Raw genomic sequence first — 71035 nt, forward strand, 5'->3', positions numbered from 1 at the left:
AGCCACGACTCGTTTTGGTGCGCTGCCCAGCTCAGGGGTGCCAACCCGCCAGTGGGCTTTGAGGTCTTCCCTGGCAAAACCCCAGGCTTGTGGCTGCTGTCTCATCACCCTCCCCACCGCCCTCCATCTCCAGAGCTGCAGGGGCTTGGCCATCCCTGGCACCCCTTCACAGTGCAGCTCAGAGACTCTATTCTCAGAACCCTGGCATCCCACCCCCGGCCCTCGCAGAAGATTTCAAGGGAAAAACAAAACCCAAACTGAGGAATGTCTTCCTGTTTCATCACAAAATATAAGCAGTGAAGCATAATCTCAGCTCTGCCACTTACCAGCAGGGTGAGCCTGGGCAAAGGACATATCCGTTCTGTGCCTCAGTTTCCCCATCTGTTAAACAGGGATAATAGCGCCCCTGCACGGTGTTGCTGTGAGGACTGAACAAGTTACTATAAAAGAAGTATTTGAACGGTGTCTTGTGCAGAGTGAAGGCCCTATTAGTATACAGTCTGGTTGTGACCGTGTGGTTAAGAGACCAGAGAACCGAATCAGGCATCCCTGGAGACATCACTTAACCTCTCTGAGCCCCCGTTTCTTCATCTTCTTTTTTTTTGCGGTACGTGGGCCTCTCACTGCTGTGGCCTCTCCCGTTGCGGAGCACAGGCTCCGGATGCGCAGGCTCAGAGGCCATGGCTCACGGGCCCAGCTGCTCCACAGCATGTGGGATCTTCCCGGACCGGGGCACGAACCCGTGTCCCCTGCATCGGCAGGCAGACTCTCAACCACTGCACCACCAGGGAAGCCCTCTTCATCTTCTTAAAATGAGGATAATCACAGCACCTACTTCACTTGACTGTTGGAGGACCAAAGAGATGCTGCCTGCTAATGGTTTTATGTTAGCACCATAATTGACATGTAGTAAGTCAGATAAAGGTTTATAGCATAAAAACAAAAAGAAGAAGAAGAAGAAGAATCTTGAAGGAAAGAAAAAAAGAAAGGATGATCAACCCTGGCTAGAAAAGTAATGACCAAACTCAAGAGAGATGTAAAAAATGCCTGCAACTCAGCCCCCCTCCTCCCCCAAGGCAGTGGCCTCATCCCCTACATCCTTACACCCCCTCGCTGGGCTGAGCCAGGGGTCTTGAAGTAAAACCAGGGTTCAATGAACAGCATGTTTAAGCATGCCTGCCCAACGCCCAGGAAACCAGGGGAGTAAAAAGAATCCTTCGAAGGATTTTCCTGTACCTGGTCAACACACAGACCTCCTCTATCTGGGACAGTGGCTGCTGTGGGTGCCACAGAGTGTGTGGACCCGCCACGTGGCTTTGAGTACCGTGGTCAGGAACCTGGGCTTTGCTTTTGAATGACTGTGGTTCAAGTCCATGATTCTGTCAGTTACTGGTTAAGGAATTTGGGTACATTTCTTCCTCCTTTCTAGCCTCAGTTTCCACCTTCCTAAAGTGGGAATTATGAAAAGTACCTCACCATGGAGCAGTGAGAAGTAAATGAATTTTCCCTAAGATGCCCAGCACATTGTCTGGTAGATGTTAAGTGCTTAATGAATTTCGGGCCATTATTATCCACTCTGGATTTCTCAAACCCCTGAAGACGGCAGGGCATTCCATTCAGAAAGTATTTTTGGGGAAAATCTGCTCTCTTCTTAATTTTTCTGGTTGGGGGTCAGGAGAAGAAGTGTGTGGCCATGGCCCTAACCCCCGGAATGCTTCTGTACAGTGCCAGCATCACTGACGTGTGTGCCCACGCTGCTTCAGGGTCACGGTCCCCCTCTGGCTGCAACTGTCATTTCCATCACTATCAACACGGCTCCTTCTACAGAGATGTGAGCACGCTGACGTTTCTTCTGGCCGATGGCTTCTCTCTGGCCTGTGATTGGTACCCCCGAGATTCCACTGCGGTCCAGGCATGCCAGCTATGTCAGCGTGACTCCAGCTGTGTGTGTCTGACATCCACATGGCCCCGTAGAAGGCAGGCTCCAGCAGAAGGTTATTTGGAACGCTGCTGAATGTTTGATGGCTGTCAGGTTATCGTTTGGGGGTTAGGCCATTAAAGTCACATCTAATGTTTTATGGAACAAAGGAGATAAACTGCCTGTTGAAATTCATGGGGCATGGAGAGAATTTTTACGGATGCAGACACAGCAGCAGCTAAAAGTAGGAGGGTTTCTTTTTCCCCCCCTAAAACTTTGTAGTTTCAGGACTTCCCTGGTGGCGCAGTGGATAAGACTCCGTGCTCCCAGTACAGGGGGCCCGGGTTTGATCCCTGGTCAGAGAACTAGATCCCACATGCATGCCGCAACTAAGAGTTTGCATACCACAACTAAGGAGCCGGTGAGCCACAACTAAGGAGCTCGCAAACCACAACTAAGACCCGGTGCAACCAAATAAATAAATATTTTTAAAAAACAACAACTTTGTAGTTTGTCTTCCACATGGCTATTTCACTTGAATTCAAAGCAGAGACAACCCCCCAAAGTGAAGCAGAGAGATGCTGCAGTAACAGATTCACTAAAACTGGGGCTGCGGGGTCACTTAGAAAGAATGTGGACCCATCTGTCTGGTTCCCATCATCCCTTCAGAGAGCTGTCTGCTCTGTCCTTACACTCTCTGCCCAGCCTTCAGCATGCATCTTGAACAAAACTCCTTTTCCGGCAAACTGAAATCCCTCCTGGGTGCCTTTTAGTCCATGCCTGTGACATCCTTCTATCCCTGCGCTGCCCGGAGGGTGGCCTGTGCTCCTGTGCTCCGGCCACAGCAGCCAGGTCTTGGCCCTCTGAGAAAGCGGGCACTTCGTCACGTTAGTTCCTGGGCTATGTCTCCTTTGCTCAAAGCATCCTTCCCCTCCATCCCCACCGTTATTCATCCAACCAAATGGCCTAATGAAGAATCCAACCAAATGGTAGGCACATTTTAAGACCATGATAGGAAGATGGGCAGACCAAGCATCAGAGCCTTCCCATCCTCCACGACTGGACTCAAGTGCCGCCTCCTCCATGCAGCCTTCCCAGTCATCCACTCAACTGAGCCCCTCAGTCTCCCTCTTCCTGCACTTCCGTAACACTGAGGGGATTCCTATCTGCCTCACTCTTAAATTAAAGGGAAAGCTATGTGTGTACATGTCTGCTCCCCTATAGACTGTGAGGTCATATTCTCTATCTTGGACCTCCTTTGAGGTCACAAAATCAAGACCTCAATATTTTTCTCCTCCCATGGACACCTGAATGCACGAGGAAGCAGAGAACGATGATGCTTAATGGCACATTATTTATAAAAGCAAAAACAGTGGTGAGGGAGGACGCCCAAATGCCCACTAATTGTAGGAAGTGGTTAAATTACGATACATTGTAACTATTAAAATCATTCTGTACTTACAATGAATGAAGCAGATCTATACCAACTGGCATAGAAAGACTCCAAGAGATTACTGTTAATGAAAAAAAATCAAGTTACAGAACAATATGTTTGTCATAATCCTACTTAGATTTTTCAATTCTGATGCTCAAAAAACGAAAACCGGGCTTCCCTGGTGGCGCAGTGGTTGGGGGTCCGCCTGCCGATGCAGGGGACACGGGTTTGTGCCCCGGTCCGGGAGGATCCCACATGCCGTGGAGCGGCTGGGCCCGTGAGCCATGGCCGCTGAGCCTGCGCGTCCGGAGCCTGTGCTCCGCAACGGGAGAGGCCACAGCGGTGAGAGGCCCGCGTACCGCAAAAAAAAAAAAGAAAAGAAAACCAAAAAGTAAAGATCTCTCTGATGTGACTGGGAAGGTGGTGGGTTGTCTAAAAATGTTAGGAAGGTGGGAAATCATTAAAAGATGAATTATACATACCTAAACATTTATTTGAAGTGAATGTACCTTTATTTACAAATCTCTTGATGTCCATTCAAAGCCGATTTTTTTAGCATGGGTCTGATGATGGAGTTCTCTCTCATCTTTCCTGGGCAAGCCACACCCATAAAGCACTGTCTACGATTGCTAGTTTCATTTTCTGTGAAGTGGAATGAGAACTTAAAGACACGGATGCAGTCATTTGAGTGCAGGTCCCTAAATTATGGTATGTAGAAGCTGCGTGTCCTGTACAAGTTGAATAAGCTCTGTAAGCCTCCGTTTCTCATTTGTAACACAGGGCATGGTAATAGTAACCGTCGGTAACCGAGAAGAAAAAAGATGATTCCGTGTTCAACGCCTTGTGCTCAATAAGGTTTAGCTAATCTATGAAGCATTTTACTTTCGTATGGTCTTAGCAAAGTAGGAAGACGAAGCAGCGGCAGGGGACCACCCTCTTTGGGACTCTGGCCACCTTCTCGTTCTGCCTCAATGATACTGATGAACCTAGGGGCAGGTCAGGAATAAAGACGCAGATGTAGAGAACGGACTTGAGGACATGGGGTGGTGGGGAAGGGGAAGCTGGGACGAAGGGAGAGAGTAGCGTGGACATATATACACTACCAAATGTAAAATAGATAGCTAGTGGGAAGCAGCCGCATAGCACGGGGAGATCAGCTCGGTGCTTTGTGACCACCTAGAGGGGTGGGATAGGGAGGGTGGGAGGGAGGCTCAAGAGGGAGGGGATATGGGGATATATGTATACGTATAGCTGATTCACCTTGTTATACAGCAGAAACTAACACAACATTGTAAAGCAATTATACTCCAATAAAGATGTGAAAAAAAAAAAAGTGAGAATACTGAAGATCAGAAAGGAAAAAAAAAAAAAGATACTCAAAATGCATAGTTACCAGGGGGGATGAGGATTTGTGATATGAGGTACAGATGATATGCCAGAACTGTGCCAGGTAGCACGGCAACATAGAGCTTGGGGAAGTTAGTCTCTGCTCCAAAGGACATGACAGTCTAATGACAAAGTGCTGTATATACACGGGAAGGTAATAATAATAAGTATCAGTTAGGATATTTTCAGTTGCAAATGATAAAATAAACCTAGCAAAGTAGCTGAAATACTAAATTTTTTAATTGGCTCAAGCAATGGAAAATTCCAGAGGTCGGAGGGACTTCAGGAGATACTTAATCAGGCCTGCAGCTCTAGTTCTCTTTGATTTTTCTCAGCTCTGCTTTACTCTCTGTGTCAGCTTTGTTCTCAGGCTGGCTTCCTGCTAGTAAAACAAAACGGCTCTAGCAACTCCAGGCCTCACATTTGAGGCCACATTGTCAAACTTCAGTCCTGAAGGTCGCTCTGGCCTAGTCAAGTTCGTGTACCCAAGTCTAACTCAATCACTCTGGCAAGATGGATGGGATTATGTCCATCAGTTTGGGCCAATCAGGGATTACCCCTAGAGCTGGTGATGGAATCAATTCACATTTATCCTCACAGCAACCCTAGGAAGTAAGTGCTACTAGCATCTCTAGTTTGTAATTGAGGAAATCGAGGCCCACAGAGGTTAAGTAATTTTCCCAAGGTTGCACAGCTTATAAGTAGTAGTGTTGGGATTCCGATTTTGGCCCTCTGACTCCAGACCTCGCATTCATAGCCACTAAGCCATAGGGTCTCCCAAGGCATAAGTCCCAAGGTGGTGCCTGATGTGTACTTCAGACAACACCTGCTGGGTAAATTGACGGGAATGAGCAGCTGGCCAGGCTGAGCTGGTGGAGAAGGCAGGGCTTGAGCAAGGTATTAAGCAAGGGTGGGAAAATTAGATCAAGTAAACTGTCAGAGACAGGAATCATGTTATACCAGGGATAACGAAGGCAGTGGGGTCAGACAGCTGCCAAGTTTGCCATTTACATACAAGTTGAGTGACCTTTTCTAAATTATTCGACTTCTCCGAGCCCACAGGTAAAATAAGAAGCCACCAGAGTGAATCAAAGGTCCATGGGGAGAATCTACAGAGAGAAGAGGGCAGAGAATACAGTCCTGGAAACCCTGAAAGGGACCAGTAAGAGTCCAGCCAAATCCTACGGAAAATGGAAAGCCTGTCGGGAGGCTAGAGTAGGACATCACAACTCATGGACTCACTGTAGAGAGAAGTCTACAGCAACTGTTCTACAGCAATCCTACCACTGCCAGCTAGGAAACAGGAAGGAGGGGGATCAAGATGAACCCTCAGGAACTATTACATGAGAACACCCTAATAGCTCCTCACAATCACGCAACTGTGGAGCTTGACGGGACAACAGACAACATATGGTATAACCTGATTATCTTACAGATAAGAAAGGAACACATCTGAACACATATATGAGGCTTGTAGATAAAGTGCCTAGTACAGGGCCCGGTAAACAGTAGGTGCTCAATAGACAGTATTTCTTATTAGTTTTTGAAGTGACTTATCCAACGTATCAGAAATTGGTTAGTGACCAAAAAAGATGAGAATCCATATCTTTTAATACCCAGTACAGTTCCTTCCATTACTCTTAGCTTTCTTCTTCTATGGCACATTCAAGATGAAGGATGCCAGGTACTGCTAAAAGAAGGGCGAAGAAAGAAGAGTTATTTAGCCTCTCTCTCACCCAAAGCCAGCAACCCTCCTCAGTACCAAAGTGGGGGAAACTATCATGGAAGGAAAATGTTGGAATAAGTACTAGGCAAGGGGTTTGTAAACCAAGATTATGGATGTTAGTCTGCCATTAACCAGCTCAGTGATATAACCAGCTTGAGCCCCAGCTTACTCATCTATAAAATTAGAGATTTGGAAAAAAAATAATCTCAGTTTCCTTCCAACCCTGAAATTCTGTGAAAGTAGGTTCTGCTCTTGCAGTTGTTCTACACTGCAGTAGATTTCTTTATAAGTGAACATAATTGAGTTCTAGGGAAATTGTTATAAGGCAAAGCCACATAAAAATTGAAAGTGAGAAAAGACGTGAGAGTTGGCTTCAAATATCTGGAGCACTCTCTAGTCACAAAGGGGTTAGACTTACTTCGTGAGGCTCGAGAGGGCAGAAATAAGTACATGGAGTAAAAGTATCAGAGGCAGTTTCCTGCTCAACATAAAACAGATCTTTTTTCATGTATTTTGGGGGCTCATTTATTAGGGGCATATAATGTCTATAATTGTTAGGTCTTCCAGATGAATTAACCCTTTTGTCGGTTGTTCTTTTTGTCTCTAGTAGCAATTTTTGTCTTAAAGTCTGTTTTGTCTGGTGTTAGTATAGCCACTTTAGCTCTCTTTTGGTTAGTGTTTGCATGATAAATATTTTTTCATCTTGTTACTTTAAATTTATTTATGTCTTTGAATCTAAAGTTTGTCTCTTGTAGATAGCATATAGATGGATCATGTTTTCTTTATTCTGCCAAACAGTTCCTTTTGATTGAACTGTTTAGTTCATTTACATTTAATGTAATTACTGTAAGGTAGAACTGACACCTGCCATTTTGCTCTTTGTTTTTTATATCTATTACACCATTTTTGTGCTTCTATTTTCCATTGACGGATTCTTTTGTGTTGAATAGTATTATCAGGTGTGTCATTTAAATTCTCTTATTGTTTCATTTCCTTTTTCTAAAAAAAAAATTATTTTCTTGGTGGGTGTCCTGGGATTACAGTTAGCATCTTAATATGCAAAACTTTTACTCCAGTACAGCACTGTCCCCTCTCACTCCTTTGTGCTATTATTGTCATACAAATTACATCTTTAAACACTATAAGCCTATTGATAAAGTTTTATAATTATTGCTTACTGCAATTGGTTTTTAAATTAGATAGGGGAAGAAAACTGTTACCAAAAAAGAAACTACATCTATATTGCCTTTTACATTTACCTCTGTAGTTACATTTACTTTTTATTTTGTACTTTTTATTTGTGTGGATTTGACTTACTATCTAGTGTCCTTTCACTTAAACCACAAGAACTCCCTTTAGTGTTTCTTGTAAAGAAAGTCTGTTAGCAACAAACTCGCAGTTTTTGCTTATTTGAAAACATCTTAATTGCTCCTTCATTTTTGAAGGATAATTTTATCAGATACAGAATTCCTGGTTGACAGTCTTTTGCTTTCAGCACTTTGAACATGTCATCCTACTGCCTTCTGGGCTACATGGTTTCTGATGAGAAGTCAGTTGTTAAAATTATTGAGAATCCTTGGATGTGATGAGTTGCTCTTTTCTTGCTATTTTCAAGATTCTCTCTGTCTTTTGAAAATTTGACTAATATGTGTATAAATGTGACTATCCTTGAGTTTAATTAGAATTTGAGCTTTTTGAATGTGTAGAGTACTGTTTTAAAATAAATTTGGGGAGTTTTCAGCCATTATGTCTTCAAATATTCTTCTATCTCTTTCTCTCTCCCATCTCCTTCTGGAACTCTCGTTGCATGTATGTTGGTATGCTTGATGGTGTCCACAGGTCTCTGAGACTGTTCATTTTTCATCATTTTTTTCCTTTCTGTTTCTCAGACTGGAAAATCTCCATTGGTTTATCTTCAAATTGGCCGATCCTCTCTTCTGCTAGTTCATATCTGCTGTTGAGCCCCCTGCCAGTGAAATTTTCATTTAGTCATTATATTTTTCAAATCCACAATTTATGTTTTATTCTTTTTAATAATTTGTCTCTTTATTGATATTCTCTGTTTCTTTCTTTCTTTCTTTTTTTTTTTTTGGCCATTCCGCATGGCACGCAGGATCTTAATTCCCCAACCAGGGATCAAACCCGTGCCCCCTGCAGTGGAAGCGTGGAGTCTTAACCACTGGACTGCCAGGGAAGTCCCAATATTCTCTACCTCTTATACTTTATTCAGAGATGGTTTCCTTTACTGCTTTGAACATATTTCTATTTAAATAACAGATTTAAAGTGTTTGTGTAGAAAGTACAAGATCTGGCCTGCCTCAGGGATGATTTCTATTCACTGCTCTTTTTCCCTGTGTTTAGGCCATACTTGTCTGTTTTTCTGTGTGTCTCATAATTTTTTATTGAAAACTAGATGTTTTAAATAATATAAGGTGGCGACCCTGCAAATCAGATTCACACACACAGAGCAGCATTTGTTGTTTTTATTGCTGTTGTTATTGCTGTTGCTTGTTTACTTAGTGCCTTTCGTGAGCTAATTCCATAAAGTCTGTATTCTTGGTCATGTATAACCACTGAAGTCTCTGTTTCGTTTGCTTCATGGTCAGCTAATGATTACATAGAGATTTCCTTAAATGCCTTGAACCAGTAATGTCTCCTAGACTTTGCCAAGAGATCCAGCATGTGTGTGTCTGTGTGTGTGTGTGTGTGTGTGTGTGTGTGTGTTGGGGTGGGGGCGTGTCTTCAGCAAGTGGCAGACAGTTTAAAACTCTTAACAATCACTTTCTGTCTGCACAGAGGCTCAAGGTCCACTGGTAGTGAGTAATTAGGGCCTGCTCAGGTCTTTCCTGTGTACATGCAAAGCCATGCACACGCACGTGACCTTCTAGATTCCCAAGAATATGCCAGAGCTGTTCAAAGCCCATATGGACAGCACATTTCCCAGTGTTTCCTTTTACTTCTCTTAGTCGCTTCTTGTTAGCCCAATGGATATCACCACCTCAGGTAGATGAAATGCTAAACAATTGCCACTCATTGTTTTGGGCAAACACACTGGGGATAAGGCTGCTCACAGAGAGCAACCTCTGAGTCACATCAAATAATGACAAGCTTGAGAAAGAAGCTTTTCCAGAGAACCGATAGATAAGTCAAATAATGACATTTCTCTGCCCTTAAAAAGGCAGAGAAGTTTGGAAAGGTGATAGGACAGAAGGAAAACCTACTTGGAGAGGCAAAAGTAACAGGCAGTGGTGGTCTGGTAAAAAGCAAGGCAGCCAGTCCAAAAGTTCAAAGTAGGGAAAATCATTAAAACAGAAACGATGAACAATAAGAAGTGTCTAAAGCTATTCAGAAAACAGAATCCATTTGTGAGTCACAATAAAATACTGACAGAAGAAACGAGAAGAATGGGTAAATTGTAACAATATAGTTTACATGAAAATAATCCACGCAAAGTCTTAACTTCTTTAGTTTCAGAAGTGAGGGGTGCTATGTTAGTCCCAGACTGCCACTGACAGGCTGTATGGTTATGGGTGTAAATGAGATGCTGTTCCTTAGTTTTCTAAGGAAGAACTGGAGTTTGTTTTCTAAGCTTTAATAATTTCATACAACCTTCCAGATTTTTAGAACCCGTATCTATATATCACTTCTTCAACTTACTTAATTTTTAAAAAATGGATTCTTTTTTTTAAACTTAAATACCATTATAATATTGGTGAAACTATGAGTTTGATATGTTGCATTTTTTTCTGATACTCATTAAAATAAACTTCAAAGCATCTAAATACAAATGCTCCTCCATGTACCAACTACCTCACTTTGATAAATAATGGATTCGATGTGTAAGGTTCTTTCCACTTCTATGACTGTGTAGTTGCGCTTTCCCTTGTCCCTTGCATAGGTTGGAAGATTACCTCTGAGTACATGTCTCTCTGAGGACGAGGTGATAGGAAGTTGAGAATTAACTGGTTTGAGATTAAACCATGTTGGCAGAAGCCACTGAGTAACTGGCTAATAGTGGTGTAAACGGTGGGTAGAGACACCCCAGAGCCATGATCTGGTACAGAAATGTCCATACTTTCATAGAGTGTATGAAATGCATTAATAATTCCATGGACTCCTAGAGCTGCACTGATTCTGAGAGTAGAGGTTAACAATAATAATAACTCCACTTATCTTTATCTCAGTGCTTAATGCACGCCAAAGCACTGTGCCAAGTACACTACAAACATTTATTCCTTACAACCACTGTGCTACGGATATTATTATCCCAATGTTACAGAGGAGGACATCTAGGCTCAGAGTCAATAAGTGACCCATCCATCTCCTTGTAACATCCCTAATTAGTTACTACTATAGGTCCTTTATTTGATTACTAAAGGTAACCCTTGCCATGTTGCAATGGATTACAGAAGAAGCTCTTTAAGTGAGCAGGAATATGCCTCTTTCTAACGTTTTATCAGAATCACTCGTTTTGTTCCCTGGGGCCACAGAACGTACATAAGGTAAGAGCATCCATGGTTTAAGTCACCCAACTTACAGATGAGAAAATGGAGTGCAATTTGGGGTTTCATTAACAAAACCAGCCTCCAGAAGATGCGATAACCATTTTCTCTTTCCTGTCTAGACTAGTATGTCCTCAGTGGTACTGGGGGATGCCTCAATGGTACCAGGTAAGTGGAGTGAGAGAAGCCAAAGGGTGGTCCATGGCTGTGTGTGTTTTTCTGTGACCCCCTTGATGATCTTCAGGTTTCTGAAGTTGTTCCAAGCTGCTCCATCTCATTAGTGACACACTAAGAAAGATACCACACTTTGAGATGGATATCAATGAACTAGTCAGGATCCAGAGGAGGGTAGCCTGCTAATGAGGGGCCAGCATCCAATAAAAGAGCTGAAGAGAAATGGATGAAGGGATGGCACCCTCAGCTATCTGACCAACTGTCAGTACAAACGAGGGAGATAGCTAGTTCTCTCTTGTCCCAGTGGCCAGAGACAACATATGTGGGAAGAAATTGCCTAGAAGCAGGCGGCTTTGGGCCCCTGACTAGCTTTCAATGACTTTGAGTAAGTCATCGAACCCCTCTGTCCTTCAGGATCCTAACGGCACATGGTTCTTGGGAAGATCCTATAAGGCAAAGCACCTAGCTCAAGGTCCATCAGTAGTAAGCAGACACACCAGTGATGCCGATGGAGCATCGTGCTCAATAAGAAAGAACGTATAAACTTAGAACAGACAATGGGGATAACTTAGAGGACGTGAGTTCCTCATCAGTAGAATATCTGAGCAAAGACATCACTTTTACCTGTCAGGGATGCTCTATAGGTGTTCCTCTGTGATAGATGGGGGTATGGACTGGGAGACCCATGGTTTCCCTGACAACCTTAAAATGTGGTAATCCCATAAGGGTCTTGCCCCAAGTTACACAGCCTATGGCATAATGGGGACTAGATCCCACCTCTCCCAACCCCAAGTCTAGTGCTTTCTCCATGACCTTATACCACATGTTTAAAAAAATTATATAGAACACTGTCCAGAAAGTCTCCCAAACGTAATTGCTTATTAATGACTACCAGTTTCTCTTTCTCAGTAGCCACACTTTTAAGAAGGAAACATGTCTACAAACATATAATTCTATAAAGCAAATAATTTACATCTAAGAGGATTTTGGTGGAGTACAAAGAACCCCAATGAATGAAATTTGTCACATGTTCAAAGCAATGAAAAGTGAAGGAGAAAAGTGCGACAGAGCAGAAAGCTTTCCTTGCTTACTCCTAGCTATTAGGACGTGCCAGAAAGCAAGGAGGGATATCTTGTCTAAAGATTGCAGTGCTGGGAAATTTGCTTTGTTCTCTTTTCACCAAACAAGCTACCTGATGCTCCATGAGTTCCATGTAGCTCAGAGTAAGCCTGATTGAAAGAGGCCCACAGTCTCTAAGCTGTCACTTAGTCAGACCTAAAGAAGGATCTGCAAGTTAGGGTCCGTCCAAAACTCTATGTTGATATGTGCTGTAAGGGGGGTTGTGTTTGACTTGTAGGAATAAGCACTAGGTTAGTTTAACTTTTGTGCTGAGATTTTCCACATATATGTGGAATCTAGAAAAATGGTACAGACGAACCTATTTGCAGGGCAGGAATAGAGACACAGATGCAGAGAATGGACGTGTAGACATGGTCGGTGGGGGGACGGGGTGGGATGAATTTGGAGATTGGGACTGACATATATACACTACCATGTGTAAAACACATAGCTAGTGGGAACCTGCTGTATTGCACAGGGAGCTCAGCTCAGTGCTCTGTGGTAACCTAGATGGGTGGGATGGGGGGGAGATCCAAGAGGGAGGGGATATATGTATACATATAGCTGATTCACTTCATTGTACACCAGAAACTAACACAACATTGTAAAGCAACTATACCCCAATTACAAAAAATAAACAAAACAAAAAATCTAAAAATAAAGCTACCATATAACCAGCAATCCCATTCTTGGGTATATATCCAGAGAAAAACTTGATTTGAAAGTATACATGCACCCCAACGTTCACAGCGGTACTTTTTACAATAGCAAAGACATGGAAGCAACCTAAATGTCCATCGACATAGGAATGGATAAAGAAGAGGTGGTACATATATACAATGGAATATTACTCAGCCATAAAAAGGAATGAAATTGTGCCATCCGCAGAGACGTGGATGGACCCAGAAACTGTCATACAGAGTGAATTAAGTCAGAAAGAGAAAAATAAATATCATATAATATCGCTTGTATGTGGAATCTAGAAAAATGATACAGATGAACTTATTTGCAAAGCAGAAACAGAAACACAGACGTAGAGAACAAACGTATGGATACCAAGGGCGGAAGGAGGGTGGGATGAATTGGGAGGTTGGGATTGACATGTATACACTACTATGTATAAAACAGATAACTAATGAGAACCTACTGTATAGCACAGGGAACTCTATACTCAATGCTCTGGGAAGGAAATCCAAAAAAGTGGGGATATATGTATATGTACAGCTGATTCACTTTGCTGTACAGCAGAAACTAACACAATATTGTAAAGCAACTATACTCCAATAAAAATTAATTTAAATAAAAAGAAATGGAAACATTGAAGCTATCCCCAGGTCACAGTGCTGGAACTAGAATGTGTGCATTCTGACTCCTAGCCTGGTGCCATTTCACCACCATGGTGCCAATGACAGGGACAATGTTTTCTGCATCTATTTTAGGAGGCGTCTGAGCTTATAATCAGAGGTCTACCTTCTGCTCTGTGAACATCTGGGTGATTCAGGACAAGTAAATGATCCACTCTGACCTCAGTTTCCCTAACCAAAGGAGTGAGATGCTGGTCAACAGTCTGTCAGATTCAGGGAAGGTTCATTCTGAGGAGAAACAGATGCTCTGGGAAAACCAGCTACTCAAAGAAAGGACTTCTCGCAGTCTGATGGACCAAGAAGGGGTTTGGCTACTTTAAAAGGACTGACCAAACCCCAGACATGTAACCCAGACATCCAATCAACAAGTTCCTATAGTTTATTAAGAACAATATTCAAGAATAATTTAAGAAAAATAATACTATGCAATCCAAGGAATAATTACTTGCCTAGACTGAGTTTTAAAGAAAAGATAAATTTCCATGCCCCTGCGTTAAGGTAGGTGATGTAAGATGGGTAAAACATGGCAGCTTATTCTATGCCTTTTGTTCTCTGTTTTATTATTTTCTTAAAGCATTCATGTATAGGATGTTAATTCTTTCCCAGGCTTGATCCCTAGACAACGGGCTTGTTAGGGACAGGGACTGTATTATTCAACTCTTTTTCCTTCCTGCCAGCCTTACAAAACATTCACTGAGTGTCTAACTACATACCCACGACATCCCCGATGCCTAGCACGCTGTTTGGCACCTGGTAAGGACTCAGCTTGTACCAAATAAATGAAAGAATAAAACACAAAAGCCAGAGGCAATCTCCAAAGCACAGAAACCCCTGCATGTTTGACTCCTTCATTAAAACCATTTGAATTTTACCTTACAAATCTGAAGCGTGCCCCCGACATGTTCTGATGTATCTGTGCAGAGACCTGTGATGTTATCAGTTTAGCACATATGTGATCGCTCAGCATGAATACCTTGATGAATACTATATAGAATTTCAACTGCAGACTCCCAGACACAGAAGGCATATTCTGTGACGGGCCAAAATGTCATGAGGGTCCACAGCCCATTCCCCTGTTTCCAAGCAAGACTACATCTAATCTATAACAGAGAGCCAGGCTTCCCTAAATCTGAAAAGAGTTCCACTGAGTGAAACATACAGGCAGCCTAGGTAAAGTCTTAAGTGTCTAAATGGAAGGTCAGACCTTGATTTCTCGAGGTAAAGTATGGTTTTCATCCCAAGTATAGCAAATTTCACTGGAGTTCGATTACCAACTTACTTAACTCATTTGCTAGATGACATAAAATTGCGGGTAATTACAATACAAAGAGTAATTATCTGAATAATTTCCTTGTACAAAGGCAAGTAAATTGGAGCCTTAGTCTATATTACGTTAGGGAAATTTTAAATTAGGTACACCATTTTATTTAAAAAAGAGAAACATTAGAAGAATATATATTCAGAAGTAGGGGATAGAAAAACTTGCTATTCACCAGTTTATTGGAATTATACAAAAGGGAGCTCATGGGCTGCTACTTGAAACAACTAAATTTCCTGAGTTTAAATGATTTCAGGAAGACCTCACACACAAAATGGCTGTCCAGATGTAATGCATGATCTAGACTCCCCTCTCTCTCAAAATATTTCTTTAAAATGATATTTCATGATCCTGAAATAATTGGTGACTGTGAGATGCCAGATGTAAGACATTTCCTCCAAAACCTTACGTAAACCCATACCATTCGCTTTAGAACATCTTCCTTGACACCAGGAAAGGCTTTAGGTCCTGAGTTTGCATTAGCTAGACTGACCGCCTGGCTGCTCTCAAAAATGGAAACATATGTGGGCACGATGAAGGTAGGGATTTGTAAGTTAGGCAAAGGAATTTTCCTGTTCATTTTTAATCCTGTGCATTTTGTTCTCTTCCCTTAAGCAATACGTCTACTAAATTTTGGTGACTTTTTATTTTCAAAAGCACAAAATTGAGCCCTTTTGGTGTTGTTTCCCAGGACAAAAACCTAACTTCAGAGTCCATTTCCTTACAATTCGATCACAATTTTTAAAGAAACATAAAGTGAAGGCTCACACACACTCATTGGAAGAGGAGACAGCGGAATTACTATTATCTATTGTCATCATCATTATTAAACAGGGCTTGAAGGAACACACCTCTATATGGCATAAAGAAAAAACTATTTGGTTTATAGCTGATGGGATCACAATGCAAGTGTGATTTGAGATGGCTAACAGCAGAAATAAATTAGGATTTTCTGTTCTAACTTCACCTTCCACGTAAACCCCTCTCCTCTGAATTTGTGCTTTTCTAAGTTGTTTACACAATGCATAGGCGCAGACTTTGTTTCAAGTTCATGTAAGAGCAGATGCCCTTACTTCAGGCTGAACAAAAAGGAAATGCATTCCTCCTAGGAGTCTAAATCCATCCTAGCTTGGATTGTCTAGCATACTTATACAAACTGCTTGCTTTCAGGTCAATCCTAAAATAGAAAGAACATCTCTCTCCAGAGGTGCACATTTTAAAGATGATAAAACTTTAAAAACAATCTATTTCACATTTCAAATGAAAAATGCTAACCAAAGACCACCAAGAAAATAATTTTAGAAAAATTTTCAGCCTCCCTCCTGAATTGTGCCACCAGGGAAAAAAGCCACAAACAACAACAAAAGCAACCCAAAACCTCAACAAGAAAATTATGTCTCCGGTTTTTATTAATGAGTTTTTTAAAGTTTGGAGAATATGAATTCAGGGTGTTGTAGAGTTATGCTATAAACTATACTAACAAATGCCGGCCATCCTTGTGTTTAAAGGCTGAAAAGTAAAATATGAAATACGGACTATTTGTTAGAAATAGTTTACATTGCTTCGATTTGGTTGTAACTAATACACAGCTGAATAAAGCCACAAAATCGAAAGAATATTCAATCACACTAGGAAAGTGGACATTTTAAAGGCAAATGAATGTTTGAACTTGGGCAAAATGTTTATAAAAACATTTTTAAGTTTTATAAAACAAATAAAAATGACTATTGCTCCAGAAACATTTCCGGTAAGGGTAGTCTTGACATTTTACTAGGGATTTAAATCTACAAAACGCTTAACATGACCTCCCCGAACTTAAATGTCTCAAATGAAGCAGGAGTAAAATTTAAAAGACATTTGTCTTTTTGGTTTTTCAAACACTTCTTTGGTTCCTTCCCTTTTCTTTTCCTTCAATAACTTATTCTGTTTTTCTACCTTTGTACATACAAATCAAGTGTCCATCAAATCAGGCACCAAAAAGCAAGCTCTCTTAAATATAGTTCACTCAGACTGACCTTCAACAGCAAGTATTGACATTTTCATTAATTTTAACTCTTTTTTCCCCCCAGAAGAAACAAAACAAAGTCTCTTGGGTCGGAACAGCATCCATTAAACGAAAAAGAAATAAATAATAAGTTAAAAATAGAGGGAATGTGTTAAAACGAAGGAAGAATGGTCATAACCAAAGTCTGTCATCTTCAAAAAGAAACAGTTCCACACTTCATAACTGATTCAAACAGAAAGCTTCTCCTTTACATTTGAAACAAGTAATTCCACCTCACAAGCACATTTTCAAAGAAGCCCCTAGCTTTCTGCATCTGATTCTTGCAACATTCTCTATACCTCATCGAGGTAAAACCCAGTTCACATTGACTATTTTCCTCCCAAAGAGTCCCACAGAGCTTCTTGTAAATTTCAGTATAAACTCAGCATTATCACCGTGGGTTTTAAGAATGGCACACTTCTGATATCACCCCCCCGACTGAAAGATTAAAAAGACTTTGCCCACATAGAGGGGAAATGAAGGTGCGCGGACTTACTCTGCAGCTGCAGTGTTTAGCTCTCGGGGTCTAAATGGTCCTCCACGAGCACGGACACCCTGGGGGTATCCAGCGAGTGGGAGGGGAGTCGCCCTAAACGCTTGCCCATTTATTTGTGGAACTCTTTGGACGGGCGTTATTTCTAGACGGATTTGCTCCTAACACAGTAAAATTCGTCCAAAACTACTTCTATGCATCCTCGGGAGATGGATTGTCACATGTAATTTTCACAAAGTCAGCCAACCCAGCTGGTATCGAAATAGTGGATGGGGCGGGGGGACCAGGGAGGAATAAGTCGCGCGTAAAATACTGGCGTCCAAGTAAGTGCAGAACTCATTACCGAGGAACAGAAAGCACACCCACGTCTCCCCCGCTGGAGAGACGGCGGAGAGCTAGGTGGCGTCGCGTCGCGACCAGCAATCGCGATATTCAATCTGACGTCGCCAATGAGCGCAACTGGACGGCAACGCAAAGGAATCAGCTTTTCCCGGAGCTGAGAGCAGCTCGCGATTTCAAAGGGAGAAAACTCAGCTCCTCGTGGTGGAAGGTGCGGGGGCGCGGCAGGGAGGGCCTGGGAGGGGGTCGCCATTTGGCTCCGGGCGGGCGCGCGCGGCGGTCCCAGCGAGCCGGGCGGCCGGGGGCGCGAGGCCGGAGCGCCGTCCGCTAGGGGCGGGCCACGCACCGCCGCCGCCCGCCCCCGCCCGCCCCCTCCCCCGCCGCTTCCCCTCGCTCTCCCAGCCCCTTCCCCCCACGTGTGGGTGACGTCAAAATTCCGCGAAAAAGCCGCGTGGTGGCTCCTCCGGCGGAGGCGCGATTCCGTTGCCCAGCGGGCCCCTCCCGGGCGCCGGGGGGGAGGGCGAAGGAGCGAGCCGGCCGGTTCGCTTTCCTCCCGGAGGCCGGGCCCCACCGACGCCGGGGGGCACATGCCCCCCGCCCCAGATATTACTGGAAAAGTCACTTTTATAAAGCGAAGACACTTCCAGGGCTATTTTCGGCCGCGTGAGGCAGCTGAATCAGACAGGAAGAGGGGGAAAGTTCGGGTCTCTTTACTTTTTATTTTTTTTTCAAGGGAGGGGAGGAAGATGCGAGGGGCCTGAACGGACGGCAGGCGTTCCTGACCCACGCCTGTCGCATCTGCCGCCCGAGGCACGCAGCCCGGGTTCAAGCTCGGACCCACGGAGGGCGGCTGGAGAGCGCAGGCCGGCCCGTGTCTATCCCCGCAGGGTCTGGGCGCCCCGGGGCTGCCACGGGCGAGGGGCGGCCGTGCGGGGTCCCGGAAGCGCTCTCACACCTGGGTCCCAGTGCCTGGCGCGGGGAGCCACCCGGCGGCTCGTCCCCACCCACCTTCTGTCCCCTCGAGCTCCAGTTCCCGACCTGTCCCTCTTCCTTTCGCACATTTTTCTAATTTGCTTCCACTCCCTTCCCGCTCTCTCCCGTCCCCTCCTTCTGCACCTCCTCGGCTTCCTTCCTGGTACTCTGGCCTCCTAGAGCCGAGACTCGGACCCTTAGCCATCTACTTTCAAGCGACCGTCGGGTTTTTGGTTTTGACTGCCCGTCCATCCCTAAATGGAGAAATACACCGCTCTGCTCTGGGGGGGGAGTTAGGGGTGGTGGGGGCGCCTGAGCCCGAACTCACTCCCCTCCCCCCACCCCGCCAGAGCGCCCCTAGGAGGACGAAGCTTGCAGCCGACAGCGGGATCACCTGGCTGGGCGGCATCCGCCAGGTGAGCTGGGACGTAAGTGTGCTTAGCGTTGCAGGTTCCTGCAGAAATGTGCCTATAAACACCCTGCACCTACAGGGGTTTGTACACTTTCCAACCGAAACTCCACAACGCGAGAGGTGGTGAGCCGGCCAGGGAGAGAATAAAAGTCCAGTAAAACTGACGTTCGCTAAAGGTTATCATTGATCCTACAAAGGGAAGGAGGTGGTTTTTTTTCCCCCTTGAGGGGTTTAAAAGGAATAAAGAAGAGCCAATATTTTGTTTTGTTTTGTTTTTTCCCTACAGTGACCAGTTTTGACTTAAAAGCCGGAGCACAGACGTTTGGTTTTTTTCTCTAAACCTAAGGCTACACTCAAAAGAAAATGCGCAGGTTTGCCCAGAAGGCAACGTGCCTTTTCCTGCGTGCGAGGAGGAGTGCTTTTTAGCAAGCAAAATTAAAGTTTTAACACATGGTCGGAGTGGCGACCAAAAGGGAAAACTCAGTTTCCAGTCCAAGCCTCGCGGAGACATTCCTGCCAACCTCCGCACCCTCGCACGCCCCACCCCGAGCCTTGGAGCCTGAACCACTGGGGGACGGATTCGCTGCGAGGTTGCTGTTCGGGAACAGTCCGTAATCGGAAGGGGAAGTCAATGGGGAACTTGAAGGGGCGAGCCTGCCACGCGGGGAGCGCCCGCACCCGCGGGTCTGGGTGGACGGAGAGGGCGGCGGGGAGAGTGGCATCCGCCCGCGCCCCTCCCCTTCACAGCCGTCTGTCCCCCGCCCCCCGGCCCCGCTCCCCGCCGGAATTTCTCCGTAAAGCCAGACGGGTTTGGGGCTGGGGGGAGGGAAGGGGAGAGGGGGCCCCTCGGCTCGCCGCTCCCGAGACTTGAGGCCTCACCACCCAGGTTTTCTCCCCAGGGTGGGCGAGGCCCGGAGGACGACCACCCGCCTCTTCCCCGCCCCCAGCTGCCCCTCTTCAGGGGACCCAGGGCTCGGGATGCTTTCCCTGCAGGGAGGTGGAGAAAAGGCCGTGCTGGGTTAGTTACCAAGTGATGTCAAGAGGCTGGGAGCCCTCGCCGGCTTCTGTCCTTGCCTGTCGGGGCAGATTTATACTTTAAAAATACCTCTCTCGCCCACGCTGCCCCCCACCCCCTACCCCTACAGCTTTCTTTGATCCGCTCAAAGGTGGCTGAGCTGAAGTTTGAGTAAGTCCTTTATGGGGTCTTAAAATGTTAAGTTCACTTATTTACCCAGAGGGACTCAAGGCCTGAGTTGGGAAGTCCGCGTTGACTGAAATCAAGAGGTGATTGTTAGGCACCCGCCGTCTTGCGAGGAACACCGTACTCAGCCCCGACTGTCATCCGCCGCGCGGGACTGTTTCATTTTGAGTTTGCAACTTGGGTTTTTCAGCGAGCTTTTTTTCTTCCAGAAAGCTAATGGCTTCCACCGCAATTAGACATTCTCCTCGCCCGCCCCTTCCCTCCCCTTTCTTTACATACAGTCGATTGGATACTAATTCCCGAGGCTATTGATAAGGTCGCCCGCGCCCCGGCCTCTCCCCAGCCCTCGCCCGCCCCAGTCCCCGCTCTCCCTCCGCCCTCCCTTCCTTGGCTTCCTTTTGATGTAGCGGGGAACGCGTCCTACTAAAAAAAAAAAAAAAAAAAAAAAAAAAAAAAGTAATCTGCCCGGTAACAATCAGCGCGCAGTAGCAGGAGACCCAGAGCTATTGGCTATGCAAATAGAGGGAGGGGAGACGGCGCCCCAAACTCTTACTCACCCTTTTAAAGCGATATCCCCCTTCCACCCACCCACCCACCCACCCACCCCTTCCGCCCCACCCTCGTGGAAAGGGGCTGGCCCCGGGGCCAGGGTTAATCGCTCGCACCTCTGGGTTATGCGCTGTCCGCCCTCTTTATTCCACCTCCCCCTCCTTTCAGGGAACAGAGCTCACAGCTCACCCAGCCCCCCGCCTCCCCCCGCTCGCCCTCGCGCCCCGGTTCGGGCCCCCTTTCTCCGCGAGGGAGGTCCTGGGCCAACCTCGGTGTCTCTCCAGAGACCCTACCCACGCCGCGCTCGGCGCACGTGCCAGCTCCGCCAGCGCGCCGCGGGCCCTGGGCCCACTCCCTTTCTTCCCGGAGTGAAATAGCACAGACGGGCAGGGTGGGGGGGTGGCGGGAGGAAGGAGGTGAGGAAACGCCACCAGATCCCCTCTAAAAGCGGCTTTGACCCGAGGATGCATTGGAGCACGTGTCAGAGCCGACCGCACTGGCTGCGTCTCCACCGTAGTTCCGCTCGCGGGGGGAAAGCCCTGGCGGCGAGCGACGCGTGAACCCGGAGGGTCCGCGAGGGTGCAGGCGAGGGACCCGGGGTGGAACTCTTGGGCCTCGGAGGAAAGGAAGGAGTGGTGTCGTTGGCGCCCGGGGAGAGAGGGGGAGCCAAACCTACCCCTCTTTCGCCCCTCTCCCCTCCTCCTCCCGGGCTATTTCCTAGAAAGCTGTATCAGTGTGGCCACGCTCGGCGCAGGCACCTCGGGCGGCTTGTCAGCAGAAGCAGGGCGAGGAAGCGGGTTTTTCCTGCGTGGCCGCTGGCCGCGGCGGAACCGCTGGTAGCCCTGCCCCCGGCCTGCGGCGACTCGGGGCGCCTCCCCGCGTCTCCCAGTGGCGCCTGCGGCGCCCCAAGAACGGGATGGTTTCTGCTCCTGGGTCACATTCTATCACGTCGGAGAAGCGCCCCCTCCCTCCGGACACTCACCCCTCCCCCCCAACACATCTGCGGGGGGGGGCGGGGGCGGGGGTTGGAGTGGGCGCCGAAGTTCTGGTCCCTTTACTCGGGTTTTGGAAACAGCTTCAACATGATCAGGAACATAAATTTCAGGGACATAACCTTTTTCTCTGGGTATGCGAAGTTGCTGTTTTCTCAGATCGCCCTCCCTCTTTCTCACGTAAGGGATCTATTTCTCAATTGTCTGAGCCCACCTCATCTTCAAGTAATCCACCCGTCATTCCTGGATCTTAAAATACATGGGCGGTAGTATTAGGATCAGTTTTGAAGTAGCCAGAGTCGGAGGGTCGTATTTTGGCAGGATGCACCTACAGAATGTGCGCAATTAGAGGAAATAAGTAGGAATCGGTGGGGGTTTTTTTGTGGGTTCCCCTCTCCGAGGCCCCTGGCTTGCGGGGCTGCATAGAGGGAGAGGGCCTCGGAGAGCTAAGGAGAGGGGGCCGGGGGGCGGGGGACCGCGTTTGAAGTTTGGTCGGGCCAGCTGCTGTTCTCCTTAATAACAAGAGGGGAAAGGAGGGAGGGAGGGAGACACTGAGAGGAGGAGGGGAGGACCGGGAGGGGAGGGAAAGGGAGGAGGAACCGGAGAGGGGGGTGAGGCGAGAGGGAGGAGAAGTAACTGCCCAGCCAGTTTGCGTCACTGCCTCGGAGAGCAGAGAGCAGAGCGAGCTGGGGAGAGCAGACAAGTTTGAAGGGGAGGGCAGGCAGAGTCGGCAGCCCCCGGGGCGCTCCTCTCCCACCGCCCATCCCTTTCCCCTCTTCTTCCCCAGCTTCCCTCTCTGCCCTTCGCTATTTCCCCGAAAAGCCCTTACTTAGCCAAAGGAAGGAGGTAAGGGGAATCCTCTCCCCTCCCCCCCTCCAAAAAACCCCCCAATTTTCCAGTCCGGAGATCGCAGGGGCGCGAGTGGGCACCCAGCTGGCCATGGAGCTGCTGTGCGGAGAGGTGGACCCGGTCCGCAGGGCCGTGCCGGACGCCAACCTGCTCCACGACGACCGCGTGCTGCAGAACTTGCTGACCATCGAGGAGCGCTACCTTCCCCAGTGCTCCTACTTCAAGTGCGTGCAGAAGGATATCCAGCCCTACATGCGCAGGATGGTGGCCACCTGGATGCTGGAGGTAGGTCTGCAGGCAGGCGCACCGTCCGTCCCCGCCCGGACCCCAGACCCCACGCGGGGACCCTTAACCTGCGAGAGGGCAGCCTCCGCGCCCGCCTCCCCGCTGCTGCGCGAGAGGTTACCCCGTGCCCTCGGCGAGACGCGTGGCTTCCTTTCTGTTCCTTGCGGGGTGCAAGATTAACGGGGGGAGGGGGGAGGAGGGAGGAGGCAAATCTGGGAGCAGCGAGGCTGTCCTGGGGCGGGGGTGGGGGAGCATCCCGCGCGCGGGTGCCTGCCTGTGGCTGCCTCCTCCCCCCCCCCCAACCCCGACCTGTCTTTTGCGAAGCCGAGGCTGCTTTCGGTGCCTTGAAGAAGGGAGTAGGAGCGGGAAGCCGGGACCCCAAAGTTAAAAAATCAGCCCCCCCACCAAAGGCCAGGGCAAATTCGTCCTAGCCTCGGGTACCCCCCCCCCCCGCCTGTGGTCGCGACTCCGCGTTGGCACTTAAGGGGGGAGGGCGGAGGGCGGAGGGAGAAGAGAAACGGGGAATTCAGGAGCCCCGGAAGTCACACTGAAGAAACGTGTGTTTTCGGGGAACCCAAAAGAACCACTTCTTTCCCCTCGCTCCGAACCCTTGCGGAGCGAGCCGTGTGCCCACGTCTGCACGGCTCCGGACCTGCCGTGGTTTCGCCATGTTGCTTTGTAAACTCGGGGTGGAGAGGCTGGAACGCGTCGCCCGCTCCCCGTCTCACCCCACTATCCCGGCCCCCCACTTCTGATGGCGCCTTCGCCCCCGATCCCCCCCTCCCTCACGAAGGTTACTTACGTTTCGGCCTTCAGTTTCCTGGGTGCGGAGAGCTGGGTGGGGTGGGAGGGGGGAGGAGGTGTGTGCAGGGGCGATAGCGGGTCCCCCCCGAAGGAGAGGCCGGAGCCCCCCGCGCCTCTCTCCGGCGGCTCCCCGTTCTCGTCTGTCCCCCAGCTCTTCGCCACCGTCCCCGGCCTCTGCCCTTGTGGGCCGCGGCCGGACACTCCCGCCGCCGCGCTCACCCCTGCAAGTTTCCCCCTCGGTATCCAAAGCCCCAGAGGTCGCGGTCCAGACCTTCCCGGCACCCCAAACCTCCGTTGCGGGTAGCCTGGGTCCTCTGTGGGGTTTTCACGGCGAAAGGTCTTCTCTGGGGTATTTCCTCGATTTTTAATTATTTTTTGAACCCGTCTCCCCTGCCCCGACTCCGGCCGCCCAGGCTGCGCGGCGCTGGCTCCCTCCGCCCCCCCCCCCCCTCCCCCCCCCCTCCCCACCCCCCCCCCCAAATGCGGCGCCTGGGCCGCGGGGACTCCCCCCGACAATTTTTTCAATTGTCGGGAATGATAGAGCAGGGTCTGGGGGTCCGAATGAGACCAAGAACGAGACCCCCGGAGCCTCCAGAATATTTTTATTGATTTTTTGAAAAGATGACGAAATCCAAAAAAGAGAGTGAGTGAGTGCGAGCGAGCGGAGCGGTGAGCGGCCCACGGGGGCGGCGGGGCCGGAGCTGCTGCGCCCTCGGCCTCGGGGTCCTTAACCCACCTCTCCGGTGAGTTTTTAGGCTCCCGGGGAGGACCCCAGCGCGGATGGCCATTCAGATTGACCCCAATTTCCTCGCCTTCACTCTGATCGCTTATTCTACTCCCCTCCCCCTCCCCCCCGACAAATTCAATATTTTTGTCGTTTCCCTAGATTGTGCGGTTTCCCTTTTTTCCTCTTTTCCTGATACTATGGTCTCCCCCGACCCCGACCCTGTCCCACTCGTGTCATAGGTCTGTGAGGAGCAGAAGTGCGAAGAAGAGGTCTTTCCTCTGGCCATCAATTACCTGGACCGCTTCTTGGCCGGAGTCCCAACTCCGAAGACCCATCTGCAGCTTCTGGGGGCCGTGTGCATGTTCCTGGCTTCCAAGCTCAAAGAGACCATCCCGCTGACCGCTGAGAAGTTGTGCATTTACACGGACAACTCCGTCAAGCCTCAGGAGCTGCTGGTAATGACTGCCTCCTTCCCCCCTGCCTTTCTGCTGTCCCCTATCCTAATAATATACTTTGATGCCACTGCTCCCAGAACAAATCCTTAGGACCCCAAATTACCCATCACTGAAGTTTTCACACTTCTGGGAACTCTTTAACACGACGCTCCTTGCGTTCCTACTGTGTGCTGGGCTCTGTGCGAAGTACCGAGGCTCCACCCGTGAATAACGTCCTCGCTCAGGGAGGTTTGTGTTGGTGAGATTCATTTGCAGCGTGTGCGCGCCCACTTACGTATGCAGAGGAGGCATGAAACACAGTGATAAAATATTTTAATTAAATTCCAAATTTTCAATCGCTGAATTCCGAGACAGAAATCAATCTCTCACATGATTCTCAAATACGCGTGTGGCGTGTCTCCTAAGAACCGGGAGTTCAAAGGTAGGTCTTAGGCACCTCTTAGAGTCTCAAGATACCCACACATAGTAGCTGTTCACTTAAATACCAGCTCATTGGCTTTTGAGCAGAGTCAAATTGGGCCCTTTGTCAGAGGGTTGGGAGGCCTGAATTCCTGTCTCCGGTGGGGCTGTTACCTCTACATAGACACGGGGTCCTGTCTGGACTCTGGTTTCCTGCCCGCAAACCTTTTTCCCACCCGATAGGACTCTTTGCCCCCTGTAGCTTCATACTTAAGACGGCCATGTGGCAGCAGCGTGGCATTGGTTGGGTGGCTCCAGAGGCCCACCTTCAGTGATCTGCACATCCTATCTCCCAACTGTTTGGAAAAGGGGCCCCCTCTTACCACCCCCCCTCCCCCTCCCCCTCCCCGCTGGCCAGGACTGCACTAAGTCCACGGGGCCCGGGACTGGCTGCCTGAACTGAGCTCTTTGTGAGAGGCCTTCCTCCCTGAGGCTGTGCTGCCACCTAGCGGCAGACATGTGCAAGGATGGGGAGGAATCTCCGAGAATGCAGAGGGGCATGAATGACCTCACCTTTGAACAGTTGCCAGATTTCAGCTGCTTCTGGTTTGGTCCGAGAGGCCCAGAAAGGTGCTTTCTTCTAGGAGATCTGCTTCCTTTAATAATGGTACAAGTCGAGTGGTTTATACTCACATTCCCCCGTGAGAAGGAGAGCTGGAATTTCAAGCCATCTTGGAAAACACTGACTGTTCAGTAGCCTATCTGGGTTTTCACCGCCAACCTCCCGTAAAAAACCAAGGCAGACTTGAAGGCAGGTAAAGAGAGCATGGTTAAAATTGGCATCCAGTTATATTTCTCACGGGAGACGAGGAAAACGAATCTTCCTTTTGCTTCACTGTTTCAACATGATGGGGGACTCGGGTATGTTTCAGAGCACCCCAATTTTTTTCCAGGGGCTTGCCAAGCAAATTTATACTGCTGCAGACAAATCTGCCTTTTTCCAGTCTCTGTCTCTTTATCCCAGAAGTTGAGAACTGGAGGAGTCCTCCTATTTTACCAACAAGAAAGCCGAGGCCAGGGAAGGGGAGGGAGTTGGCCCAGACCACACAGCCAGCCGGTGCTGTGGGTCGCAGGCAGAATAGGGCTCTGGTGGCCGGCTTGGCAGGTGGAAGACAGTCGGTATCTTGGGGTGAATGGGGGAACGGACTACACTGGTAAGCTGGTCGCTCATTCTGCTGATGACGATAGATCGATGGGCCTGTTTTTCCCTCTGACTGCACGTAGTTTTAAGGCTTTCTCTTTGGCTTGTTTCCCTTTGAGCACAGTTCCCCCCAACGTATCCCAATAAGGGAGAGAAACAAGGTTTTTCACTAGGTGGGTTGCTGGTGAGAGGCCCACAAGAGACAGGGTTGCACGGTGCCAGCATTTGGGCTGCGGGCTTCTATGACCTTGAACAAGGACCTTCACCCTGCCCTGAATCACCTCCAGCTGCACAAGGGGGTTGCCAGTGACCATGAGGTCCTTCAGTCATGGTAACAAAGGCCGGTGAAACATTTCAGTGGAAGGGTGCCCCGTGTCTGAGTATCATTTCCCAAGATTTCTGCATTACGTGTCATGGGGAAAGTTTTAGCAGCAGAGAGAAAAATGGCACTTTTTGGCACCAACTACGAGCAAGCTAATTGGTTGCCAAGGATTTGGGCCAAGAAACCTAATTTTGAGCTTTATTCTGTGTACATCATTTTTCCACGAGGATTAAAAAGACTATTAATCTGGTGATAGATATACAATAAATTGCTACCAAAGGGCTACAATGACCTTGGCGGTATCTTACTGTAGATTCAATCTTCTGGGTGGGCGGGCAGAAGCATTCCCTAGAATGGAAGTCCGGGTTGGGTGTGGGTCGGGGAGCTGGAGAGGCAGAGAAATAGAAGAAGGTACCATCTTGGCAACAGCTACCTGGGCGCTCATTATTTTCAGTGGCGCCTGACCTTTGAAGCCTAAGAAGAGCCGTCACCCACTTCAAAGCTTTAGGGCCACTCTGATAAATGGCCCCGCCTTCCAATCTAGCTGCGTGTCCTAATGAGAATCGTTATGAAGACTGGTCTGGATGCCAAGCCCCCAGTCCCGGATGCCAGGTCAGCCTGTGGGTTTTATACTCTTCCCTTCCTCCCTCCGTCCCCAGGAGTGGGAGCTGGTGGTGCTGGGCAAGTTGAAGTGGAACCTGGCGGCAGTCACCCCCCATGACTTCATCGAGCACATCCTTCGCAAGCTGCCTCAGCCCAGCGAGAAGCTGTCTCTGATCCGCAAGCATGCTCAGACCTTCATCGCTCTGTGCGCCACTGGTAGGAGCTGCTGGAGCCCAGTGGGGGCCGGGTGCTGGGGAGGGTTTTTGGGGGGGGTGGATTCAAGGGGAGGAGGACCGCAGCCCTAACTTCCAGGGATTGGGGGGTCGAGGGGAGGGGGTCCCAAGTAATCTAGAGTCCAAGGTTTCATTCCTGGGCTGTTTCTTCCTTTATCTCAGCTGGTATATTTTCTCTCTCTGCCAAACTCATAAATGGTTTATGAGGACAGGTGTGGTGAGGGGGAAAAAAAAATAGCGCCTGTTAAAATATTCTTTATGGTGTCTAAAGTGCTCTTTGAAGATTATATATACTGCCCTCTGGTCGTGTTTCAATCTTTCATCTTTGGAGGAAAAGGATGGCTTGGAGATAAGCCCAAGAGGAAATTTGGAGGGGGGCGGGATGCAAATATAGGTCCGAGGAACGCTGTCAAGATAAATACCGCCTGCCCTGATAAGTGGTCAGGGAGGCCAGAGGAATTCTTTCGGCTGCAGGGCATTTACTGCCTTCCGGCAGCTCCTTCTGCAGGGTTCGGGTGAACATGTGGGGTTTTCAGCAAGGACTGCTTCCTGCGCCTGGGCTCTGCTGCCCTCCCTCCACGTGTTGGGGTTTTGACTGCAGCCTTTTTAACGCTGCAACCGCCTTTTCATGTTAAGAGCTCTACACCCACCCCATTGATCCCGCAATGGATACATAGTCCTCGTTGGCCCGTTTGCTTTGCAATTAACTGATAAACTAAAGGCAGTGGTTTGATACCGTCTCATCACACTGAACTTTGGCCAGTTTCCGCCGTCTTCCCCCTCCCCCCATCTTTTTCCCCCCACCCCTAACGGTAGTGGCCATGGGAGAACCTCCGGACCCATCGTTGGCCAGGGTAGAGCATCAGGAGTTCATATTTTCACAGTCAGAAATGTTAGGGAAAGAACTTGCTTGGGTGGACCTTTCCCCCCTGCCCCGGGTGAGAGGGCGGGGTTCACGGTTGCCAGGAGCATGTACTGGAATTGCAAAGGTGGGCCTGGGGCTTGACTTCTTTCAGTATCTTGTTACGTGTTAAGATGAGCACGTTATCTGCAATGTAGTGTACGTGCCCTGTTCACAGTCAAAAGGTCGGGCTTTGCTACTTACCAGCCCGAGACCTCTCTGAACCTTAGCCTCTTCACCTGCAAAATATGCCTGTTGACACGTGACGCTCCTACAGCCTTTTCAGGTGGTTAGGAAAACGGACATCAGAAGAGAGATGATGTACAAGGAGGTCCTTCGTCAACCAGGCAAGGTGTAGGCGATGTGCCCTGCTACCGAACGTGAAAATGTCTCCGATTCTGAGTTTTACTGAGTGGATACAATGACTCTCCTAACCCTGACCCTGCTACCCCCATTTTAGTTTAGCAGGACGGCGTGCTCGGCCTTTGTGGGCTCAGATGCAGGGTCCAGCCCCCCCACTGTGGATCCCAGAGCAGGCTTCCTGTCCCTGAGCTTCCCAGATCCAGGCCCAGCCTCGTGGAGTGTCCGTGCCCTGTGCCCTTCCTGCAGCCCTGGGGGACCATTCTTTGCCCGTGATTCTTGCTGCCCTGCACACCGTAGCCCTTCTTCTGCTTCCTCCCCTTCTGCTGTCTGGCCTGGCCCCTAGAGGTCAGCCCCTCATTGACTTGTCATTTTGTCTCCCAGGCCCCGCTGTCCCTTCCTCTCCATTGTCATGATTCACTGTGGAGAAGGGGTCAACCAGCCCTTTTCTCTCTAGGACAGCTGACCCCTGACCCTGCGCTCCCCCATCGCCCAGCTGTCAATAGCCAGCGCTCTGCTCTGACCTTGTCTCTTGACGGACATATCTTTAGGGGTCCATCTGCCCACTCCCCGTCGCTGATCTCTGACTCGGGTCGGGAGGGTGGGTGGAGTGACCTAGGCCAAAAGCAGATCCCCGGATTGCCTAAAGGCCCACGCTGAAAAATTGGGGATCCCGTCCGCCACTCCTGGCCTTCTTGGCCAGGTCCTTGGGGCAGCTGCCACGTTTGGGGCCCGAGGAGGGAGCCTGGGATTCAGGGGCAGGGGATAGAGGTCTGAGGGGAGGCAGAGGAAGTCGGGAAGACTGCCCTTTGAGAGAGGAGCTAGCGTGGGGCAGGGGCAGGGAAGGATGGGAATAGGAACACCTCCAGCTGGGTACTGAGCGCCACGTGTGGACCGCTCAGAGCACAAGGAGGGTTTCACACGTTTCTGGGTCTAGAGGGGATGAGCCTGTGTGAGAGGCATTTCTTTCCCTGATCTGCCCTTGAGTGTGTCTGCATGGCCGAGTCACGTGGCATCCCGCTGCCTGGGGTTTTAGGGCCGTGGCCCTGACGGAGTAAAAGCCAAGGGGCTGCTTTTCTTGAGGGGACCACCTTCCAGCTAGATGAGATGCCTTGTTCTGGGGCCAGGGTGTGTGCGCAATGGGCGCGTGCCTGGGACGGGCCGGCAGGTAGCAGGCACGAGTTGCAGCAGCACAGGTCCTGCTCCGTTCCGCCCAGGGATCCTGGCCTTTCGGGGGCAGCCGCGACCCTGGGGCTGTGTGGCTAGTTGAGGGGGAAAGCTGCTTGTGAAAGAGCTGGCGGTGGTCCCGCAGTCCGTGGAGAGTGCCTGTGTGTGAAAGGGGAAGACGCGGGAAGGGCAGGGCTGTCAGTCCTCCTTCCGGGGGCTTGAGGCTTCACATGGTGGTGAGACGGAGAGAGGTGTCCTCTTCCCTTCCCAGCCCTGAACAGCCTCTGGGGTGGAGACTTCGGCTGGTGCTGGTCAGTGGAGGCCATGGGGTGAGGGGGAGCCCTTCACATCCGCCTTCCCTAGAGCTTTGGATGCTGGGCAGCTCACTGTTCTTAGCTCTGATGGCAGAGCCCCCAAGTCTGCCAACGAGGAAAGAGACCATCGGGATGACTCAGGATCGCGCCGGCGTGGGGGAGATTCCTGACGCATGACATCATGCTGAACAGATGACTCCAGTTAGTTTAGAAGAGCCCGTGGCATTGAGTTTGAACTTGGCGTGGGCGGGGGTGAGGGAGGGGGTGTTTAGCCTCCCTTCCCACGGCACCCCGCATCTCCCTCTGTGCCTAGGAGCCCCCCACCCCGAGGTGCTGCCCTCAGCTATCCAGGCTCCCTGGGCCCCAGGGATGGTGATACCCCAGAGCTTCCCCGTCCTCCTGGCTGTACCTGGACGTGTCTCGCGACGCTTCATCCCTGGTTTACAGCCGGACAGTGGTGGCCCAGAGAGGGTCCACGACTTGGCCCCGATCCAGAAAGGGAGGTCTGCCTGGGTGGTTGGAAGGTGGAAGGAAGGATGGAAAGCCCTTTCCATCTGCGACCCTCTGAGTTCCCTCCACCGAGGAGCGGTCACGGGGCCCCAGGGAAGAGGACTGTTGAACCAGGAGTCTCAGTTCTTCCATACGGGCAGCTTGACAGGGCCCATCTCACTTCCCACCAGGCTGTAAGGTGCGTGGGGAGCAGGCTGAGGGTCCTCGTCCAGCCCCCCACCGGCTCTGGCCTTTTAAAGGCCCACCTGAGGCAGGTTGGAGGAGAGGGAGAGAAGGGCATCCCTGATTCTCTTCCCCTCGGAGCGAGCGCCTCTCGCCCCCTAGTGGTGAACAGAAGCACAGTGGTCACACTTGCCGGTCAAGGCCTCGGCCACCGTAGTCAAAACAATGGGGATAAAGCCACCCCCAGGGCCGTGTAATCTGTGGTTTCAAACCCGCTTAGCTCAGAACGCTTCCTTCAGTGAAATCTTAACCAAGTTGATGAACGTGGAGCAGCTCTTCTGCCCTTGTCCAGATTAAGGAGCCCAGTGGGGCCCCAGGAGGTCCTTGGGTGGTGAAGCGTCTCTGCAGGATCCCACAGGGGGCTGGGGCCACAGACGGGAGGGGTTTCCATCTCCTGGACTCCTGAGCCAGGGCTCCTTCCTTTGGCCTTTTCTCCGGCCTCTGATGGGAAAGATGGCCGTGTATTCCCAGTGGGGCGTGGGCGGTGCCTCTGAAGAGCTCTCTACCTGCTGGTGAGTCTCAAAGCGCAGCGTCCAGATGCCTCTCTCCATCTTAAGCCCAGGCCCGGCATCAGACGTTAGACAAGTCACTTAACCTCCCGAGATTTCATCGATTCACCCGTAAAAGGGAGTGTCTTGAAGCAGGTGAATTTCACCTTGTTCTTTGCTAATTCCTTGCCAAGTAAGCAAACAGTAGGAACACTGCCTGGGCTGGTCGGTGGAGAAGGTGGAGGTCAGGTCAGGGCTGCTGAGCTATGGGACCTGTTCCTTGGTTCTGGGTGACCCCAGCTGAATGAATAGTCCGACTTCTCTCTCATTCCTTGTGTGCTTGTGCCCTCTTTCCATCCCCCTGTGAGGCCTCAGCTTCCCCCACTGCTGACAAAGCAGCAGGAGGCAGTGGGGACGGATGAGGCCGGTTCTGAGAGGGAGGGAGAGGGAGAGAGCGCGAGCGCGAGCGCGAGCGCGAGCGCGGGAGAGTGAAAGAGCCTCAGGGCGGCCAGAGCAGAGCCCTCGTTCTCCCGGCCTTGCTGTGCAGGACCTGCTGTTCTGCCGCATCCCTGCGGTTGCTGAACAGAATCTCCGACAGTCAGAATTGCCCACCCCGATCCCCCAGCGGGCCCCTGGGGTAGGAATAGTGGGGTGGTGACAGTGATGCTGCTGGTGGGTGTCGTGGATTGTTTACCAAGAGCCAGGCACTGTTCTCTGAGTTGAATCCTCAGAAGTACCCTATGAGAGTATAATTATTATCCTTATGTGTAGGTGGAAAAATGGAGGCTCAGAGAGGTCAGGTAACTTGCCCACCTTCACGCAGCTGGTAGGTGGTAAGGTCACCAGCCTCCGTGGCCTCCACCTTCCAGTGCTTGGAGCTGCTTGGCCCAAACCCTTCCCACCTCCTTTTGGGGAATCCTCCTAAGTGTGTGTCTCTAATGCTCCTATCCACGTGGGCACCTCCCTCCTTTCTTTGAGACATTTCTTTAGAAGTCACCTAGCCATTTAGATCATATGTCCCGTGTCTTGGGGGAATCATCATGGTGCTGCCTGGAACAGGGAGGAACACGTCGTAACTCGATCAGAATGGGTCCCTGCTCAGCTAATTGCCTCTCACTCTGGGGGGCGGGTTCTTAGGAGGTCACACACACTTCAGCTTTCCAGGTGGGTAGCTGAGGATGGAGATAGACCCTCACCCCTGAGCACACCTTCAGCACCAACATAGAGCTTGTCAGCGTTTTTTGACCAAGAGATTCAGAGATTGGGAGAGATCGTTACTTTGTATTTTATTTTTGCAAATAGCGTTTCCCCCACTGGATGGTGGGGAAATTTACGTACATCTTTGTATTCTCCTAATATCCCCATGTGCATGCATGTTGATGCATTTCTATTTACATATTTATGGACAGTTGCAATCTTGATCATAGCACGTGCTCATGAAGCCTGATTTTATTTTTGCCCCCTCCCTCAAGTAAATATTGTGAATCTATCCATCCAGTTCCATAGCCAAAAGTTTAAGGTTTCCAGAAATGGCTGAATAGGTTGGATGGAACTTTCCACGGGTGAGTGTGGAGGTTAGCTAACAAGAGCTAGTACAAGGACACGACCCTTCAGATGTTTTATTCAGGTGTTTTTCTCTCTGCCATTTCCCCTGCCAGCAGAGAGGGGGTGTCCCTGGGTGTGGTCTTGGGGCAGCCCCTGAGGCCATGCAGAACTGCTCCGATGGAGAGAGATGTCTTGTGACTTCGCTGCCTGGCGGAAGCTGTGCTGTGTTCTATTGTCTCTTCCTTATTCTTTTCCTTGAGAGTCGTTTTTACTCCAGAGCCTTAAGTAAAAAGCCAGTTAGAGACGGAAGGACCCGAGAAGATTAGCCAGCCTACCTACCGTCTTCCAGCTTTTTGGACCTAAACCATAAAGGAAGAAATGCATTTTATAAAGCAGATCAGGATAACTGTCAGTATACGTCAGATCGATACAAATGTTTCTTAAGACAGTATTGACTCTCACTTCTTGCGTTACTTCCTGATACTTTCTATTCTAACATTTTGTTCAACTCAACAACAACAAAAAATGCTGGTCACCACCTACCAGTGAGTTTCATGACCCTGTACTGAGTTGCAGGTGGAGGTTAGAAAAACTCGTTAGTTCGCTGCTCTACCTCCACCCTCCTCATAGACAACTGGGACTCCAAGGGCTGGGAGGGAGGAAGTGACTCGCCCAGGGTCCCACGGGCTGGACCTGGCTTTGTGGGAGAGCCGGGCAGTTGTCGGGGCCCTAGAGGGGGTCACTGCCCTGCTTCTCAGCAGCGCCAGCCTAGCTTCCCTGGCCCTGCCGGTGCTGCCCAGAGGCTGCCGTGTTCATGCAGCCCTTGCTCCCCAGTTCTGGGGGGCGGGGCAGGGGACAGTGTCCCTCGGCATTTTCCCACAAAACGAGAAGGGAGGTACGATCCTCTCAGCAACCCCAGGACCATCCATCCACACGCCCTGACTGCCAGGATTAATTCATTTGCTGGAAGTGGGAGTTGGGTTTGCAGGCAGCGGGATGCAAAGATAGGCGTGTGTGGGCTATGCTTCCTGGGCTGAGGCCTGGGGCAGGGGGGCCGGGGATCCCCTCCTGCCCTGCCCTTCCCTGCCAGCTGCTCCCACCCGGGGCCTGTGTGGGCCCAGGGCCACGGGCTGGCTGCTGCCTCTGCATTGTGAATGTCCCCGGGGGGAGCTAACGAGGTTACTGGGCAGAGAAACACTCCTGTGTGACCCCATGCGAAGAGACCTACAGCAGAGCGGGAGGCAGGGAGGCTGGCTTCGTCACTGTCCGGGGACAGAGAAGAGGCTCTGGATGAGTTAGAGCACAGCAGGCTTTGGGTGGAATGGCGTAATATATATACATCCCTCGAGAGGTGGAGATGGTGCGTGGGCTAAGAACAGAAGGCCATGGAGAAAGACAGACAGACGGCCAGGCCTGCTGTGTTCATGGGATTCGGCCAGGAGGGGAAGGGTGTGTGCCTGGTTGAGCAACCCAGCGCAGTTTCTGAGGACGCCATTGACCTGATGTGGACGGTGGGGTCACTGATAGAAGTGCGTCCTTGGACTATGTTGATAGAATAGCAAGAGGGGGAGATAGTAGGTTGAACTGTTTCTGTAGGTTAAACGCGGTGCTTATGCTGGGAATGGAAGTGTGACCCACGGCTTCCCTCTACAGCAATCCCCCTCCCTCCAACTTTCCACTTCTACATGCAGTGAATTCACTGGGATGATAGCAAAACTAGAGAGAACCCTTTGTGGAAGATGCTCTCCACTCCGGGGCTGCAGTCAGGATCAGGGACAAAGCTCTCACCTCTTTCATCTATCAGCGCAGGACAGGGTGAGGGCAGTGGAGACTCAGACAGCTCGGTTTCTCATCCACGACGTTAAGGTACTGATTGTACACAGCTTCTGTGGCTGACGGCTGGATCACACAGGCTGTAACGAGTCAGGCCCTGGCCGTGTCGGCAGGTGGGAGCCCTTAGCAGCAGGAGCAGGGCTAAGGGGTGTGTATCCTTACCTCCCTGCCATGGACAGCAGTGGCCGATTTGGTTGCCGGCCCTTCTGGGGGACACCCCCCCACCCCAGAAGAAACTGGTGTTTGGGCTCCCAGGCTGGTACACAAAAGCATCCTCTGTAGTTGCTCTTGGAGAAATGGAAAATGAGGGGGTTCGAGCCCATCCAGTGTATCATCGTTTTTCCACTTGTCTCTAGCAAACCACTCTTTTTTCCCCAGCAATAAAATGGGATCTTCAGGCCTCAAAGCCATAAAATCTAAAGCAAGTCGCTTCTCTGATTAGGACGGCTAAATAGTGGGAGTGTGATTGACTTCCTGTCCTCTCTTCTAACGTTCTGAGGGCCCTTGACGCTGGGTAGAAGTGGGGAATTGTGTGAAACTTGCCCCCCAGCACCCGCCCCCCATGGCTGCTTCTCCCACTTTCCTTGCATGGCCCATGGGATCTTAGTTCCCCAACCAGGGATTGAACCCGGGCCCCCTGCAGTGGAAGCATGGAGTCTTAACCACTGGACCACCGGGGAAGTCCCATCCTTTTCTTTTTTTTTCAATCAAATCATCTCTTTTGTTCTGAGCCGTCTCAGTCCTTGATGCCTGTCCAGAGAGTATGGCAGAGTCACGTCAGGGCTGTCGTCCTTCCTAAGATTTACCTGCTCGTACTTCCCCCTCCTTCGAACATGTGGAGCCCTTGGCTCGTGTCACTTGTGTAGCACGTGGGCTGTCTTGTCTGTACTGGTCTCAGACCTCCCGTTCTACTCAGTCTCCTCCTTTTAAACCTGGAACCGCCACGGTCACGGGCAAATGAAGGGCGTCTCGTGAAGGAAAGACTTAGGAGAGGATGCGTCCGTGGGGGTCCTGACCTTCCGCCTCTCGTCCTCGCAGACTTCAAGTTCGCCATGTACCCGCCGTCGATGATCGCAACTGGAAGCGTGGGAGCCGCCATCTGTGGGCTCCAGCAGGACGAGGATGTGAGCTCGCTCACGGGCGACGCCCTGGTGGACCTTCTGGCCAAGATCACCAACACCGACGTGGTAGGTGGCCCCCATCCATCCTCTTGGCTGAGACCAGGCCTCTCTTTCCTCAGCTCGGGGAAAGAGACAGTTGGTTCAATGAGGAGGTGGCAGAGGTTCTTTGTTGCTGTTGGTTTCTGTTTTCTAAGATCGGCACCCGCGGTCCTACAGAATTCAGCAGGTGAGGCCTCACGTGCCATCAAATAGAGAAAAGAGCTTCGCAAGCAGAGACAAGGGGGGAGGGAGGGCTGCTGACCAGTTTCCTGTGTGGCCCGGGCTTCCCCATGGGTCTGACTTGTCGCCTGTTGCTTGTTTCCATTTATGTACAATCCTTAGCCTGCCTCTCCTCCAGCGTGGAGCTTTCTTGCCTGCTCACGGGCGCTGAGGCTGGCAGGCAGGGCCCGAGCGAGCCCCTCCTGCACCTCAGGGCTTGGGAGACGGAGGGGCCCCCCACCATCAGGAGGCGTCCACCTCCACAGACCTCTCCACCCCGCCTGCCTCTCACTTCCCTTTAGTTCAACGTGATGACGGATTAAAAAGCACTCTAAAAAGAGTTAAGTGCCGTACAAATGCAAGGAACTATTATTAGCTATAGATTTTTCCATTCTGGGTGCCCTGTGGACAGTGCAGAGGCTGGAACTCTGGTTGCCAGCATTTGGAGCTCCTTAGAAGAAGAGAGGTTTGGGGGACAGCCCAGGGTCCAGGGAGGCTCTGATTCAGCTAGCTGGAAATTGTGGTCCTTAGAAGGTTGATTCTGCGAGGTCAGAGAGGGGGAGAAGCCGGGGTCACCGGCCTGGGACCAGAACCTGGAGGCTCTGACGCCCAGCCTGGGAACCCTGCATTCCTCCCTCGCCGCAGCTCCTGGGATCTTTTTGTTTGAAAAAGACCTTTGGTTTAAAGCCACTTGAGAGAGGGGTGTCAGCTCTGAGGCCCCTCTCAAGTCACCATGGAGAGGCTCAAGAATGCAGGGGAACTTTGTGATGACCCCCTCTAGATGGTCAGGGGGATTCTGAATGCCCTGCTGTGGGCATATATTGACTTATAAGGGATAATGTGGTTTACAGGCCTGGGGCCGGTGCCTCCACCAGGGATGCTGGGCAAAAGGGTAGATGTCAGCACGCCTAAGACTGCAGTTGGCTGGCCTCCCCCCCGACCCCCCCCAGATTTTGCCTCGGCCTTCATTACCATCTCAAGGACATGGCACAGGGAGGGGTTCTCCTCTGAAACAGTTCTTAGAGATGCTTTTCAAACGCTGGCTCCAAACAGGCTTCCGAAGCATGGTTTCCAAAATATAGATGGAAAAGACCCTCCAGTGCAGCTTCCTGGGAAGAATGCTCTTCAAATCCTCTAGAGGCAGACCTTGGACGGAACTTAGCATTTATAGAAATGATATGCTTCCCTCCTTTTCTGAATATCTCCTATTAAGGCTGCCTTGCCAAAAGGACTCCCAACCCGCTGAAGACCAGCCCCTCCTCGACCCCCGGGGACAAAAATGTCAGTGACAAGTGTTTGATTCCCCCCACCCCACCCCCCGCCAGCATAGTAACCTCCTTCGGATATTTCTAGATGTGCCCTGATGGGCTGATTGTCCCACGGGGTCTCCAGCTCTCTCCCGCATCTCTCTGTCACCCGTTACTGCAGGCTTCAGATGGACAGAGGTCGCTCCTGGGGTGCCAGGGGAGCTCGTGGGCTGTGCCTTGCTTTTCAAGTCCGCAAACCAGTCTCTCGTTTCACACGGGAGACACTGCTTGCCCCTTTCAGATACTATGTAGCCAGGCCATCCTAGTCGCTGTCAGACTGGGTCAACTAGACACAAAGCTGGCTTAGAGGTTCCTTCTAAAAGTCACCAGCTGTTGAACGTGCCTCGTTCTCACCAGTCGGCCCCGGGTTAAACATTTTAATGTGAAAAACCAAGCATGCATGTACCACTGTTTCAGAGGACAGTTGGAGAGCTCAGGAAGTTCCCAGCTTACCTCGGGTCCCCAGAGCCGCACCCCCACTCTCCCTGGGGACGTCCTCGGTGCCTCAGCTGTTGTGTGTGCCGGACTTCGGGCGCTAAGTCCTCCCACCCATCAGCCTGTGTTCTCTGGAGAGCTCTTGGTGCAGGCTGTCACCTTGTGAGCGAGGCCCGTGAACAAGCAAGGCACAGACAGCGTGGAAGTAGTTGGGGGGTGGGCGGCACACGGAAAATAAAAGATGAGGTTCCTGTCATCAAGGAACGTAGCGATTGTATGGTGAATCCACGGTAAAGCACGTAAAACCCCAGCAAACGAAGATCAAATGAGTGGATGCTAAGCAGGTGTTTGGAACTAGACGTGCAGTAGGAAATCAGCCCTCGGGAAGGAGCTCTCCAGGCCTAACGTAAAATGCAGAGTAGAAGCCATCACTTGGTGGTTGAAAATGTCCTTGGGATGGAGAAAGAAACTGTGGTATGTGCATGCCATAGGACATTATTCAACCTTAAAAAGAAATGAAATTCCGATACATGCTACACTATGAATGAGCCTTGGACGTGTTAAGTGAAATAAGCCAGACACAGACAAATATTGTGGGATGCCACTTACATGAGGTCCCGAGGCCCCTAGACGTAGTCAAATCCATAGAGACAGAAAGTGGAATAGAGGTTCCCAGGGCCCAGCGGGTGGGGGAGTGATTGTGTAATGGGGATGGAGTTTCCGTTTGGGAAGAAAAGTCCTGGAGAGGGTGGTGGTCTCACGACACAGTGAATGTACTCAAAGCTGACGCTGTACACTTAAAACTGATGAAGTCGCTCAGTGCTGGGTGGTGTATATATTGCTACAACAAAAAGTTGTAGATACCCACATAGACATAAAATGTCCTTGGGCCACACTGAAGTGCCCAGGGGTTTGCGTTGAGCCCACCTCCCACAAGGAAGCCCAGTGCCCAGACCACCTTCTGCCCTATGGGCCCTGGTGCATGGGCAGATAAGAATCGGGAAGTGCCGGCCTTTGACCCCAGAGTCCCTACAGCTGTGTGCTAGCCCCGTGCACCTTGCACCTTGCACCTAGAGACCTGGGCCAGCTGACGGTGTCCTTTTTCCGGGGATTGTCAGAGGTATGACTGTAGAAAGAGGATCCCCTCTTTCTCCCCTGAAACAGCCAGAGCCATCTCTCTGGCTCTCTGGCCAGCGGCAGAGAGCTTTGATAGGAGGGACCCACGCGGCCCTGAGAAAGCTGCTCTCTGTTGTTTGCTCTGGTTGTCAAAATAAACCGGAACGCCTCATTCCAAAGAGAAAGCTGAGTGAGAAGCCTGACAGTTTTACAGGGAATAAAAGTCTCAGAGGGTGGTGTATTTTAAGTACTCTTTCCTTCTACTCCTAAGTGTTGCTAAAAACAGACACCAGCCAGAGAGGCCATTCTGGCTTTGGGGGAATGTCTACCGGGGCTTCCGTTGCCAAGGGTCCGCTTGCGAAGGGGGGGACCGACTGGGCCACTTCCCTGGCAGAATCGGGGTTCCTCTTCCGTCCCCTCGGCATCCTGCTAGAGCTTGGTGCCAGCCTTTATCTCCCTGTTCACTTGTATATAGACTCTTTTGAACGAGACCCAACTTTGACTCAGCCTTTTCTCCAGATCCCCTGGCAGAGTCATTGGGGAATGATGTAGGGAGGGCGGGGGAGGAAGGAAGGGGGACAAAGGCTGGGCAGGTGGGTTTCAAGTGTGTTTCTAGTGCTTTGGTCTCCCCAGGTCTTTTGGAAAAGCTAGATAGGTGTTAACATTAACAATATGTCAGGGTCCCCTGAGTTTTACCTGACTTTATCTTAGAGCAAGTCACTTTGTTTTCACGTGACACCATTTTCCTAAGTCACTAATGAACAAGTAGAATTGGGGCTCACGGGCCATGAAGATGGGAAGTTACTGGAAGGTATTTAACAGGACGGGTACAGATGGGAGTCGTCCTCTCATTACATGTATCCTTTTCTACCTAGATTACACCAAAACTGTCTGTTGCCTTCTTTTTTCTTTTTTTTTTAAAGCCTTTATTGAATTTGTTACAATATTGCTTCTGTTTTATGTCTTGGTTTTGGGGCCAGGAGGCCTGTGGGATCTTACCTCCCTGACGAGGGATCGAACCCACATCCCCTGCATTGGAAGGCTAAGTCTTAACCCCTGGACCGCCAGGGAAGTCCCTTGAATTCTTAACTATGGCCCAGGAAGATTCCAGGCCATCCGTCCCCTAGGGTCATCCGCAGTGCCAGGGAAGACTCGATAGTGACTGCATGTCAGAACCCCAGGGTCCCCACCCTTGCCTTGGTCCCCGGAGCCCTCACAGCACACCTTCTCCTGAGGGCCCCCGTGTCCCCGAGACTGTCCTTTTGTGCCACGAACAGGGCCTGTGGTCAGAAGCCCGCAGGAGAGTCGCTGGACGGGAAGCCGGGGGCGGGACGGCAGAGGAAACAGAAACGGAGGCCGATGCTTCCCGCCCCTGCTTGAGCTCGAGTTTTGCCGCGGGCCTCATTTGGTATTCAAGGAAATAAGCCCAACAGGCTGTGAAGAAAGGAAGAATGAGATAGTTTCCTAAGTTGTCTGTGCCTGAGTTGGCCGCGGGTCTGGGGCTCATTCAGCCCTTTGTGCCCCTGTTGAGCGCAGTGCGTGTGTGGTGACAATGCCGTGATGCAGTGACACTGGAGGCTGATGGTAGCAGTTCCGCAGCCCATTCAGAGGGCCGAGGAGGGTGCGGGGCGCGGGGCTGGAGCCAGCACGCGGAGGAAGTCGGGCCGGGGAAGGAGCCGGGCATCACAAATGCCGCTGTCAGGGCTCCGGGCCGGGGGTGGGGGGGGGAGGGGCCCGAGCATCCTCGGGCTGGAGGCCTGCCCGACCCCCAGCACTGTGGAGTGCCACCTGTCCAGGCTGACAGACGAGCATTATGGCTCTCCCTCTAATCAGCTTAATTTGGGGCATCTCGACACAATGGCTGGTGCTTCTGGAGGCTGCGGAGAAGCAGAGGGCCCGGAGCCGCGGCACTTGCCGTGCACGCAGCATCTTTTCATCGGAGGCGCTGTCGGGGGTTTTCCAGGCCGCTTGGGCTGTGTCTCCCTTTCTCGGAGATTCTCTGCTCTGTCTTTCCTTAGAGCCCGGAAGAGGCAGAGAGGCGCACAGGGAAGACGGTTCGGGAATTGGAGTCTCGCCCTTTGAAGGCCAGGGATCCTTTTTAACTAGGTGTGATTGGGGGAGGAGCCAGCTTCGGGTCGGCTCCCTAGCTGTGAAGTGGGCGCAGCTGGCTGTTGGATCTCCAGAAGCCCCCCAGAGCCCCCAGTTCTCAGATCCTATAAGGATCTGCGTGTGTCGCCTTAGAACTCCGCCCGTGGACACATGGCCATCACTCTCTCCAGCTTTGCTTTGGGTTCCCTTCAGGCTCTGCAACTTGTCCCCCCTTCTGTTTCCTTCTCTGGGCTTGACCTCCTCCCTTCCTCCAGATCACCCCTCCCACCCCAGTCTCCCCGGCGCTCTCCTACCCGCTCGGGAGATTGGGAGCCCCTCCGGCAAGACCGGGGCCGGGTGGACTGGGTGGAGGGGCGTGTCTGCTGAGGTAGGGGCACCAGCCCGCCCTCCCTCGGACCTCACTTTCCACCAGCTCACAGGAAATCCACACGCTCTTGGGACGCCCAAGAAGGACTCCTGCAATCCTAAAGGAAGGTTTAAAATGCAAGGAGTGAGCTCTGTTTCCAGGAAGAGGGATGCCGATTTCCTTCCTGCCACTGTCAGAGTAGAACTTGCAACATCCTTTACGCAAGACAAGCTCTTGCCCTTAAGTAGGTTTTCATCTAGCCGAGAGCGAGAGGTCCCCGCAGTTGAAACTCAGATTAGGACAGCCAAGTCATGAAGCAGTGGAACCAGGGGAGGGTTAGACGGAGACCCCAGAACGCTTTCCAGGAATGAGGGACACCATCGACCCACCGAGAGCTTTAGCGTCCTGCTGTCACAGCTGAGCCTATGGGCTTCAGGGTCCCTCGTTTCTGGGGGAGCTGCTATAGTCGTCCCTTTTCCCTTCGAGTAAGAGATATCAAAGAGGAAGAGCTGGCCATAGTCAGGAATGATTTAGATTGAAATTCAAGTGGGACTGGAAAAATCAAGAAAGGAGAGTTTGTGTTTTATGTGAAATCTTTCTTCATTTTATTCGGGAAAGCTGTTTTTGGCTGGAAGTTACATAAATATGACATTCGACGCCTGTGTTCTCTTGAAGTCCCGTAGAAGTCACTGCCCAGTGTGCCAGCCCTCCCTGTAGGCCTTTCTCAGAACTGTTCCTTTAGGGTCTAAGGCTGCTGGGAGGGAAGTCTAAATACCGGGAACAGTAGGAACATGGGTGGCCCAAAGGGAGACTGTCCGTGGCCCCGAATCAAATTCTTTAGCTCTCCAGAGCCCGGTCTCCCTGTTTGGAGGACCATCCGTCTCGGCTGCTGGTGTGGCTAAGGCAGTGATGGTCACGGCACCCTGAGTTTGTCGTATTATTGGGGTGGCAGATGTGCTGACCCAGAAATAGAGCCTTGGGGAAGGAAAGTCGGACAGGGTTGGCCAGGAGCTTCCTCAGGGACAAGCCAGAGGAGTTTTGACTGTCGCCAGTGTTTACGTTGTTAACCTTGTTCTTTAAGATTAATTGTTTGAGATCATAAGGCTTTCGGGTCCTCTAGTGCCTTCCGCTGAAATGCAGGTGCCCTTAGAAGCATCCTGCCTTTAGCCTTCACCACCGAGCACCTTCGTGAGTGGTGAGTGACCAGAAGCACGGCCACTGCAGGACGGGCCTTGGAGGAGGAGTGCTGGACGGGCAGAGCAGGCAGTGGGCGAGGCCCGTCAGCTTCTAATTCACCGGTTAGGGGGTCAGGCAGGTTAGAGGACATGACCAGGCGAGGCCACAAGCCAGTCTGAGAAACATTGGGTCCTCAGTGGCCAGTCCCTGGCTCTTTCTCATTGGGGACGGAGAGCTCTGGGCCGGGGTACGTCTGCCCTGCTGGACGCTCCATCCACTGTGCCCGCTGCGCTGCCCGCCTCACCTGTCCTGAGCAAATGCTCGTTCGTACCTCGTTTCAAAGAAATCTCAGGAATTCTTTCACCGTCCAGGATGGACTTCTTTCTGTTCATAGTAAATGATTGTCGTGTGTTGAACTTAGCACTTTGTCCAAATGATCTCAGTTGGTCCTCCGTCTGTGAGCGTTTCCTGGGCCTTATTTTACAAGTGGGGAAACTGAGGTCAGAGAAGGAAGATAACTTAGCGGCTGCCTGCAAGTCTGGTGGGGCGACAGCAAATACCCCTGCCTTCTAGTCACTCTTAATTTATTGCAGGTGAAATTTCATCTCTGCCCTTACTGCTCGGTCTGCCATTGCTCCCAATGTTGAATTTCATACGAAGCTGAAATGGATGAGAGATGAGAAAGGAATGGAAACGGTGTTCCTGAGAACCCCAACTTTATTTTTAGATCTTGGGAGAACAGAGATAACGCTTTGGTGCTCGGCAAACAGTAACCCCTGGGCAGTTGCACGGTGAAACAAGCACAAGGGAAACGTACATTAAACTGTGGAAAGACCCGGGCAGAGTGGATTTAACATATTTTCCATGTGTCTGTGCTGCTTACGAGGGCACAGGAAAGCAGGCTTGCCAAGGAGAGATGTTGGGAAATAGCTCCTAAGAGCAATTTCTTCAGCTCACCTCCCACTTGCTACTACCAACCACCATCCCTCCCTAGGGACACCCACGAATTGCCGCTGTGTCCCGTGCCACCCAGCTAACAGAGACACCTGCCTGAGATTAACACATTGTGCATCTTCCCGACCAAATACAGACTAATACCAAAGCAATGCTGCAGGGTTTTTTTTTGCCTATTTCCAAATTAGACGGCCCAAGCGTCCAGGATTTTGAAAACATTTCTGTGTTGTATTTTTATGAGAGTTAAGGGAACGGTAAATAAGCGAAAACCAGATTGCTGGTTTTTAAGCGGTTCCGCAGTCGCTCTGAGGGTCAGTGTAGTTCAGTCCATTCTCTTATCTATCCCTTGGGTAGTCTAGTGCGGTCACACTGTCTGTACGGCTGGCCTTCCCCTTTTCCTTCTCACCTCCCAGTGTCCCCAAGCGGGAAGCATCTCGTTGGCCCTTGGATTACCAGGCACCGTGTGGCCACAAACGGCTGCTCATCTTGGCCAGTGGTGCGCAGGTCCTGTGCATACAACTCACCTGGGCTTCTGCTAAAATGCAGATTCTGATCTGACTGGTCTGGAGAGGGATGAGGTCCTGCATTTCTTTTTTCTTTTTTTAATTAATTGATTAGGCTGCATCGGGTCTTAGTCGTGGCCCTCGGGATCTTTCATCGCAGCACACAGGCTTGTCTCTGGTTTTGGCGTGTGGGCTCCGGAGCACGCGGGCTCAGTAGTTGCGGCACCGTGGGCTTAGCTGCCCCGCGGCCTGTGGGATCTTAGTTCCCCGACCAGGGCTCAAACCCGCGTCCCCTGCATTGGAAGGTGGATGCTTAACCACTGGACCGCCAGGGAAGTCCTGGGTTCTGCATTTCTAACAAGCTCCCAGGTGGTGCTGATGCTGCCGGTCCGTGGACCCCACTTGGAGTGGTGAGGCTCCGGCACCGGAAGGATGCATCTCCTGTACATTTCAGCTTTCTTTCTACTGGAAAGCGAGCGCAGACTCAGGCGGGGCTTGAATCACGTGTGTTCTCTTCGTCAGTTGCTCTGCGTACTGTTGCCTTTGCTAACAGCTCTGGTCTGGACCGTTCTTCCTCTAGGATTGCCTCAAAGCCTGCCAGGAGCAGATTGAGGTGGTGCTGCTAAACAGCCTGCAGCAGTACCGTCAGGACCAGGGCGACGGATCCAAGTCGGAGGACGAGCTGGACCAAGCCAGCACCCCTACAGACGTGCGGGATATTGACCTGTGAGGATGTCGGGCAGGCCGAATGGGAGAGAAGCGTCCAATCTGCTCTCTCCTTCTCTCTGGTTGTGTTTTGTTCTCTTAATGTTTTAGAATGAAACTTAAAAAAAAAAAAAAACCTGCCCCCACCTAGATCATATTGAAAGATCTTTTAGAAGTGAGAGATAAAGGTCCTATAAACACGGAATCAGTAAAAGCATTTGGTGCCTATTTGAAGTACAACAGAAGGGAATCCCGTATATATGCGAACAGTTATTATTGTTTGATGATGTTAAAAGTCATAGTAAAATGCTTACAGGAAAACCTGCAGAGTAGCTAGCGAAAATGTATGCCTGCACTATGGGAACAAATTAGAGACTTTTCTTTTTTCCTGTTAGGAACTAGCATGTATATACCCCTGGTAGGATACTTTCGAGGAATTGCAGATGCCACTATGGCAGGATTAGATTGCAAAGCAATGAACTCGAGAAGGAGTTAGAAATAAGGAGGGACAGGATGGGGAGGGAGTTACAAAAGAATCTCAGTGCGATCGAACCGTTTTGGATGGAGAAGCGCCCTTCCTCCCGACCACCTGTTTGTTACTAAGTCGGGAGCGTTGCTGGGCCTCTAGTGACAACTCTTGCTGTCTACAGTAGCTGCTACCTAGAAGAGGTGATGTTTGCCCGTTGGACACAGGTGATTGGATCCTGGGGTTTCACGTTTTTCGACATCTTGCTTCTTCTTCCAAACATGGTTCGTTGCAGACATCACCCAATTTTTATCTAAAAGGGGCAATCTAGCTATGGGCCATCCCCAAAACTCCTATGAGATGGAGGCAGATGGAGCCCGAGGGTGGGATCTGGAATGGAAACTTTTCTCCTGATGTGTTCAAGAGAGTAATGTGACCTTGGCATCCCTCATTAGGAAACAAACGAATTCTTTGGTGCTGATTGGCGTGTCTGGTCCACAGGTGAGCGTTTTGGTATAAACCATTCCATTCGAAAAGCACTTTGAAAAATTGTTCCCGAGGGATAGATGGGATGGTTTATGCAAATCATGCAGAGTAGATGCCTCCCTTCTCCTCCTGTGCCCCCTCCCCTCCTGCCCCCAGTTGGGTTGCTGTCCTGTATCTGACACTCTCTGGCATCCCCACCGGAACTCAAGACACACCCTCTTCCGCTGAAATCCCCATCACAACATTCCTAAAAACAAAGCTCTGTTACCATTTTGATGGCACAGAAGGATCTTAATTCCCACCTCTATACTCCTCCTTTGGACATGGAAAAAAGCGTTATTGCTGGTGCAAAGACAGACAGCGGGTCATCAGTGTGGCATTTCGTTCCCGTTTCCGTTTTTTTGTTGATTTCATTGCAAGGTTGCATTCAGCGTACTTGAATTTTTTTTCCTCTCCACGTCTTAGAGGCATTCAGTTAGCAGAGAGGTTGAAGCACCAACTTTTTTTTTTTTTGCACAATTATAATTGACAGGTAATGAAGCTATTAAAATATTTGCCTTTTTAAGTAAAAATAAAAAAAAGATCAGAACAGGGCTACTCTGAAGAATTGTTTTATACACAGATTCTGCCTTGTTTCGTCGTATAAGGGTTTAAGATGGAGAAAAATCTAAGGGTCTCTTATTTTTCATTTTATTATGTTCAGTTTTTTATTATTTTTTTTTTGCGCTGCTAAGAAGCTGAGATCATTCATTGTTATCCACGTTAACAGTACCTATAGCTGTAATGTTTCACCGAGTGTGCTGCTATCTTATAAACAATTTTATAATATATTATTTTCCCGCTTAAATTTCCAAGTCCTGAAGTAGATGGTTGAGATAGGAGTTCTTCGTACTGGAAAAGCCCTTCCATACATAGTTTGTTTTCTTCTGGTAGCGTATTCATGGATTTTTTTTTTTTTTTTTCCTCTCTGGTCACATCCTTCAAAGACAGAGTATTCTTTACCTCAGGTGTACTGGACAAAATCAATAGCTACAAAAGAAAATGGTTCACATTTTTGTTCTCATAATACCTCACAACCGGACAGTTTCTGCTTGGGAGCCCATTAGTCAGGGAAGGCAGAAGGCGGGGAGGAGGCTGTGCGGGCCCCTCCCAGGTGGCAGGTGGAGGATTTGGCCCCAGGGTCTCTCACGCCCAGGGACCTCTTCCGTGGTGAAGGTCATCAGGCTTCCATTCTGACTCTGGTATCCTCATCATGATGGAAAAAATGCAATTGAACCAAGGGATTTCCCCTCCCCCGCAAGGCTGACACTCAGCACAGAGGTTGATGCAGTGGAGTAGGTACCACGTGGGTACCAGCGATCAGGACACAGACTAGAGAATTCCAGCAGGCTATCTGGAGAGTCTCATCTTGCAGGCCTTTCTAAAGCAGGGCTCTCATCTGCTTTGGGTCCTTTCATCTGGAACGTTTCCCCTCTCTCTGGCCCCTTCCCGGATACGGGCAGCCCCTGTTCAGGATGATCTCGGAGGGTCTCCTAGGTCTGAACCTGCAGCAGGTAGGGTTGCCACGGCAACTGCTCCCGCGGCAGGCAAGCGCAGCCAGGTCCTTGCTAAGTGGCACTAAATGGTTTTCAGGTTTTAGATCGTGCGTTGAATTGGCATGGTTGGAAAAATGGGTCAGATGAGTATTGGATTGGTGGTCAAAGGGAGGTAGGGAGGCTGCTTCTCTGCAGAGATATGCAGTCCCAGATGCGTCAGTCTCCCTTGAAGTGTGTTAGAAGGGTTCAGGACTTGGTGAGTTACGTGACCCTGACATTCTAGGGATTTCTGGTGGGCCAGTGGGTGCTGTATTCTGAGGTTTTGGAGAGGAAGGGTGAGCAGCCTGTGTTTTATTGGGAGCACACTTTGCACAGGCCACTCTTCTAGGCCCTGAGGGGTTCCACAGGATGGAGGAATGCATGGACCCTAGAGTTCTTGGGAGTCTTGGAACCTAAAGAGAAAGCCAGGTACAGATCCCTTGAACAGTGACCAGCCGCTAAGCTCAAAGGGAAGCAGCAAATGAGAGAACCTGACAAATAAGGAAACAGGCCAACAGACTCCCCGAGAGTCCTTCACTTTCCACTTTCCCTGGAGCCCCCAGGGGGCCACTGGGGCCTTCTGGTTTTTTCTTCTTCCCAGCCCTGGAGCCCCCAGGGGGCCACTGGGGCCTTCTGGCTTTGTCTTCTTCCCATCCTCAGGGCCTAGTGTGATGGGAGGTGTAGGGTTGCTGGTGAGGAGGGTGCCAGGTAGTTTAGCTTTTCTGCCTGCTCTCTCCTTAACACAAAAGAAGGGATCCCGGCTTTGCTGAACTGGCTTATACCCGCTCCTTGGATTGGTTTCCTCGGTAGGAGTTTTTGTCCCAGAGGAGTTCACTTCTCCCCATGCATTTTTTTCTCTTTCCTCCCACTAAGAGGGTTCCAAAACTATTCTGGTCTTTCTCTACCTTGTTGTCTTTCTCCCTCTTCTTTACTTCCTCCTCTGTATGGTTTTTTTTTTTGTTTGTTTTTTTTGGTTGGTTGTTTGTTTATGTTTTTCTCCATCAGTGGGAGCTAAGTTGTTCCCCTAACCTGCCAAATTTTGGCCAAATCCCATGGGGGAAAATCCTTGTATGCCAAAAATATATGCTAAGCATAATTCAGTTCCATGCGGGTTCATAACAGCCGAGAAGCCTGCAGGCGGGGGCAGGGGACCGATGCCTCAGCAGAATGCCCCCCCTCCCCCCCCAGGGCTGAGGGAAGGGGCTTCTGTCCGGGGAGGCTGTCCTCTGGAACTGCCCCACCCCACTGAGCAGCCCACTGCGTCCCCCAGCCAGGTCCCTGTTGGTGCGTGTGCTGCAGCGGAGGCCCGGTTCGGCCTCCTTCAGCATCCGAGTCGGGCACGCGTGGCTCCGAGGGGATGCCACCTCGGCTGCGGGCATCGGGGGCTTCCCTTCCGAAGGGGCTGCGGACGGTAGCAGGATTGGATGACTTTCTCAGAGAGGGCAGGGGCATTTTCCCTCCACGGGCCACAGGGGTCAGGGCTGGGAGAAGAAATAGACTCGCACCTTATCTCATGTAAATAATTTTCTAGCTCAAGAAGAGAACGTTGGTAGAGTGGAAATGGGAAGTAAGAATGGGGGGGATCTGAGTAAGCCAGCTGGCTTCTAAGCCAAAAGGATTCCTCTTTATCTTTGAGACGGTCCGACCCTGAGAATAGCTTTAAAAGGGAAATTACTGCTGAGACGGTAAAGTCCCCTTCAGCCAGCAGACGCTCTGTAGCTACGGAGCACAGTGGGCTCAGGGCAGTTCCTGTCACCCGTTTGTACAAAATCGGGCCGGGAGACTCAAGAGGACGTGTATGGCTTCCTCATCCCACTTGGCTTTTCATGATTCTGGATTCTAAATGACCCAGAACCGTCACTTCAGCCAGAACCACCGTTCTGTATCCGTGTGTCTCTGCTTTTAGACTTGGCTGGGCTGTCAGACCCGATTCTTGGCTTAGGTTTCCAGAAGCCATCGGCAAACATACACATGCATGCTGGAGCTGCCACATTTATCCCTTTGCCTGCAGCCTACTTTGGGGAAAAAAGTGCCTTACTGACTGTAGCCATTACAGTAGCCAGTGTATTTTGACAGGTGCCTATCCTTTAAAAAAAAAAAAAAAGTTCTCGTGGTTTCTTTTGTTTTGTTTTTTAAATTGGTTGTGTTTCTTACTGCTGGCCAGCTCTGAAATCCCCGGCAGGTCACCAGGCCATTGGATTTTTTCCATTATGTTCATTACCATGTACCTCAGATCTCTCTCTCTCTCTCTCTCTCTCTCTCTCTCTCTCTCTCTCTCTCAGTTACAGTTTCTCATCTTGGACTTTCTTTTATTATTATTATAAATTTTTTTTTTTTTTTGCTTTAAAATGAGTGTGATGCCATATCCCGTCAGTTTTATTCTCTCACCATGTACTCTGTAAGAGGTGTGGGTGTTTATTTGGTCGGCATGCGAGCAAGTGCTAAAGTAGCATGATCAGTATACACGGAAGGTTTTTAGGAAGTATGGGAAAAAAATGTTGTATTGGCCATGATGGTGACATGGTATAGTCAAGCTGCCTTTTCAGAGGTCCTATCTGTTCAGTGTTAAGTGATTTTTAAAAATAATAACCTGTTTTTCTGACTAGCTTAAAGATGGATTTGAAAATGGTTTTGGATGCAATTAGGTTATGCTATTTGGACAATAAACTCACCTTGACCTAAATTCTCTGGCTCTTTTGACTTCTTTCTTGACCAGCAATCCTCAGCGTGGAACACAACTTTCTTGAGTCAGGACTCTGTTGGCCGCAGTTGGTGCTGGGGTAAAATGCAAATCCTAACCTGGAGGGTCATCTCTGTGTGTCATTTGCAGTGCATTTGTCATTGCATCAACCAATTGATGACCTTTTTTTTTTAACTTTTGGGTCACCCGTACAACCCTCTTATAAACCAGAAGCCTCAGGCCACCTTCAGAAGGTGGGTCAGTCACTGCTGTCCTGACCAGACCTCAGATGCTAATCTGATTATTGCCAGCTACTCACTCTTGGGTGTGAGTATCTCCTGGCTTGGCGGGGAGGGGAGAGCGTGTCTCTGGAGAACCCAACCTCTGCAGCTTTTCTCGGTTGCTTGCAGCTCTTCCCGGCTCCCTCCTGCTTCCTGACCCTCCCTCTCTGTATCCCTCCTGTGAGGACTGGACTCCCACTGCCTTGGTGGAAGGGTGGTGAGGTAGAGCCTGGGAAAGGGGTGGGAAAGTCCACACTTAAACAAATTGCCCATTGCTCCCCGACCTCAGCGACTCAGACCAGCCTCTTTCCCAAGAGTGGTGGGTCAGGCCCTGTTGATGTTACTATGAAAATTCATTTTCTCTGTAGTTCCCTGTCTCCTTCAAAGTCACTGAATGGATAAAGAAGATGTGGTATATATATGCAGTGGAATATTACTCAGCCGTAAAAAAGAATGAATAATGCCATTTACAGCAACATGGATGGACCTACAGATTATCATACCAAGTGAAATAAGTCAGAAAAAGACAAATATCATACGGTAACATTTACATGTGGAATCTAAAGAAATGATACAAATGAATTTATCCACAAAACAGAAACTCACAGACTTAGAAAACAAACATGGTTACCAAAGGGGAAAGGTGGTAGGGAGGGATAAATTAGGAGGTTGGGATTAACATATACACACTATATAAAACAGATAATCAACAAGGTCCTACTGTAGAGCACGGGGAACTCTACTCAATACTCTGTAATAACCTATATGGGAAAAGAATCTGAAAAAAGAAGAGTTACATGTATACGTATAACTGAATCACTTTGCTGTACACCTGAAACTAACACAACATTGTAAATCAACTGTACTCCAATATAAAATTTGTTTAAATGTGAAAATAAAAGTAAAAACATAAGTGAATTTCTGTGAGAGTTAAACAATGAAATATTGAAGGAAATAGAGCTACACAGACACAAAATAATAACCTAGTTCCTAAGGAAAAAGAAAAAAGTCACTGAAGGCTGTTTTCCAGTTTCATTCTGACCTGAGTTGCAAGTGGGAAGATAAATACTGGTCACGGTGCGAAAGTCCAGATGAAAACATTCCCTGTTACTCCCAAGGAGCTCCACTCTATAGGATGTTTCATCTTACAAGGACTCTCGAAATTCCTCTTTGTCTCCATCCCCCACTGATTTCCAGTGTTCTTGGGGAAAAGTAGGGATAACGTTTTTCTTGGGTTTCTGCCTAGTGGAGTCCGCTGGACCTCTCTGGAGTTTCCAAGGCCTCTGGTTGCCACTCTTAACCATCCTTGGAATCCTCTTCTGCATGACCTGCTGTCCAGCCAGTTCCCTCCCTCCCTCCCCTCCCGATCTGTTCGCCCTGCAGTGTTGGTGCCGTGTCCATTAATAACACTCCAACACCGCTCCATAACGAGTTCCATCCAGCAAGGCTGGATTCTCCCATCCGGGGCTACGGGTGTTGCAGGTGGGAAGGCCACTGAAGAAGCAAGTGTTCCATCCCACACAGCTGGCTCTGGGTCAATCCAACGGCCCCTTCACAACACACTCTCAGATGCATTTCATCTTATACGTGGAAAACCTCAAACCTGAGACAAAAGGGCCCTTTCTGCGAGTGGAAGTTAGTGATGGAGTGGAGACTTCGAAATCCCAGGTCTTTTGTTTATGCTCTAGTGACTAACTTTTCTAACGACTTTGCGGAGATCTGGGACTTTTAAGTCAGGACACAGAGGTCACACCAAAATGAAAGTTCCAGTTGCCTTAGTGATGTTCTCAACCTGCTGCCGTGAGGCGAACATTCAGAGCTGGGTATTACACCAGATCATTTCTGCCCTACTCTTATAGCAGCAACGGCAACAAACATGCCAGGGGGAAGGGTCAGCACATCACAAAGAGCTGACTGGCCACAGCCAACACGCGTGTGCAGGGTCTACACTGGGCCGGCAAGGAAGAGCAGAGCAGACAAAACCCATGCCCCCTGGTTTAAGAGGCTTTCCGTGGGACACAACACACACACGCCCCCAAGACTGCACACAGCTCTTGACAGCAAACGCCGATGCCCTGGGTGGCAGGGGGCAATTTCTGACAACATGGGATGGGTTCCCTCAAGCAAATGAGTTTTAGGAAAACACGTGTGGAAAGATGCAGGAGAGTTTGGAAACAGAGTTTGACTTTTTTCCAAAAATAAGGGGATGGGAAGTGATTTTAAAAGTGACGGGAAAATACTCAGAGCTTGAAGAGTATGCATAATATAACGGATTTTAAACACCATGAACACAGATGTTATCCTCGTGAAACGGGATGAACTTGGCCACAGACGTCGATTCCCATGTACCTAATTCCTCCTGAGAAATACGTCTGGCCGTTCTGAGCCGATGGCTTGGGCTTGGAGGCCTCCTGCTGCCGTGGAGGGTCAGATCCCATCGGGTGGGTAAGCAAAACTGGGCGGCCTGAGGACACAGCAAGACAGCCCCGCTGATTTCCCTCGGACCGTGCCTCAGCATCCCACGGGAGCTTGGCGTTTATGCTTATCCAAAACACAGCTTCCATTTCATTGCTGGCGACTTGCCCTGGAACCCCATCTCCTTCCTCCCTCTGGCCTTGGTGGGTGTCAACATAGAGCACTTCCTGGAAAGTCCAGTAGGTGGCGCTAATGCCACAGGCGGGAGCAACTTAACAGAGAGAAGGGGGGCAGCCAGGTGTAGGGTGGCTCCTACCTCCCGCAGGTGAGCGGGACGGCAGCTCCCTCCCCTGCACCTGTCAGCACTGCCACATCCTGACTCCACCTGGGAGGGGCTGGTGCTATTCGTAACTTCCTGCCATTCTTTTCAGTGTCTAATTCAGAGATAGAAACGGCGGCCTGTAAACCAAATCCAGCCTGCGGGCGTGTTCAGTTTGACTCTCATCATGACTTACGGGCCAATATGAGATGAGAACTTTCCCGTAAAAGTAAGGATTTTAACTCCTTGGGAAATACATTCCTGGCAAAAGACGGGCCTGCAAGGCAGTCAGGGCTGCTGCTAAAGACAGTCTGACCCCTTCCCCCCCCCCCCCCCCCCCCACCGTGGAACCTGCTTCCCTCACTGACGTCAGCCGCCTGTCCCCCTCCAGCTATGAAACAGGACCCCCATAAGTCCCAGGGGGAGCAGAGCAGGCTTGGGACCCTCCCTTTACTTTTCTACCCCAAGTGAAAAAGACCTGCATTCCTCATTAGGCTTTGTCATCTCTGCTCTGTTATCTCTTCACGGGCTATTAGTTAACAGATAACCAGGAGCTGGGCCAGATACTTGAACTTCCTTTGAGACCCCCGAGTCAGCCCACACTGAGGTCTGCAGGTAGGCCAACTTAAAGATCAGCTTTTTCTCTGTTGCTTGTTTGTTTGGGGAGCCACTTTCAGTTCTCCTACCACTATATTCACCCCATAAGAAGATAAACCTGTGAGATTTTTGGATCTGTTGAAAAGTACAAATCCCAGGACTGTTTCAATCATCCCAACCATCAACAATGATGACTTCTCGCCACCCCTTCTTACGCGTGGGGCTCTCGGGCACTGTTAGTTCATTCAATAAGTGAGGGCTGGTCGTGGGCCGGGCATATCCTGCACCAAACCCCCCATTCGACAAATGTGTCTCTGGCACCTATAGCTTTCCAGGAACGATGTCTTCGCACTCCCTGCAGAAACAGACAAGGAGTCGCAGGACGGCTACTATTTCATACAGTGGTAACGAACACAAGTGCCTGCTCTGGGATCCCCTCTTCCCCCCCTTCCCCTCCCACCCCTGGACCACCCACTGGCTGTGTAACCTCGGGCATCACTGCTGAGCCCCTCCACGACTCGGTTTCTTCATCTTTGAAATGGAGTCCAACGCTCACAGTACCTCCTGAGTTACTCATTTTAACACGTCCACAGTGCCTGGCACAGAGCCAGAGCTTGATAAATGTTAGCTATTGTCAAGGCTGAAGTGGGGTGTGATAAATTGGTGCAGCCACTATGGAGGACAGTATGGCATCTCCATAAGGAACTAAAAATAGAGCTACCGTACGACCCAGCAATCCCACTCCTGGGCATATATCTGGAGAAAAACATGGTCCAAAAGGATACATGCACCCCAATGTTCATTGCAGCACTGTTTACAGGAGCCAAGACATGGAAGCAACCTAAATGTCCATCGACAGAGGAATGGATAAAGAAGATGTGGTACATGTATACAATGGAGTATTACTCAGCCATTAAAAGGAACGAAATTGGGTCATTTGTGGAGACGTGGGTGGACCTAGAGATTGTCATACTGAGTGAAGTAAGTCAGACAGAGAAAGACAAGTATCATGTGATATCGCTTATATGTGGAATCTAGAAAGAAATGATACAGATGAACGTATTTACAAAACAGAAACGGACTCACAGACTTAGAGAATGAACTTATGGTTAACAGCGGGGGAAGAGTGCAGGGAAGGAAGGGATAGGGAGTTTGGGATTGACAAGTACACACTGCTATATTTAAAAAGGATAACCAACAAGGACCTACCGTATAGCACAGGGAACTCTGCTCAATGTTATGTGGCAGCCTGGATGAGAGGGGATTCTGGGGGAGAGTGGATACATGTATATGTACAGCTGAGTCGCTCTGCTGTGCACCTGAAACTGTCACAACGTTGTTAAACGGCTACACTCCAATATAAAATAGAAGGTTAAAAAATAAATAAATAAAGCGGAGTGTGAGAGAGGCACCTAATTCAGTCTTCTCAAAAGTTCATTTTCCAGACAGGTATCGATGGTTTAGCCACTCAATACCGCCAGCTTAAGCTCTGAGATGAGGGAGACTTCTTAGCAGCTAAGTGCAATCTTCAAAGAGCTTTCACAAGCGTCTCATGACCCTCACGACCCCCGATGAATCTGACACCTCGTCTTGTAGCCAAGTGACTCGAGGGACACACAGCTCGCAGCAAGGGTCAGTGTAGGACTGGGACCCAGAATCTTCCGCCACATTGTGCGGCTCTGCCTCCACCACCACCTCGCAGGAAGGCTTCCCTCCTCCAGGCAAATGTTCCAAAGGAAGGGTTCTCTTCCTTTACAGTCAGCAAGGAGCAACCAGAGGGCCTCCCAATCCCACGGCCGGATGGAGGGCTGTTAGAGAGACGAGGCTCGGCCAGCAGCACCCCGAGGATGGAGGCCAGTCTCTCTAGACCCTTTACTGGTCATTTGGTGGGGAGGGGGGGTCCCTAAAACGTCTCAGCCAATACACACAATTTCAGCGAGGCCCCCGTCTAACTTGTGTTGCACACGTTACCATTTGCACCAACAAAATCTATTTTCTGAAATTCAGGATGCTAATTAAGTATCCATTGCAATCGAAATACAGATAGAAGTTCCCGTGGGCTGTGGTTCTCCCGATTAGGACACCAGTGCCCCAACCTTAGAACTGTCCATTCCTTTTTTTGTGTGTGTGTGGTACGTGGGCCTCTCACTGTTGTGGCCTCTCCCGTTGCGGAGCACAGGCTCCGGACGCGCAGGCTCAGCGGCCACGGCTCACGGGCCCAGCCGCTCCGCGGCATGTGGGATCCTCCCGGACCGGGGCACGAACCCGTGTCCCCTGCATCGGCAGGCGGACTCTCAACCACTGCGCCACCAGGGAAGCCCTAGACTGTCCATTCTTGATTAGAATGTGTTCCAGACTGAATGTTTGCGTCCCCCCAAAGTCATATGTTGGAACCTAATTCCCGGTGAGATGGTATCTGGAGGTGGGGCCTTTGGGGGATAATGAGGTCCTGAGGGTGGAGCCCCCATGAATGGGATGAGTGCTCTTATAAGCAGAGCCAGAAGCCTAGCTGTCTCTTCTGTCTCTGCCGTGTGAGGACACAGTGAGAAGCTGGCGGTCTGCAACCAGAAGAGGGCTCTCACTAGAACCCAACCGTGCTGGCACCCTGACCTCGGACTTCCAGCCTCCAGAACTGTGAGAAATACACGTTGGCTGTTGAAGCCCCCAGGTCTGCGGTCTTCTGTTACAGCAGTGCCAGGTGGCTAAGGCAGAATGGTTGTAGCATCTGGGTTATAACTTACCGAAATCACACACATGGGCTGCATATTCCAAAATATTTTAAAGAAAATTGCAAACACTGTAACTGTGGTTTTCTTCTGGATGGAAAAGAAACATTCTGCTGCTCCCATACTATGCTGGGGCCTGGAGCCAAAAGATTACCCCAGACTCTGTCTAAGGCTCTGCAAAGCCACTGCTTCTGTGGGGTCTCGCCACCTCCAGGGGCACTCTGCCTGGGAAGGGGCAGGGGTTCTGCTCTCCTACCAACGCCGCAAACGTATGTCATTTAAAAAAAAATCGTATCTTGGGACTTCCCTGGTGGCGCAGTGGTTAAGAATCTACCTGCCCATGCAGGGGACACGGGTTCGAGCCCTGGTCCGGGAAGATCCCACATGCCACGGAGCAACTAAGCCCATGCGCCACAACTACTGAGCTGCACTCTAGAGCCCGCGAACCACAACTACTGAGCCCACGTTCCGCAACTGCTGAAGCCCGCATGCCTAGAGCCTGTGCTCTGCAACAAGAGAAGCCACCGCATTGAGAAGCCCACGCACCAGAACGAAGAGTAGCCCCTGCTCGCCACAACTAGAGAGAGCCCGCGTGCAGCAAAGAAGACCCAATGCAGCCAAAAAAAAAAAAAAAAAAATCACATCTTTAGTTTGTCCTTATTCCTCAAGGACCCACCGACATCGCTGCTCTCGTCATTTCCCCTCCCCCAACAGTCCAGAGAATCTTTCTGGTCCAGGGATCAGGGAAGACCTCATCACAGTCTCTCAAAACTTTGCTCATGTCAAGATTACTTTCTTTATCCTCCAGGTGGTCATTTCCCTGGCTCTCTGTCACCTTCCCTTCCCTGAAAAGGGGACACGGGATAAAGGGCCAAAAATGCAAGCGAAAAATGCTGGAAGAAATACACTGGTACTGTTTCAAAAAATGTATCCTACCATGGATACAATAACCTGAACCCCGCAAGGGCTCCCTGCTGTTCTCAGCAAAGGGTTGCCCAGCAACGGAGGTGTTAACGTGCTGAGGGAGCTCTTGGCTTGTGCAGTTTTCCATTCGTGGCTGGGCTTAACGAGTCTGGATACCTTCTGGATACCTTGGTCAGTACCTTCCTGGAAAGTCTTGACACCTCAGATGTTCTGACAGCAAATCATTCACTTCTGTCTTCCATACATCCCCATAGATCAGAATGAAGAGTCTACAGAAGGTTTGCTTCGATAGGGCACTTCCTATGGCTTTACTTGCCTCACATCCTACATCTTTCCAGATACTTGGACCAGGAGAACAGGACTCCAGGGTTTTCCTTAGCACTCTGTCAGGTGTCTCGGGGGGCGGGGAATCCTCCCAATACCCCCCACTGCTTGCTGTCTGTCTGGAGTGTTACTGACAGTATTGTACATTTATCTGTTACATAAAAATTGTCACAAATATGGTGACAGGGAAAGTCAGGATGCCACAGTGGAGAGGGAATTTCCCTTAAGCAAGAAGATCTGTGTTTGAATCCCAGGGCTGCTGCTTGTTAGCTGGGAAACCTTGCTGGTTTATTGAAAAGATTAAATGAGGTAGTCTATGTACAGCGCCTAATACATTGGAAGCTTCAACAAGAATCTGAATACAGTACTTCCACATCCACAGGTTCAGCCGAAGATTGAAAATGTTTAAGAAAAAATTCCAGAAGTTCCCAAAAGCAAAGCGTGAGTCTGCAGAGCGCTGGCGACTACTTCCATAGCCCTTCCGTTGTGTTAGGTATTCTAAGTAAACTAGCGACGATTCAAAGTATACGGGAGGATGTGCACAGGTGACATGCAAATACTGTGCCACCGTATATAAGGGACTTGGACATCCACGGATTGTTATCCGAGGAAGGTCCTGGAAACAATTCCCAGCAGACACTGACTGTATATGCAAACACATCAAGTACCTTGTTAATTATTTTTAAAGGCGTTAACAATGCAAATGTTAATTTTCCAAAAAGGCAGGGGCGGTGGGGGGGCAGTGTTTTCCTGTGGATCCTGATGGAGGAGAGACCGCTCTCACCCACAGCCTGTGAAGCATTTACAACTATGGAAGTTGTAAATGCTTATGAAACCATAAGCATTTACAACTTCCATAGTATCCCCTTCATTCTGCTGCCATTCTTCCGAACAGCAATGAACCTGGGCTTAGGGGAAGTTCTTTTCCCTGCTAAGTGACAGGCTGTCAGGCAAGGCATGAAAAGGGATTATTGGATACATGAATTCAGATAAAAGGGAGGTCCCCAGAAGCAGGCTGACAAGGCCTCCTTCGACTGTCCATCAGTAGAAAAGCTGTCTGGCAGATATGATTTTTTGGAACCAGCAATCATGGGGAACTCTGGGTGACAGATGTCAGATGCTGACAGAGCGACTGCCAGAACCAATCTCCCTCCACCATCAGACCTCAGGCTGGTGGAGGACCGGGCACAGCTGGACCGGCAGCCCCTTCCGGCTTGGATCACTGCTCACATTGTTATTTCTCAGTCGCTGGACAAACAGATGGTTTACCGTGTATCTGTGATTTTTTTTGTTGTTGGCCTAGAAATTCTGTTCTTCCATCAGGGTACAGCATGTAATCAATTATGACAGTGGGTGGTGCAAGAAAATCCCTGCCAATAAAAGTCCAAGACCTTCTCTTGTATTAAATTTGCATAAACCACGACCATTTCCAACTTAAAAGCAATAGGAGGAAAAAGCAAAGTCGTGGGGTTAGAAATAACTTGGGTAATTGCAAAACCACAATTCTCAGTTGGTCCTGAAGACTCTTGTTAGTTTATACTAATACCTGATGTCTGTTTTGTCTGCCCATTTTTAGCCTTAAAATCTTCTTGTCTCTATTCTGATGAGCCTTGACGAGCTTCATGTTAGAATCCTAACATAACAATCGTAAGTAAACAGAACAAATCCCAGGAGCACACATACCCACCGACTCAGACTTCTTTTTGAATATTCAGAGTTTTACTCTAGTAAGTGCTTTTACATTAGAACTTTGGCCTGCCTCAGTATATATGCGTGACCACATACATACAACAATATATGCGTTCTCCCCTATCTGCCCTCTGGGTAATTTTCTTTATGAAAAAAATCTTAACTATACGCATACAGCTGAAAAGTTCTTTAACAGTAGAATAGCAGAAGCATTTTTAGCATTATAAATATCACCTAGACAAACCCCTGACACAACCTATACGTTTCCTCTTGTTATAATGTATGTGTCTTTTCTTATAAAATCAGGCTCACAGTGAATAGTTTTCTACCCTATTGAATAGTATTTTTCTTTTTTCCATTTAACCATTATTAGATATTCCTTAGGAACATGATTTCTATGGATGACAAATACTGATTGGGCTTCTACAACGTGACTGTCACCATTCCAGGCGCTAAAGACGTATAAGAGAACAAGAGGGTCCCTTTCTTCAAAAAAACCTACACTCCGGCAGAGAGAGACAGGCAATAAACCTGTGAAAATAGTAAATAGATGATACAATTTCAGGCCTAAGTGCTCTAAGATAGGGTAACACATAGTGACTGGGCGGGGACTGGAAGGAAGGCCTTAACTTCTGAGTTAAGATCTGAAGGCCAGAAGGAGGTAGGCCATGCAAGTATCTTGGGAAAGGGCTTTGTCGGCAGAAGGAACTGAAAATGCAAAGGCCCTGAGGCAGGAATGAGCATGACGTGGTCCAGGAACAGAGGGAAGCCTAAGTTATGGCTGGAGCTCGGTGAAGAGGGGCCGTGAGGAGGGAAATGGGACCAGAGAACCAGAGAGAGGCCAAGTCACCTAGGCCTTGGAGGGGCTGGGACTTCAGTGGCAATGAGAATCCGTGAGAGAATTTTCCAGCAGGGGGGTGACATGAGATGATTACAGAGCTATCGCTTTGCTGGCTGAGGAGGGGAGGGTTTATGGGGTACAAGAGTGCAGGCAGCAGAGCTATGTGAACAGACTCTCCAGACAAGCTATGTTAACAGTTGTTCACACAAGAGATGACGGAGGGTTAGTGGAGGATGTAGTAAAGCCACAAGGAGAAGTGGTGGATTCAAGACATAATTTGGTGAGAGAGCCCACAGAAACTTCTTTTTTAGGTTTTAAATTCCTCCCTCCCTCCCTCCCTTCCTTCCTTCTTTCCTCCTGCCCTTCCTTCCTTTCATTTCTTATTGAAGATTTGAACAACACAATTATTTCAGACACATATAGAACTCGGCACCATATAATGAGTGAATCCGCATTCTTCACAAACATACATGAAACATTTACACCACAGGACCGGGGACAAATTCACGGAACAAGTCTCTGCAAATTTCAAAGACGTGTATCTTTAAAGATCTCTGAAGTCCTGGAGATTTAAGACTGTATATATTTTAGTCTCACTATCAGAATGAGGAAAAACCTTCAGTTTAAAAATATATATTTATAAACAAGAAGAACAGAAATTTCACTGACTCTGAGTAACCAACAGGCCAACGTTTGGTCGCAATAGAATTATTTTCAGTCCCAATTCTATTGTTGAAACCATTTAGATGCCCTGGAAACGGACTCCAACCCTCACTAGCCTCCCCTATCCCACATTCCAGATAGATCAGGTATTTTCGCACTTGGCTTATCCTCAGTGAAGACTGGGATTAGATCTTTATTTGAAAATAAAAGCAAAAGTCCAGCACTCGTTGTACTATTGAACCTACAGAAATTTGTGATGACACTGACGGGGAACGTAAGGTTACAGTGAAGAATCAGGATTATGTGAGCAATGGTAGAGGTACTGCCACTTACTGAGATGAGAGGAGAGAGCAGCCAAGATGGCAGAGTAGGAAGCCCCTGAGCCCACCTCCTCCCAGGGGCACACCAACATTACAACTATTTACAGAGCAACTATTGATGAGGAAGATAGGAAGACTACAGAAAAGATCTTCTACAACCGAAGATTTTAAAAAGGAACCAGAACAAAAGGGGTGGGAGGGGCAGAGATGTAGTACAGTCAGGACCTATACACCTGTGAGGGAGTGACCCACAAACCAGAGGGTAGTTACAATTGCAGAGCTTCTCCCCAAGGAGCGAGCGGTTTGAGCCCCACATCAGGCTCCCCAGCCCAGCACCAGGAAGACAAGGCCCCAGAATGTTTGGGGACACAGACAATGGCAGCAGCCATTCTGGGGACCTTGTTCCACCACGTGGACACAGGTGCCGGCAGCTGCCATTCTGGAATCCTCCCTTGAGTTTATCAGCATTGGGACTCAACCACACCCACCAGCCTGCAGGCAACAGTACTGGGATGCCTCAGGCCAAGCAGTAGCTAGGTGTCAACACCAGCCCCCCGGACCCCTGGGCCCTGCAGCCAGAGATTCTTGGACCTGGCTCCACCTACCAGCAGGTCAACACGAGCTCTGGAACCCCAGGTCCTACAGCCAGAGACTCTAGGACCTATCTTCCTCAAACTCTTCCAAAAAACTGCAGAGGAAGGAATGCTTCTGAACTCATTCTATGAGGCCAGTATCACCGTGATACCAAAACCAGAAAAAGATATCACAGAAAAAAAAAAGAAAAAAGAAAATTACAGGCCAATATCACTGATGAACAGAGATGCAGAAATCCTCAAGAAAATATTAGCAAACTGAATTCGACAATGCATTGAAAGGATCATAAACCACGATCAAGTGGGATTTATCCCAGGGATGCAAGGATAGTTCAATATCCACAAATCAATTGATGTGACACACCACATTACAAATTGAAGAATAAAAATCGTATCATCATCTCAATAGACGCAGAAAAAGCTTTTGACGAAGTTCAACATCAATTCATGATAAAAACTCTCAACAAAGTGGGTATAGCGGGAACATACCTCAACATTTAATAAAAGCCATATATGATAAGCCCGCATTTAACATCATACTCCAGGGTGAAAAGCTGAAAGCATTTCCTCTAAGATCAGGAAGAAGACAAGAATGCCCACTCTTGACACTTTTATTCAACATAGTATTGAAAACCTTAGCCATAGCAGTCAGACAAGAAAAAGCAATAAAATGAACCCAAGTTGGAAAGGAGAAGGTAAAACTGTCACTGTTTGCAGATGACATGATACTATGCATAGAAAATCCTAAAGACACCACCAAAAAACTACTAGAGATCATTGACGAATTCAGCAGGATACAAAACTAATATACAGAAATCTATTGCTTTTCTATACACTAAAAATGAACTATCAGAAAGAGAAATTAAGGAAACAATTCCACTTACCATTGAATCAAAATGAATAAAATAACTAGGAATAAATCTAACTGAGGAGGTAAAAGACCTGTATTCGGAAAACTGTAAGACACTGATGAAGGAAATTGAAGACAACATAGACAGATGGAAAGATATACTGTGTCCATGGATTGGAAGAATTAATATTGTTAAAATGACCATACTACCCAAAGCAATCTACAGATTCAATGCAATCCATATCAAAATACCAATGGCATTTTTTCACAGATCTGGAAGAAATAATTCTAAAATTTGTATTGAATCACAAAAGGCCCTGAATAGCCAAACAATCTTGAAAAAGAAGAACAAAGCTGACGGTATTATGCTCCCTGATTTCAAACTATACTACAAAGCATGAGTAATCAAAACAGTATGATCTGGCCCAAACACACACACATAGATCAATGGAACAGAACAGAGAGCTCAGAAATGAACCCATACTTACATACACAATTAATCTATGACAAAGGAGGCAAGAATAGACAATGGGAAAAAGACAGCCTCTTCAATAAATGGTGTTGGGTAAACTGAACTGCTACATGCAAAAGCAGCAAACTGGACTGTTCTCTCCCACCATGCACAAGAATAAATTCAAAATGGATTAAATATACAGCTTAATTATACAACCTGAAGCCATAAAACTTCTAGAAGAAAACATAGGCAGTAAGCTCTTTGATATCAGTGTTAGTAATATTTTTAGTTTTTTATTATTGTTTTTTAATGGCATTTATTTGAAACATATTTTTTAAAAGTTTATTTATTTATTTTTTTAGGCTGTGCCAGGTCTTATTTGCGACAGGCGGGATCTTCATTGCAGCATGTGGGATCTTTTTTTTAGTTGCAGCGTGCGGACTTCTTAGTTGCGGCATGCAGACTCCTTAGTTGTGGCATGTAAACTCTTAGTTGCGGCATGCATGTGGGATCTAGTTCCCCAACCAGGGATTGAACCTGGGCCCCCTGCAGTGAGAGGATGGAGTCTTACCCACTGGACCACCAGGGAAGTCCCATATTTTTTAGATATGTCTCCTCAGGAAAGGGAAGCAAAAGCAAAAATAAACAAATAGGATTACATCAAACTAAAAAGCTTTTGCACAGCAAAGGAAACTACAAACAAAATGAAAAAGGACATCTACTGAATGGGAAAAAGATATTTGCCAATGATATATCCGATAGTGGGTTAATGTCCAAAATACAGAAAGAACTCATACAACTCAACATCAAAAAAAAAACACAAAAAACCCAAACAACCTGATTAAAATGTGCAGAGTATCTGAATAGACATTTTTTCCAAAGAAGACATACAGGCCCATGAAAAGATGCTCAACATCACTAATAATCAGGGAAATGCAAATCAAAACCACAATGAGATATCACCTCACACCTGTCAGAATGGCTATTATCAAAAAGACGACGTGTTGACGAGGGTGTGGAGAAAAGGGAACCCTCCTACACTGTTAGTGTGATGTAAATTGGTGCAGCCACTATGGAGAACAGTATGGAGGTTCCTCAAAAGACTACAAATAAAACCACCGTATGATCCAGCAATTCCACTGCTGGGTATATATCTGAAGAAAATGAAACCACTAATTTGAAAAGATACATGCACCCCAATGTTCATAGCAGCACTGTTTACAATAGACAAAATATGGAAGCAACTCAAGTGCCCATCAATAGATGGATTAAAAAAATGTAATAAACATACACACACACACACACACACACACACACACACACACACACACACATTGGAATACTACTCAGCCATAAAAAAAGAATGAAATCTTGCCATTTGCAACAACATAGATTGACCTAGAGGATATTATGCTAACTGAAATAAGTCAGACAGAGAAGGACAAATACTGTATGATTTCACTTATATCTGGAATATAAAAAAACCCAATGAACAAACATAACAAAACAGAAACACATTTATAGATACAGAGAACAAACTGGTGGTTACCAGAGGGGAAGGGGGTGCTGGAAGGAAAGCATAGGTGAGAGAGATTAAGAGGTATAAACTTCCAGTTGCAAAATAAATGATTCATGGGTATAAAATGTACAGTGAGGGGGGACTTCCTTGGTGGCCCAGTGGATAAGACTCTGTGTTCCCAAGGCAGGGGGCTGGGGTTCGATCCCTAGTCAAGGAACTACATCCCAAATGCATGCTGCAACTAAGAGTTCGCATGCCACAACTAAGGAGCCTGCCTGCTGCAACTAAGACCGGTGCTACCAAATAAATAAATATATTTTTTAAATGTATGGTGTGGCGAATATAGGTGACATGTTTAATCACTTATCTTGGTGATGACTTTGAAATGTACAGAAATATTGAATCAGTATGTTGCATAACAGGAACTAACGTAGAGTTTTAGGTCAACTATACTTCAAAAACAAACAACAAACTCATAGAAAAAGGAGATCAGATTTGTGATTACTAGAGGCGGGGGGCGGGTAGGGGAGGGAGAATTGGATGAAGGCAGTAAAAAGGTACAAACTTCCAGTTATAAGATTAAACACTAGGGATGTAGCGCACAACAGGACGAAGATGATGTGCACAGCTGTGTTACATATGAAAGTTACGAGAGTAAATTTAAGAGTTCTCGTCACGAGAAAAACAATTTTTTCTTTTTCTTTAATTTCGTGTCTGTGAGATGATGGAGGTTCACCAAGCTTCTTGTGATAGTCACTTCACGATGTACGTAAGTCAAATCGTTATGTGATACACCTTAAACTTACACAGTGCTGCATGTCAGTAAAACTGGAAGAAGAAAAAATGAATGAGGGTATCAGGGGAAAGTGGCAGACCAGAGACACAAATAAGACCTATACACTGGGTGAGGTCACCTGGGAGACTCAGACACGCATGGTCCGTATGGCATTGTCCACACACTAAACATTTATGTGTTCCCCCATACTCCCCATCACCTTTGCAGTTAGCTGGGTTGTGTGAGTAGCTCTGGACAGTGAATGGAGGAAGCACCTAAGAACTGGTTCAAGACCCTCAATTGTCCTCATTTCCTGCCACAGTTATCATGAATCCATGTACTAATGTCATTGTTAACTCCAGTCCCTGAGGGAATTTGCAGAGTAAATTCACAAATTTACTCCATGTCACACACGTAGCATGAGAGAGAAATAAACTTTTATGTGGTAAGCCATGGAAATTTCAGGACGAATTTGTTACCTCAGCATAACTTGGCCTATCCTGACTAATTCGGAATTCCATCATATGAGCTGCCACAACAAAGCATCCTCTTTCATTAAAAAAGATAGCATATGTGATTTGATATGTTTTCAACAAAAGTATAGCAGTGGTTATTTCTAGCTTCTGTCTAAACAACATTTAAATGAACTCCTTGTTCATTTTATAAGCTGAAGGGTAATCTCTGAACGGTTGAGTGAATAATGCAGGATAACGTCCATTCTTTCAAAGATCCTCATTTCTCAACTGTTTTTTCCTGATTGTTAAGGTTTATGAAAACATCGTTTTTATACATAGTTCTTGGATAATTAAAACAGTAATATTGATACTTTATAATTTTCTAAATTTCTCCAAAACCAATTCTCTCCCCTTATATCAGCTAATTTTTTAGATGTTTGATTCATTTGACAAATTGATGATAAAAGAGATTCCTCATTCATTCATTTCACAAATTTTAATTGAGCCCCTACTTTGTTCTAAACATTTTGATAGGAGCCAGGGAAATAAGGAAAAGATCCAGTACTTACCCTCATAGTTATGGTTTTGTTTTGGGTTTTTTTGCGGTACGCGGGCCTCTCACTGTTGTGGCCTCTCCCGTTGCGGAGCACAGGCTCCAGACGCGCAGGCTCAGCGGCCATGGCTCACGGGCCCAGCCGCTCTGCAGCATGTGGGATCTTCCCGGACAGGGGCACGAACCCACGTCCCCTGCATTGGCAGGCGGACTCTCAACCACTGCACCACCAGGGAAGCCCATAGTTATGGTTTTGATACCACCTGGAGCGTTACCTACGGCCAAACTCAGTTCTGAGATCCTGAGAGATGGGAAATTAGTTAACCTCTATGTGCCTTAATATCTTCATCTGTAAAATGGAAATAATAATTCATTCCCTCCAGAGGTATTGCAGTAATAAAATGAGACAAAGTGGAAGGCTATTTTTAGTTACATTTAGAAATGCACTCAGACCATCTTAACACAAAGGGGTTTTACTGGAAAAACCAGAATCTACAAGGTACCTGGTGCTCGGGCAGCTGGAGAGAGGAAGTAGGGACCAGGTGATCTCTGCATTGCTCACTGTGTCTTCTTTCTGTCTGTCTACTCAGTTCCCCCACTATCTTTGCTTGCTCTTACCTTCTACTCTGTAATTTTGCTTTCAAGCTTGTATTGCTGGTGGTTTCCGTTTCTTCATAGCTTCAGTCTACACACTGCCTTGGGCTCTATCTCCATGCTTTCTTTCTTCTTTCGCCCTCATAGATAACTACCTTTAATTTTTCAGTTCAAATTTCCAGAAGAATCTGTTTGATCGCTTTGTTCATTCAGGCATTCAGAACACATACATGGAGTATCTACTAAGGACAGGCAGTGGACGCCCATGGTAATGCCCACCCCCTGTTAGGAACCTCTGAATGATCCCTCCAACCTCACCCTGAAGATGGACTCTTTCCCTGGGACCTTGTTAGAGGTGCTGAATTTGTCCCCCACTCCAGATCTACTGAATCAGAATCTACATTTTAACAAAATCCCCAGGTGATTTGTGTGCACAGTTCAAGTCTCAGAAGCACTGCTTTCAACTTCTAGCTCAAAACTGGCTGCACGCTGGAAACAGCTGGAGATTTAAAAAATTACTGGTGCCTGGGTCCCTCACAAAGAGATTCCTTTTTAATTTTTCTGGGGTGCAGCCTGGCATTCAGAAAATCCTAGATGATTCCAATGTGCAGGTAGGTTTGAGAATCTCTGAACTAGTTCTGAGTCACCACAATCAGCTGTGAACCTGGACAAACTGCTCTAGGCTAGATTTCTCACCTCTTAAGTGAAGATAACCTGTGGACCTCAGAGTTGTTCTGAGGGTCCCATGTTCTCTTATACAATTGGGGATTTAAGGAAACAAATGCATTATTAAATATATGAATATAAGTAAAAATGCATGGAAGATAATTGTAAAGCTTACATGATTACACTCTACCTGTGTCATGGCTGAGTACCGTTATCCCATCTTACCTATCACGTAATGGAGGGTTAGAGAGGTTAAGTAACTGTCTCAAGGCCCTGAAGGCTGTTAAAAGAGAAATTATTCACCAGATCCTCTTTAAAAACCGGCGGGGAAGACTTTACTACAGACTACTGCGATGGGGGAAACAGACTGAATGCAGCTCTGAACACAACTGGGACCAACGGAGATTTACAGCCAGGGGGCAGGGTGAAGGAGAGAATGGAAAAAAATGACCGAGACGAACTTGGTGAGATATTGGGGGGTAGGGTGGCAGGTGGGATGAGGAATGTGATTAGAAATCGAGAGTGGAGGAAGAGGAGCTTGATTAGGTACCAAGGTGGGGGGGATTCTCGATCGAGTGGCTTCACAGGATTCTTTGGTAAAATCAGGCTCAGCAGGCCAGGCACGAGGCCTAGTCTACACGAGGGCTCCAAAGGACCAGACCAGAGTTTGCTCCCGGAGCGGGTCTAGGCGGAGTTGGGGGCTCAAGCCGGGCGAGTCTAAGCGCGCAGACCCTGCTGACCCTACACGCCCCCAGTGCCGGAGTTAATGCAAACCTCACAGGACCGAACGTGTCTGGCGCTGTACACCCACGAAGCAGGACTGCTGGCTGCACTCCAGCTTCCAATCAGACCAACCCCAATCGGAGCAGCAGCCCCTTAGCCGCTCGTAGCCTACAGGACCGGGTTTCCCCGGGCACGCCCCGCCTCCCGGTCCGGGGCGGGGCCGCCGCACCTGCCGCGCACCAATCACGGGCCGGCGCGTAGGGGCGCACGCGCCACGGCCCTGGGCGGGGCATCGCCGCACATCAGTCTCCGCGACCTGCCGGCCCCCGGCCTCCCTGATTGGCCGTCCTGGAGTGACGTGACGGCCGCCTCGGCCTATGGCAGCGGAGCCGGCCGGTGGCGGGGTGCGGAAGCTGCGGGGTGCGGCGGGCGCAGTGCCGGTTGGCTTGTGCGGAGTGCGGGTGACGGTTCGGGCGGCGTGCGCGGCCTTTGCTTTGCTCTGTCCCGGCGCCGGCGGGATGACGCGCTTCGCTCTGACAGTGGTCCGGCAGTGAGTATGGCCGGCGCGGGCTGCCCTTTCCCCTCCGTGGAGTGTTGCGGGCTGGGCTGGGGGACCGAAGATCTGCACCCGCCCCGCCCTGCCCGTCCCATTTGCTCCTCCGAGGCTCGGCCTGGCGATTTCAAGGTGTTTCCTGTGAGTTACCCCCTACCGGCCCTCCTGCCCCAGCGAAGCTGAGCGGGAAGCCAGGTGTCAGATGGCAGCGGTCCCGCGTTCGATGGGGACCGGGAGGTCGGGAGGAGTGAGTGTCAAGGGCCCCCGTCTCCGGGTGGCAGCTGAAGCGGAAGAGACAGCCCTGTCGCCGCACCTCCCGGGCCCCGCGTTTGCCCCCGGCCGGTCCCCCAGGGTCTGCAGAGTGACTGGTCCGGGGCCGACTTTTCCGCTCCAGGCTCTGCGACGGCTCCGTCCCTGTCCCCTCGGTCGCCTCGGCCCCCCAGGCTTGTGTCTGAGATTCGCTTCTTCTCCGCAGATCTTCTGTCGCTGGGGGAGGAGAGGGGGCCTCGCCCTGCTCTCAGCCGCCTTCATCGCCCCGAATAAATATGTTTATCATATAACGTTACAGGGAGCTAAATGCTGACAAGTCTTTACGTCTCTTCCTTTTTCCTTCTCGACTCTTCTTGGCCCGGTGTTAATGGGAAGTGGAATTCAGGGAGGTCAGGAGCACAGATTTTTCGAGAAAGATCGACGTAGGTTAGAATCTGGGCTCCAGCTAGGAGCCTTGTAACCTGGGCCTCCTTTTACCGACTTAATCTCTACGACCTCAGTTTCCTGATTTATAAAATGGCGGAAGTGATAGGACCCACTTCACTGGGTTAGCGTGATAATGAAATGTCAGAAAGGTGAAGCGTATAGCACAGTGGAGGGGGAGAAATATAGCTGAGAATTAACTAACTTTTGTTTCTGTAAGGACAGCTCTGATCCAGATGCAGTGAGTCCTCCAATTTGTGTGTATGGTTAATGGGACCAGCATTCTGAGTGGGTGCTGTGTGTCAGCAGGTAACTAAGGGTTACAGGTAACTAAGATGCCGTTTTTGACATCGTGGAGCTTGTGGAGAACAGCAATATGGTCTAACCTTGTCAAGCTGACTTTAGCTGCTATCGTCTTTGGTCCTGTTTTTACTTTATAGGAAGATTATCTTGGCAACCATCTGAAGTTGTTCCGTTAGGATTCACAGGATTTTAATGACTGAGCTAGAAATCCAGCTCCTCTGTTTCCACCCCACCCCTCTCCATTTTTAGAAGGCTTTATGACCGTCGTGTGACCTTCTTAAGGTCATCCAGCTAGTCAGTGGCAGAACAGGAATTAGCGTCTTGATTGCCCTCATTTTCCTCTGAAGTTTCTGGATGCCTTGACACAGTGCCTGGTGTATAATTGCCACTCAGAAGTTGTGGAAAATCTGGACAAAACCACCCCTTGAAAAACAAGATGATCCCTATTTAGTTTCTTAATAAACAATAGTTACATGAGTGTGGATTTTATCCCCTCCCTGCTTCTTAAAAAGGGCTTGATTTTTAAAATGAATTCATCATAGAATTCCTATGAGGAATTAATTTTAAAATAAGTCTTAATAAATTAGTATGTGCCAGGCACTGTTGTAATTAAATTCTGACAACAGCCTGGTGAGGTAAAGACTGGCTTCTCAATTTGCCGGTGAGGAAACAGACACGGAGGGCATGTGACTTGCTTATAGTCACATGACAAGTTGAGGTGGTGGCCTTTAAACCAAGGCAGCAGATCTGTGGCCCATCCTCTTAACTATATACTATGCCCTTCTGCCTCCAATTTTACAGAGTTAA

The 71035-nt window shown here is 49.1% G+C and overlaps 2 protein-coding genes across 2 annotated transcripts in view; both read left to right on the forward strand.

Moving 5' to 3' along the window:
* The first annotated feature begins 21992 nt into the window (after positions 1-21992).
* On the forward strand, positions 21993-50401 carry CCND2 (cyclin D2). Its single transcript, XM_029205009.1, has 5 exons — positions 21993-23078; positions 24849-25064; positions 27646-27805; positions 36201-36349; positions 45068-50401. The coding sequence occupies exons 1-5, from the start codon at positions 22884-22886 to the stop codon at positions 45215-45217; spliced, it is 870 nt and encodes a 289-aa protein (XP_029060842.1). The 5' UTR covers positions 21993-22883; the 3' UTR covers positions 45218-50401.
* Positions 50402-69056: 18655 nt separating this feature from the next.
* Positions 69057-71035, forward strand: part of TIGAR (TP53 induced glycolysis regulatory phosphatase) — a 28062-nt gene continuing 26083 nt past the window's right edge. Inside the window, exon 1 of the mRNA XM_029205482.1 lies at positions 69057-69229. Coding sequence (XP_029061315.1) covers positions 69057-69229 — 173 coding nt within the window. The remainder of the gene's footprint in view (positions 69230-71035) is intronic.

The sequence above is a fragment of the Monodon monoceros genome, unplaced genomic scaffold (assembly GCF_005190385.1).
Source record: "Monodon monoceros isolate NGI ecotype Baffin Bay Population unplaced genomic scaffold, NGI_Narwhal_1 Super_Scaffold_6, whole genome shotgun sequence".
Classification (NCBI taxonomy): domain Eukaryota; kingdom Metazoa; phylum Chordata; class Mammalia; order Artiodactyla; family Monodontidae; genus Monodon; species Monodon monoceros.

Excerpts from the sequence above, each read along its gene's own strand:
- CCND2 (XM_029205009.1), top strand. The coding sequence starts at position 22,884 with ATGGAGCTGCTGTGCGGAGAGGTGGACCCGGTCCGCAGGGCCGTGCCG. Across the intron at positions 27,806-36,200 it reads CATCGCTCTGTGCGCCACTG|ACTTCAAGTTCGCCATGTAC; the intron begins GTAGGAGCTGCT and ends TCGTCCTCGCAG. Across the intron at positions 36,350-45,067 it reads AGATCACCAACACCGACGTG|GATTGCCTCAAAGCCTGCCA; the intron begins GTAGGTGGCCCC and ends TTCTTCCTCTAG.